Source organism: Pan paniscus, chromosome 11 (genome assembly GCF_029289425.2).
Source record: "Pan paniscus chromosome 11, NHGRI_mPanPan1-v2.0_pri, whole genome shotgun sequence".
Classification (NCBI taxonomy): domain Eukaryota; kingdom Metazoa; phylum Chordata; class Mammalia; order Primates; family Hominidae; genus Pan; species Pan paniscus.
In genome coordinates, this window is record NC_073260.2 from 96,936,066 (window position 1) to 96,997,013 (window position 60,948).

Below are 60,948 nucleotides of genomic sequence, written 5' to 3' on the forward strand. Positions count from 1 at the left end.
CTACTCGGCTTTTTAATGGCTAGAAGCTATTAAGGGCTAAGCCAGAACCCTTCAGTATGGTTCAGTGAGGATCCCAATTTGGGGTCCAAAAGTAAATGACAACTCCCAGGAACCATTAAGAATAAAAATGATGGAGCATTACTGAGAATTTATGTTATCTAAGTCTGAGGAAAATTAATGTTAAGGAAGCTTTGCAAAAGTCTAATATTTACACCGAATTCTAGGGCACCATGCTCTAAGACAAAGCACTCTGGTCCTGCCCCTCTCCTTTCCTCATGTTTTTTGATTATTGGGATCCATAAGGGTCAATGTTATTCTTAAAATACAGAGCATCCTGGAAACTAAAAAAGTGGAAGATATTCAAATTCTAATGAATGTACTGGCAGTATTGTAGATCATGGAGTATAACATAAAGACAAGAATCCCTAGCCTCTTCCACCATACTTTACTGAAGACCTTATTGCAGGACATGGGATGTAATGGTAAGGAGAAAGGATAGAATTTTGAGAAGTCTGGGAAGACAATGTATGATAACATCTGGAGAAGCTCTGCATAAGTTACTTTTGTTCAGGCTTAAGAAAAATTCTAGCTTGCCCCTGCACTGTCATCAGGTATCATGAAAGTAAATAAAACCTTTAAAGATTCTTCAAGCCAGACAGACTTCTGTCTTCTCTATACTATCCTGTGAGCCTAAACTCTTAACAGTTACTACGTATAATTTCCCTACATTTGCTACTAGTATTTTATCATACACAATATTACACTCAATATTTCAAAAGTGGATGATTCATTTCCCAAAGAGACTGCAAAATTCATGAGTTAAGATTTGAGAATACTATTTTAGACAAGATTTAGTCAGATTTTAGAGAGTTAGAAACCTGTAACAATTCTCTAACAATATTGCTTCTCCTTTTGTGTATTAAGGAATTTTTGTCTATCAAAGATAGTACGAGGTAGACCAGAAAATAACTTGCCTTCAAAATATCTGGAATGTAAAATGGCAACAGTAGTATTTGGGGACTTCGTAGGGCATGGCCAATATACACCCATTCTTAGAGGTACTGATGATATAATGTATAAGACAAAATCAAGTGGTCTCCATCACCATATAATGTTTAAAATGGCAAAGAGGGAGCAGAACAAACACCCTTTGCAAATCTCTTCATAAAATTTACCGTAATAAACTTGTACTTGCTTAAAGTGTGTCTCTTCAGTGGTCTTATTACCACTACTTTGGGGAAAATGAGGCTGCTTCAAAGATTAACAGACATTACATTTTACATATCTGTGGCAGAGAAAACACTATGTATTCACCAAACCACTTCTTTTCCTTCCCAGTCACTCGGGAAGAGGTCATTTCTTTGTCCCCTTTCATCTAATTGAGGTGCGGTGACTACTTCTAGACAGGCAATGTGAGCAGAAGGTATGCACACCACGTATAGGCCTGGTCTTTAAAAATCCCTCAGATATGATCTTCTTCTCTCGTCTCTTTCATGGACAAACTAGAGGCCATGTAATAAGGATGGTGGGGTTCCAAACTGAAAGAGCCTGGATTTCTGATTTACTGTTTTGAGAAGAGTTCACCAGGGAAACAGCCTGGAAATATGCACAGGAAGATATGCACAGGACCCTGTGTGAGCAAGATATAAAGATCTATTACATGGTGCCATTAAGGTGAGAGTATTGTGCTTATAGTATCCAGCATTAATTACCCTCACTACTACAACTTCTTTGTATCCATCATGTGGAAAAGTAGAGTATTTAATAAATGATTATTGAGTTTATTGCATTTTTTATATTCCAATCATTGCTAATTCTACGTTACCTCATTTCAAGGTGAAGGTGACCAAGGGCTAAAGTAGTGCTATCCAAACCAAGCCAGACAGCAAAATCACACAAAACCTTTTGAAAATACAACTTTGAAGACGCCATTCACATAGATATTTATTCAGTGGGTTTTCAAGCGGAACTCTGGAATCTACAGTCTTTAACAAGGCTTCCCAAGTTATTCTGATATACAGCAGGCAAATCTGAGAACCACTGGACAGGAAGAAAATAAAGGCTATACCTTTCGACAACAAGGACAATGCCTTAAACATAGAATGTATTCAATAAAAGCTTGTAGAAAGATAGGTTTGTGAACAGGCACAGGGACTAGCCTCGAGCAAATTAATAAGGGCAGCAATGTTTTTCACTGAAACCATTATTCCCCCTATTTTATTTATTCTGGGGCTCTGTGTTTCCTTTCTCCTGTCAAAATCCATTCTAAGGTTGGAGGTTGGGGGTATCCCTTGCCTACTCCATACAGCAAGGAATAAAATTAGTATTTCTCGAACTATCTGTGACAACAGACCCATTGTAGGCCAGTACTTTTGTAAAATGCAATAAAAATTAACTTCTAGAAAATGAAATTTTAAAATCACAGACATTCAAAATACAAATTCCAATTTTTTTATTATTAACTGTAAGAAATTTAAAATTAAATCTCAATAAATAAAATTAAAGCAAACATAAGATAGAAAAAAATAAGCATTATGGATTGGCCTAGTCTGCAAACTGTATACACTTTGCCAAACACGGGCATAAATTACTAAGAAGCAAAATCTTCCATCTGTAAACATTTCCATTTCCATTGACAATATGTGTGAGGGAAAGGAGGGATGCTTCTGTTTTAGAATGCCAGGCGTCAGCTAACAAGTGACAAATACATATTGAGATTGAGATCTCCCCAGCCCCTCAGTAGTCAGCAAGAACATGTTGAGGCCTCTGTTTTTGACTAAAAAATTGGCCAGTGCATGGGCAACATGCATAGGTCCTGAATGAACAAAATAGCAGCAGCAGAAATTTAAAAGAATTTTCACAGCTAGGCCACAGTAAATTCTCAAGCCCCTCATCAGAAGCCACTGTGGGTCCTCATTTATGCCTTTGTTTTTATTAAATTGGATGTGATCTTAAGATTCCTCTGTCAAAATTCCGCTAGCATGTGAAGGCACCAAAAGTTTAAAATGTAAAATTAACCCAAGTTAAGCTATTCCATTATTAAGCAATAGCAGATGTATTTGTTATTATATAAGAAGAAAGTTAACAGGGAGCTAAGATTGATGTTACTGATAAGAAACAGAAACAAGACTTTAAAATTAAATAAATGAATTATTTATTTAATAAGAACCAATTGACAGATTCTCGATAAAGACTGTAAGATGTCTTAAAACATTAGATGTATGGAGATAACATTTGTAACTTTGACAATTTATATGATGAGAAAAATCAAGGAATGTTATTGTTTATTGGCAGAGTTCTAGAATTACAATTCCATCATTCTCTTTTGGGGACCTTTCCCTTGAAGTAAATTGATAATAGGGCTTGAAATAGTACACCTCAGCATTTTGTTTATAAAATTGTGGAATAGGTAAGGTTTGTATTGTAACTGAACCCAGGTTCAGCTGCTTGCTGCTCTAAAGCTAGACATAAGAGAGGAAAGTTGGTGGGAGGAAAAGCGATTTTAATTGGAGAAGCAGCAAACCAAGAAGATGGTGAACAATAGTCACAGGACCATCTTAAATTTTAAAATTTACCATAGAGTGTTCAAAGGAAAACTTGGTATGGGAGGCATGCAGGAGGGGTGCAGGGGGCGGGGTCTGTGTGTCTTGTTCCAATGGCTATCTCAGATAGTCACCCATCTGGAGGTCTAGTTGGTATTATTTTGAATTCAGCCCAGCGGTGGTGGACTAATTGTCAGTGACTCCTCACTAAGCAGGAGGATTCTGCACTCAGGGCTCCATGCATGGTTTCTTTCAAGATTGGCCTCTGGAATTTCTCAAGCAAGAACATAATTAAATAAGCAGGCATTGCCAGAGGGGAGTGTCTGGAAAGGAAAGGAATGAAGAGATGAAAGGAAAGTGGGTGGTTAAACTATATTTTTAAAACTGAGGTTCCCAGTTATAGTATGTTTCTCACGCTCCCCCCATTTTAGCACCCCTGACAGAATTTAGTAATCTCCTCATCTTGTCCTCTACTTCAGGTCCCCTATCTGTCCTTGTATTCTCTAGGGTTTCCTTTTCTTCTTCACGACCTTCCTTCCCTGCAATTTTATAAGCTATTCCTATCCCAGTGATTTAGTTTCAGCTTATAAAACTGTGTCTTTGCCATTGTAATCAAATTGAAGGGCCTCTGCTTCATGGTTGGATTCTGTGACCAGGAGACTCTTAGGAGGAGTTGGCCAGGTCTCTGTTAGGAAAGCAAAAAAGAACAATGGAGGCAATTATCCCATTGATTTCAGCTATAAATCCTATTTTGCCTGAATTGTCTGAACGATGAGTATTCTGTGAAAATGCTGCTCTCTAGTGCAATAGAACTGCAAATAATGCACATCTATTTCTTATAATCTCATCCAACATACCCACAGAGATTCAGGTCTAACAAAACAGAGGTGATTTGGTTATTGAATCGTAATATAAATATGGGGAAGAGGAGGGAAATTTCAAGCCTGAGGACACTGTAGTAGGAGTAAGTATGCTGTGTTTAAGAGGTCACAGATAAAAGTAATATTACCAATCCATCAATAGGCAATTACTAATAGCTTACTACACACACAGGAATAAAATGTGAAGACAGAGGAAGTGTAAAATGGAGCCGCCAACCTACGGAGTTGTTTGCAATTTGGTCTGGTAGAAAGCTATGAAATAAGGAAGTACATGATTGAGAGCTAGAGAATGTGGCACAGGCTCTGAACCCGGACTGTTCAATGTAGTAAGCTCTGGCCACACTGGGCACTTGCAATGTGGCTTGTCCAAACTGACATGTGCTTTAAGTATAAAATATAATCCAGATTTCTAAGACTTCAAAAACAATGGAAATATCTCATTAATAATCTTAAGTTTATTACAGGTAGAAATGATAGATTAAATAAACTATATTGTCGAAATTCATTTGATCTGTTTCTACAGTATAACAAACTTACTTGTGTGGTTTGCATTTTATTTCTACTGGATAACATGGCTTTAAAAATGGTATTTTAGAGGAAGGAAAGCTTGGTAGAGAATGGACTAATCCAGATCCCTGGAAGAAATGGACCTTGAATGGGTCTTGATGACTTGGAGAGGCAGAGAGAGAAAAAGAAAAGTCAAATATAGAGAATTGGTTGATAAAATGAAGGTGAGGGGAGAAGGAACAGAGGGAGGAGAAGATCCAGTTTGAGGGATATTACAGAGAGCAGCCTGAGAAAGAAGGATAAGAAAGGAGAGAAAAAATGCAAGGGAAGTAACCCTTCAAAGCCAGTCAGAAGTTTCTGGGTTCCTCAGCAGCCAGAAAAGAAGTCGTTGAAAAGATCTGAGTAACGGAGATTCTGGACGAAAACTGAAGTTATGGAAGGGAAGTTTAGACATGGGTTATTAAACTCTTTAGCACATTAGAAGTTTCTTATGTAATCACTAAATTCAGATCCTGAAATAATGCCGCAAGAACTATACAGCTCAGCCACCCAATTCAATAAGAAGTTACAGCACAGTCTCACACACATCCAATTAACCTTGGCCTTCAGTCAACATCTGGGTTATTTTTGTCATTTTCAAATACTATCACCCAGAGGTGCTATGATTTATATTGGGGAGGGGATTAAAAGAAAATAAGTAAGTTAATGATAAGAAAAAGCTTTCAGATGATTCCATCTGAATTAACAGCACTCTTTAGTTGTCTAGGAAAGAGGATGCTTTTTCTTGAAAGTGCTTTGAAATGATGATGTGCTTGTTAGTAAACATCAATTATTTTCACATCGTAATGTTTGCAAGTTTGTCTTCCTCTAGCTCACCCTTTATGTAGGTCCAGAATATGATTGTCACAAATATCTGGGTGAGCAAGACTATGAAATGTGGTCATAAAGTAAGTGATTATTTCTAAACTCATCTTTGTCACTCGTAGTGCTTCACAAAGCACCTTTTCCTGGACTACAATTCATTTTAATTGATCCCATCAGCACTATATCTGTATCCTGAGTGACTTCACAATACCCTCTATTTCAAGAGAAACCAATCAGGTTATGGGTTTGTTAGTAATAAAAATTACCAAGGAGCAGTTTGTGGATGGTAAAAGCAATGCAAATTCTAAAGAGAAGTAATAAGAGCAATAATGAGCATCCTCCTCACTTCTTGGAAGTGAACAATTCCAAGCTCCCTGAAGCAACACTTAACCTATCATATTAAACAGTAATGGACAAATATTAGAAATGTTGATGTCAGCTTTCAGAATCTGTGGGCATCAAAACATCACTTAAGTTCTCCAAAGTATTCTCTGTCAAGTTTCCTTCTACAGTATTCCTTTCCTACTAGGACAGAGCCTTAAACCCTAGAAGAATAATTTTGCTAGTGTGTTAATTATTTGTTTACTGGTTCATTCCAGAGTGTGAGCTGGAAAAAGGGGGAAGTGTCATAAATAGTTCTTTATGGCCCATGGTTTTTCTACTACGTCACTATTGGTAGCAGTTTCCACTGCAGGATCTATTTGCAAAGCCTAGGAAATTAGCATTAAGCAAGCTGCTAGGAAGACTTCAACAGTAACTAGGCCACAGGCCTCACACATTTTTCCTCCACCCCAGCCTCCTCTGGAGGGTACTTGCTAAACCTTTGTGACACATAACGAAGCAAAGAAAGTGATAGAACAACAGAATTACACAGGCAGATCCTTGTTTCTTCTTCTCTCTCTAAAGAATTCCTTGGACTGAAAAACAGTTTATTTTGGAGGAGTGAGAAAGTGGTGACAGAATTAGAAGGGCCTGGGAGGGCTTCATTTTAGGAGACAGTTTTAGGCTGAAAAGAGATTTCATGAGTGTGAATTACCTGAGGTGACTTTTGGGGGCTCTTATAAAAAGGAAGTTCATGCTGAATGGGAGGTGGCTTCTGAGATGCAGATTCTGGTGAGCTAAGAGGGCTCGGTAAAGAGGAGGCAGGAGTTAAGTAGTGTGAACTATGCAGTAGCAGCCTTCTTCCCCCCTTGCTTGTGGCAGGTCATCACAACCCTTCTCAATAAAGGGGTCCAGGAACCACTAGGAATAAATGGGCATTTGCACTTCAGGTGAAACCCATTTGTCATAACTGCTTGGACTTAAAGCTTAAAAATAAAAAGAACCACATATTTCCCTTTGCAGCTTGATTTAGTTAATGTCATTTTGAGAAAGAAAGAAGACATTGTTATCCCGTCCCTTTTTTTTTTTTTTTTTTTTTTATGAAGAGACTGGGACTCAGAGAAGTCAAGTGATTTTCCCAAAACCAGAAAACACAGAAGTAGCAGAGCTGAGATGACTACTCTGGTCTTCTGATTCCAAATTCCAAATTCATTCTTCTAAGCGATTTCCCAAAACGGGAAATGGGTTTATCTTCTATTTATGGGACGTGATAGTGGTATTCTATTTAGAGAACTTATATAAAATCTTACTTTAAAATAAATAATATTTCAAAAAGTAAGCTTAATTTAAAGAAAATAATCAAGAAAGTCTGGTATATTTTTACAAATATACCAAATGACCTTGCTCTAAATACATCTACTTTCCAGCAAGCCAAAGCGAAACAATTTGAAATAAGTGGCATTTACTGACCACTCCCTAAAGTTCACACAAAAGAGGGAGTACTCTAACTTAAACATACAAGGTGAAGAAATAGCTTACTCAGCCTGTTGGGCTTCCTCTTCTACACTCTTGGGAAACTCCCTCTGTGTTAATCAAGCATTCTCCGGCCTTGGAGGGAGTTTTCTATTCTCAGTAAACTGAGATTGCAGTTGGGAAATTAAGAGGTATCTGTCCGGCACTTCATTCCCTTAAGGTCAGGATCTGTGCTTTTAATAATGACAATTAGCTAACATATACAATTAAGTCATGCAAATGAAGTAAGAGAATGCTAGAGGAGAAATTCAGGAGCCAGTTTCCTTTTCCAGACATCTTGTACAAATAGTGTTCAAAGGACTAATTCAAAAGATGGGATTCTTCACTTGAACCCAGGAGGTGGAGTTTGCAGTGAGCGGAGATCGATCCACTGCACTCCAGCCTGGGTGACAAAGTGAGACCCCATCAAAAAAAAAAAAAAAAAGGATGGGATTATTTTTTAAAAAATAAATTTTACTGCGTATTTTTAAGGTACACAACATGATAAGATGGATATAGATAGTGAAAAGGTAACTGTAGTGAAGCAAATTAACATATTCATCATCTCACATAGTTATCTTTTATTTGTTTTGTTTTGATGGGATTTTTAAGATAGTAGAAAGGAATGGTAGACAATAAACATTTGAGGGAAAGTGGGGCTTTGTAGAACTCCTAAAATGACAGGACACACAAATGTCCCCATTATGTCTAAAGGGTAACTCGTTCCTACTTCTAGGGACAGCTGAGGGACATCAATGTAAATTTCTAAATGACTTCCTGAACTTTTTATTTTTATTTTTTGTATTTTTAGAGTAAATTATAATAACATCAAGCCACCTCTGGACCATATCACTGCTGATATCATCAGCAAATGGCACCATTCCTAAATCCTAAGATGCACTTTTCCCTTCACATTTCAACATTTGTGAAACTGGATTGTACCTACACCTGATTGTATATACAATGCAGTCTTTCCTTTTCTTTTGTCATTGCATCTTACGCCTGATTTCTCCTTGGAATTGAGTAAATATAATGCTTAATAAGAATTGAGGTCATTCATAATTTTTGAAATATGCCACCAAATATAAGCCTTTCTACATATTGTTGACATTGAAGTCATTTCTTTTTTTAACTACTAAACAATAACACTTTTTGTTGAGAAAAATTGCATATGAACAAGAGACCAAGCAGGTAGAGAGAAAAAAACTTTTAATAATCAAGAGAATGTTACTGTGTCCCAAAGGCTAAAGTCACCTTACTATCAAGAGAGAAGGACAGGAGCAGAGAGAACCAGGTAAATTACGAATTGAAAATTCCACGGTTCATTTATCTTTATTTTTAATAATTCCATTTGTGTGATTGTGTTAGACCACAAGGTCATAATGTTACTCTTCATATTGACTTCTCATGTAAATTATAAATAAGTTTTTATGCTAATGATTTATGGGGTAAGCTATTCATCTTTCCGACAGAGAGTTACCTACAAAGAAATAAATAATTATTCTACCTCTGAGATGAAATATCATGAAAGGAGTGGTTTCCAGATATTTTGACTTTTAAAAGCTTAAAGAATATATGTAATATAAAATTCTAAAGCAGGCAAAATTAATCCTTTTAGCAATCAAGATAGCGGCTACTTTTGGTGAGAAGGACAAGGTAGTGATAGAGAAGGGGCTCAGGGGTCTTTCCTGAAGACAGTGAGGTGGGCAATGGTATTTTTCTTGACCTGGCTGGTGATTAAACAGATGTGTTTACTTTGTGATAATTGACTAGGCTGTGCACCTATGAATTGCATACTTTTCCATATATGTACTGTATTCTTATACTTAAAAAGAAGTTTAAAAATATATGCAACAGATATAGGACTTCCTATATTACTCGTTGACCAAAAAAATGGATTCATTTTTCTTTCAGGTAAAACGTACTAGTGGCTTTAATATTATATTGACCAGGGGGTAAATGTTTACCCTAGGAACCTTAATCTTGATGTTCTCCAAAGTCATTATCTGTTATTTCTGATTATCAGAATAGAGTATATCTCTATAAAATGAAAATTTCTGGTCATTCTCAAAAAATAACACTAAGCATGAAAATCAGAAATATTGATCTTGTGTTGTAATGATGTTTCTATTGATGTGAAATAGTTTCTAGTAGAGTTGCTGTCCTAACACACAAATGAAATTGCACTGTTTGGAAGACACAACTGTGAATGACTTGCTTCAGTAAGGAATTTCCAACATGATGGTTTAGGGATAGAGATGCTGGATTCCTCTGTCTCCAATTACCCAGGTTATTGAGGACAGGGAGGTCAATAAGTAATGCCCTCCTCCCACCCATAGCACAAAACAGAGCGGGGTTCAGAGAATAGGTAGGGCTTTGGCCAGGGTGTTGAGGAGACTTACATCCCTGGGAACCAGTCAGAATGCGGGCGCTGAAAACAATGTTTCAAATTCTAGCACCCAGCAACATATGTGTGAAGATTAAATGTATTCGTGCTAAATTCACTTGCTCCATTACTGAATTTGGGTGGTGTCTGTTAAAGATGGGAACAAAGGCATTCAAGTCCTGGTATCTTTTACCACTCCCAGCATGAACAGACTCATGTCAGTGGGTAAGGGATGGTATTTCCCGAGAAGGCTTTGAACTCTTGTAGTGGGTCAAATAATGGCCCCCCACTTAAAAATGTCCATGTCCAAATCCCTGGAAGCTGTGAAAAGGGGTTTTTGCACATGTAATTAAGTCAAAGATATTGAAATTAGATCATCCTGGATTACATAGGTGGGCCCTAAATTTAATGACAAGTATCCTCATAACAGAAGAGGAGAAGGTGATGGGAGATTTGGAGCAGCAGAGATTGGAGTGATGTGGCCACCAATCAAGGAAACCAAGGACTTCCAGCAGCCACCAGAAGCTGGAAGAGGCAAGGAAGGACTCTTCCCTAAAGCCTTTAAAGGAGCACAGCCCTACTAACACCTTGCTTTTGGGCTCTGGCCCGCAAAACTGTGAAAGGATACATTGCTGTTATTTGAAGCCACCAGTTCGTAGTAAATTTATTACAGCAGCCCTACAAACTGATACAACTCCTAAATACACCCTTAGCAACACTGCTCAACAAGAAGTAGGCAATTTCCTCCTGACTGAAAAATACTGATACTGTTATGGGATCCTTGGGGGTGTTGCTTTTCTGTCCAGAAACCTCTGTGGCGGTGGCACCTTTGCATGAGTTTTGCTCGGGTCCACTGGGCCCACTCATCCTGGCAGGCTGCGCTCAGCTGACACTACTTGCGTGGATCCCATGCCTCCAAAGAGACTGGAGCGAAGCGGTGAGGGATGTGTGAGGAAGTGAGCGTGGGGTCTGGCCACTGCTCACAGTCAGGTTCAATGGCTGCTACAGCGGGATGGGCAGCTTCAGGTGCTGGCACGGGTGCTGGCTCACTGCAAGGCTGTGGCTGCACCAAGCAGCGCAGCAACGGAACGCGTTGGTGCCTGGAAACTTGGAGACTCCAGGAACCGCAGGGCTCCAAAAGGCAAATCACAGCCCTAGCTCCGGGAGCTCCCAGGTCTGGGCTGCCAAAGGGCTGCAGCTCTTCTCTCCTCTCTCTCTCTTCGCTCCTCTCTCTTTCTCTCTTCACTCCTCCTGTCGCCTATAAACAGCAAATTCAACCTTCCAGTTTTCAGACTAGGAATGCTGGAGTTGTCCTTGATTACTCTGAATTGTTCCCTCCGTATGTAGGCACTGAGGATACATTGATGAACTACACAGACAAAAAGGATAGAAATTCCTGTCAAGACTACATTCAATAGGGATGAAGCAGGCAATAATGAATAAACATACTAAGTTGAATATGACTATTTAAATATATATAACACATATTACTTGTATAATGTTAAATATTTTAAGTTTTTTAAATTCTTCCCTTCATAGATTTTACATTATAGTAGAAGAGGCATTTTTGTTGTTGTTCTTTTTGTTTTGGATTCAGGGGGTAAATGTGCGGGGTTGTTACATGGGTATATTGCATAATGCTGATGATGGTCCCATCACCCAGGTGGTAAACATAGTACGTAATAGGTGAATTTTTAGCCCATGCTTCCCTCTCCCATCTAGTCGTCCTGAGTGTTTATCGTTGCTACGTTTATGTCAATGTGTATTCAATATTTAGCTCCCACTTATAATTGAGAATATGCAGTATTTAGTTTTTTGTTCTCGTGTTAATTTGTTTAGGATAATGGCCTCCAACTGCATCCATGTTGCTACAAAGAACATGATTTCATTATTTCTATGGACATGTAGTATTTCATGGTGTATATGTACCACGGTTTCTTTATACAATCCCACTGTTGATGGGCACCTAGGTTGATTCCATTGCTGTTGTGAATAGGGCTGCAATGAACATACAAGTGCATGTATCTTTTTGGTAACAAAAATTTTATATTTGGATTACCCAGTAGAATTGCTGGGTTGAATAATAGTTTTGGTTTAAGTTCTCTGAGAAATCTCCAAACTGCTTTCCACAGTAGCTGAACTAATTTACATTTCCACTAGCAGTGTATAAGCGTTCTCTTTTCTCCACAATCTTTTCACCAGCATCTGTTATGTTTTGGCTTTTTAATAGCCTTTTGATGACTGTGAAATGTTATCTCACTGTGGTTTGGATTTCCATTTCTCTAATGATTAGTGAATGTTGAGCATTTTTTTCATATGTTTATTGGCCATTTGTATGTCTTCTTCTGATAAGCGTCTGTTCATATCCTTTACTCATTTTCAATTAAAATATTTGTTTTTTGCTTGCTGATTTAAGTTCTTTGTAGATTCTGGAAATTAGATCTTTGTCAGATGCATAGTTTGCAAATATTTTCTCCCATTCTGTAGCCTGTTTACTCTGTTGGTAATTTCTTTTGCTGTACAGAAACTCTTTAATTAGGTACCACTTGCCTATTTTTAGTTTTGTTGCAATTACTCTCTGGAACTTAGCCATAAATTGTTTGCCAAAGCCAACGTGGAGAAGGGTATTTTCTAGGTTTTCTTCTAGGATTTTATAGTTTAAGTTTTACATTTAAATCTTTAATCCGTCTTGAGTTAATTTTTGTATATGGTGAGAAGCAGGAGTCTAATTTCATTCTTCTGCGTAGGGCTAGCCATTATCTTGGCACCATTTATTGAATAGAGAGTCCTTTCCTTATTGCTTATTTCTGTCAATTTTGTTGAATATCAGATCGTCGTAGGTGTATGGGTCCATTTCTGGGTTTTCTATTCTGTTCTATTTGTCTCTGTGTCTGTTTTTGTACCAGTACCATGCTGCTTGGTTACTGTAGCCTTTTAGTATAGTTTGAAGTTGGGTAATGTGATGTCTCTGGCTTCGTTCTTTTTGCTTAGGATTGCTTTGGCTATTCAGGCTCCTTTTTGGTTCCATATGAATTTTAGAATATTTTTCTGATTCTGTGAAAAATGACTTGATATTTTGCTAGGGATAGCATTGGAGTGGTAACTTGCTTTGGACAGTGTGGCCATTTTAATGATATTGATTATTCCAATCCATGAGCATGGAGTATTTTTATATTTATTCAGTCATCTTGATTTCTTTCAGCAGTGTTTTGTAGTTCACCCTGTAGAATATTTCACTTCCATGGTTAGATGTATTCCTATTTTGTGGCTATTGTAAATGGCATTGTATTTTTTTTATTTGGCCCTAAACTAGAATGTTATTGGTGTATAGAATTGCTACTGATTTTTGTACATTGATTTTGTATCCTTAAACTTTACTGAAGTTAATTATCAGTTCTAGGAGACTTTTGGAGAAGTCTTTTGGGTTTTCTATGTATGAAATCATATCATCAGCAAAGAGAGACAGTTTGACTTCTTCTTCTTTTTGGATGCCATTTATTTCTTTCTCTTGCCTAATTGCTCTGACTAGGACTTCCAGGGCAATGCTGAATAGGAGTGGTGAGAGTGGGCATCCTTGTCTTGTTCCAGTACTCAAGAGAAATGCTTCCAGCATTTACCTGTTTAGTATGATGTTGGTTGTGGTTTGTCATAGGTGGATCTTATTATTCTAAGGTATATTCCTTTGAGGCCTAGCCTGTCGAGGGTTTTTAATCATGAGCGGATATTGAATTTTATTGAAGGTTTTTTCTGAAACTATTGAGATTATCATATGGTTTTTGTTTTCATTCTGTTTATGTGGTGAATCACACTTATTGATTTGTTATGTTGAACCAGCCTTGCATCCCAGGAATAAAGCCTACTTGATTGTGGTGAATTAACTTTTTGATGTGCTTCTTGATTTAGTTTGCTAGTATTTTGTTGAGGATTTTCGTGTTTATGTTAATCAGAGATATTGTCCTGAAGTTTTCTTTTTTCATTGTGTCTCTGGCAGATTTTGGTATCAGGATGATACTGGCATTGTAGAATGAGTTAGGGAGGAGCCCCTCTCCTTGATATTATGGAATAGTTTCAGTAAGATTACTATCAGTTCTTCTTTGTATGCTTGGTAGAATTCAGTTGTGAATCCACCTGGTCCAGGGCTAAATTTGATTGGTAGGTTTTTTATTACTGATTCAATTTTGGACCTTGTTATAGGTCTGTTCAAGTTTTCACTTCCGTCCTGGTTCAATCTTGGGAGGTTGTATGTTTCCAGGAATTTATCCATTTCCTCTAGATTTCCTACTTTGTGTGCATAGAGGTGTTCATAACAGTCTCTGAAAATCTTTGGCATTTCTGTGGGATTGGTCATAATGTCATTTTTGTCATTTCTTGTGCTTTTTGGAACTTCTGTCTGTTTTTCCTCATTTTTCCAGCTGGCAGTCTATTAGTCTTGTTTATTCTTATGAAAAATCAACTCTTTGTTTCACTAACATTTTATGGACTTTTGCATCTCAATTTTATTTAGTCATTATCTGATTTTAGTTATGTCTTTTCCTCTGCTAGCTGTGAGATTGAATTGTACTCTTTTTTTCTAGTTCCTCTAGTGTTATGTTAGATTGTTTAGTTGAGATCCTTCTAACCTCTTGATGAAGGCATTTTAACACTATAAACTTTCCTCTTAACACTGCTTTTGCTATATCCCAAAGATTTTGGAAAGTTGTGTCTCTATTTTCATTAATTTCAAATAATTTTTTGATTTCTGCCTTAATTTCATTGTTCACCCAACAGTTATTCGGGAGCATGTGGCTTAATTTCCATGCTTTTGTGTAGTTTTGAGAGATCTTCTTGGTATTGATTTCTATTATTATTTCACTATGATTTGAGAGTGGCCTTTGTATGATTTTAATTTTTTTTAATTTATTGAGACTTGCTTTATGACTGAGCATGTGGGGCAATCTTAGAATATGTTCCATGTGCATATGAGAAGAATGTGTGTTCTGTCATTGTTGGCTTGAGTATTCTAGAGAGGTCTATTAGGTCCAACTGGTCAAGTGTCAAGTTTAATTCCAGAATTCCTTTGTCAGTTTTCTGCCTCAGTGATCTGTCTAATGCTATCAGTGGAGTGATAAAGCCCCCACTAATATTGTGTTGCCATCTACGTTTTATTGTAGGCCAATAATTTGTTTTATGAATCTGAGTGCTCCAGTGTTGGGTGCATATATGTTTAGAATAGTTAAGTCTTTTTGTTCAATTGAATCTTTTATCATTTTATAATGACCTTCTTTGTCCTTTCTGATTGTTGTTGGTTTAAAGTATGTTTTAATCTGATTTAAGGGTAGCAACTCCTGCTCTTTTTTGTTTTTCATTTGCATGGTAGATCTTTCTTCATTCTTTCACTTTGAGCCTGTGAGTGTCATTCATGTAGGATGCATCTTCTGAAAATAGCAGACAGTTATGTCTTGTCTTTTTATCCAGCTTACCACTTTATGCATTTTAAAGGGAGAGTGTAGACTGTTTACATTTAGGGTTAGTATTGACATGTGAGATTTTGCTCCTGTCATTGTGTTGTTTAGCTGGTTGTTTTGTAGACTTCATTGTGTAATAAGTGTATTTTTATTGGTAGCAGGTTTCATCTTTCATTTCCATGTTTAGCAATCACTTACGGATTTCCTGTAAGGATCATCTGGTGGTAATGAATCTCCTTGGTGCTTGCCTTTCTGAGAAGGATTGTATTTCTCCTTCACTTATGAAGCTCAGTTTGGTGGGATATGAGTTCTTGGTTGAAATTTATTTTCTTTAATAATGCTGAAAATATAGGCCCCACCCCATCTCTTCTGGCTTGTAAGGTTTCTGCTGACAGAACTGTTGCTGGCCTGATGAGGTTCTTTTTGTAGGTGACCTGACCTTTCTCACTAGCTGCCTTAACAATTTTTTCTTTTGCATTGACCTTGGTGAATCTAATGACTATGTGACTTGGCAATGGTTGTCTTGTATAGTGTCTCACAGGAGTTCTCTGTTTCTTGAATTTGTATGCCCACCTCTCTGGTGAGATAGGGGAAATTTTCATGGACTGCATCCTCAGATGTATGTTCTAAGTTGCTTACTCTCTTTCTCAGGAATGACTGTGAGTCATAGACTTGGTCTCTTTACATAACTTCATAAATCTTGAAGGTTTTGTTCATGTTTTAAATTCTTTTTTCTTTATTTTTGTCCACCCAAGTTGATTCAAATAACTGGTCTTCAAACTCTGAGATTCTTTCCTCAGCTTGGTCTGTTCTGCTGTTAATGCCTCTGACTATATTATGAAATTTTTGAAGTTGATCCCTCAATTTCTGAAGTTCAGTTTTGTTCTTTCTTAAAATAGCTATTTCATCTTTAAGCTCTTTGATCATTTTTCTGGATTCCTTGAGTTCCTTGTATTGGGTTTCAATGATCTCCTGGATCTTGATGTACTTCCTTGCCATCCAGATTCTGAATTCTATGTATGTCATTTGAGTCATTTTAATCTGGTTAAAATCCTTTGCTGGAGGACTTGTGTGTTTGTCTGGAGGTAAGGAGACACCAGCTTTTTTGAATTGCTAGAGTTCTTGAGATGACTCTTTAACATATGAGGGCTGGTGTTCCATTAACAATAGTGTACATTGAGTATAGTCAGTTGGCTTCATTCTGAGTGCTTTCAAAGGGCCAAAGCTCTGTACAGCATCTTTATTTGTGGCTAGATTTTTGCTTTAGGTTTCACAGGTGCTGTATATTGGAAAAATGTTTTTGGTGTTGTCATTTGGGGTGCAATCCAGTAGGTGATGCTTAAGAGTGGTAGCTGGCAGATAGGCTCTTACTCAGTCCACAGCTCTTTTGTATTTTGGTGCAGTCCTCAGTGGTGCTCTGTGGTGGTAGGGAGAGATGACCCCCTCACCAGATACATTCCTGGGCCTTGGGGGAGCCCTCTCTTATTACTGGCACTGCACCTGCATTTCATTTATTAGGTGTCCTGGGCTGCAGGGTGCCCTCAGGCAGAGGCTGCGGCTGGAAAATAGACCATACCCTTCCCTGGCTGGCCCTGCACAAGGAGGCACACCCTGTTCCTGAGCCAGTCCATGAACCCAGCTGTCTCACCCCTCTCAGTGTTCTGAGAGTAGGGGATCCCCCACTGCTTGAGCACCATGAGCCCCTCCTGGCTACAGGCAGTGGGGATAGGTATAGTCTCTCAACCCACTGTCCAACTGATTTCCAGGGTAACAGAGAGCTGTGCCTGCCCACAGAGTTCAGGCAGAGGCCAGGCCATTGTGCTGGAAGCTGATGCTAAGCCTTGTCTGATGATGGGGAGTGAAGCAATGTAACGGCTCCCTAACTGTAGCTTCTCTCAGGGCTATGGCAGCTGGCATGAGACTGCTCCAGGTCCAAGGCCTGTGGGACTTCCTGTGGACTTGAGTTTTGCCTCTGCAAACACTCCAGCAACTCTCTATGTCAGTCTAGAGGCCCAGGGACACGGATCAGGTATTGGGATGAGGGGGTTCTCCAGTTCCCAGGATTTCACAGGTCCCTGTGGAAAGTGAGGATCCCCCAGGGGCTCTCACTCACTCACCCTTTCTCCATGTTGGGGAGCTTCTCCTGGCTCCATGCCCATCTTGGGTGGCCAGCTGCCCAGCTTCACTCTTCCCTGTTCTCTGTGTCCCCTCACTCCCTTAATTGTCCTGATATGGTTCCTTAGGTGATCTACTTGCAGAGGCAGTGTTTACTCGCCACTTTGTTTTCTCTCTGTGAGAGTAGCACACACTAGCTGCTACTCATCTAGCATCTTGAATTCTTCCCATCTGAAAAAGTTTCAACTGCAATCACAGTTAAAGAAATACAAAAACAATAGCACTCTAAGTTACAACTTCTCACCTATAGAATTCAAAAACATCCAAATGATTAACTAAACATTTGTTTGGCAGATCTGTGGGAAAACATGAATTCCTTGTGAATTACTGGAGAAAACGAAAATGATGCAACACTTATGGAAGAAAATTTGGGGATTTTTGTGGGGGAGGGGAACAATATATTTAAAACTATAAATGCATTTATCCTAGCAATTCTATGAATGGGGATTTATCTTAGGGTACACCTGCACACTTAGGAAATAATGTATGAAGTCATTCATTACAGAATTGTTTGTAATAGCAACAACCTGAAAAGCAACTCATATATCCATCCATCACACAGGGACTGGTTTCATGACTACGGTTCATGAATACTCTGCAGCCCTTAGAAAGAATGAGGAAGTGGCCGGGCACGGTGGCTCATGCCTGTAATCCCAGCACTTCAGGAGGCTGAGGCAGGTGGATCACGAGGTCAGGAGATCAAGACCATCCTGGCTAACACAGTGAAACCCCGTCTCTACTAAAAACAATACAAAAAAATTAGCCAGGCAGGCGCCTATAGTCCCAGCTACTCAGGAGGCTGAGGCCGGAGAATGGCATGAACCCGGGAGGCAGAGCTTGCAGTGAGCCGAGATAACGCCACTGCACTCCATCCAGCCTGGGCGACAGAGCGACAGAGCAAGACTCCGTCTCAAAAAAAAAAAAAAAAAGAGGAAGTTCTCTATGCACTGACATGGAAGGAAGACAGATGGTTGAATGAAAAAAGTACAGAATTAGCCATAAAGTGTAAGACTTTTTGTCTAAAAAAGAAGGGTGATATAATTGCATATTTATATTTTCTTCCATTTATATTAAGAGATAATAAAGATACACAAATTGGCTAGAATAAAGTGGTTTCCTATAAAGGGTAAGAGTAATTGAGTGGATGAAGACTAGGGTTAGGGATAGATTTCTCAGTGTATTCATTTTAATATATGTATTTATGTTATATATGTACTAATTTTTATATATGTATTTATTTTATATTTTGATTTTCTTAACATAAATATATTATTCCTTCATAAAATTAAACTTGATACATTTTTGATTACTAGATATGTAGAAAGCATTATGTTCAGTACCATAGTAATACTTTCAAACCAGCTACAATTAGTATTTATGAGCATCTATGTGCCAGACATTGTGTTCTGCTTTGGTTGGTGGGGGTAGAGGAGGAAAGGAAATCATGGCTTACATAGGAGTGGAAGTCTTGTCTTTCACTTTGCACCTCTCTCCTTCAGACCTAGCATAAATATGACCTTAGGGGAGACAGAACACATATGATAAAGAGATAACTAGCAAGAGACATAATAGTAGCTAAATAAATACCGAAGGAAAAATTCAGGAAGAGGTAGGAAGGATATGCCTCATCATTTCCACCTGTTAAGAAAAACTTTAGACATTCTTGCCAATATTCCTTATTGCCTGTCTTTTGAACAAATGCCATTATCACTAGAGTGAAATGATATTTCATTGTAGTTTTGATTTGCATTTCTCTCATGATCGGTGATGTTAAGCACCTTTTTATATACCTGTTTGCCATTTGTATGTCTTCTCTTGAAAAATGTCTATTCAGATCTTGGCCCATTTTTAAATAGCATAATACATTTTTTTCCTATTGAGTTGTTTGAGTTCTTTATATATTCTGGTTATTAATCCCTTGTCAGATGAATAATTTGCAAATATTTTCTCCCATTCTGAGGATTACCAGAGGCTCAGAGGGGTAATGGTGGTGGGGGAGAATAAAAATGGTTAATGAGTACAAAAATATAGATAGGAGTAATAAGATCTAGTATCTGATAGCACAACAGGGTAATTACAGCCAACAAAAATTTATTGTGCATTTCAAAATAACTAAGAGTATAATTGGAATGTCTGTAACACAAAGAAGCAATAAATGCTTGAGGTGATGTGAGGGGATGGATATCTAATTTACCTTGATGTGATTATTACATATTGTATGCCTGCATCAAAATAGCTCATGTATCCTATAAGTATATACACCTATTATGTACCCATTAAATTTTTTAAGAACTTTAAACAAATCAAATTTAACAGAGTTTAATTGGGCAAAGAATGATTTGAGGATCAGGCAACCCCCAGAAACAGAAGAGGTTCAAAGCAACTCAGTGCTGTCACATGGTTGGAGAGGATTTATGGGCAGAAAAGAGAAAGAGAGATACAGAAAATGGAAGTGAGGTACACAAACAGCTGGATTGGTTACAGCTTGCCATTTGCGTTATTTGAACATAATCTGAACAGTTGGCTGTCTGCTTGACCAAAACTTGGTGTTTGGTACAAGAGTAGATTACAGTCTATTTACACATCCAGTTAGTTTACAGTTCACTATACACGAAGAAGAAACCTTTAAGCAGAACTTAAAATATGCAAAGAGGAAGCTTTAAGTTAAACTTAATTTAACACACCCAATTATCAAAAAATGAGTAGCTTTGCAAAAGTGGATTTTCCTGGTCATCTTTGGTACTTCCTTAAAAAAGAGAAAAGTAGTACTCACGATAAAAAAAAAAAAAATCCTCAAGTCTTTATTTTATTCCTTTCCAATTTAAAATGTTACATCATCTGAGGAAGGTTTTTCCCTTTGACCGCTTTCACAGACATTTCTTCTGCATGGGTTGGCCAGAATCAGAAGAGTAATTGTAACTTTCTGTTCTTGTCCTACACTTACAAAGCGGTTTCACTTTGTAAATGCTCTTTGGATGGCAGGAACCAAGCAGCCATGAAAAGAGGAGTTACACCTTTAACGGAGTCATTCCATCATGACTCTCAGGACTGGAACATGGAATACCTGAATGGCCTCTTTGGCACAGATAGGCCACCCTTGAAAGGTGTTCCAAGCTAGGAACTCACTACCACTGTTACATCGATGCAACTCTGTGAGAAGTTCTTATCTGGTGATAGAAAATCTCATCTCTTCAACACACTGACTACTACCAGTCTCAGAACCCTGTAAACAAGATTCATTCATCTCAAATTGGGTTAAAGCAGTCACCCTGCCTTACATTAGTTTGGAATAAGGATGTGGGGATGGTGGTAGAGGAGGGGAGTGAATGATGATTTTTTATTGTTATTTGGTTCTAAAGAAACTTCTATACATTTTGCATTTAAAATAATTATGTTTTTAACAATGTTTGGATTAATTCAAAATAGGATATTATATCCTATTATATTAAATATACTATTTAATCATCTTGTTGACCAAATGCAACTTAAACATGTAAAATGGTAAATAGCATAATAGTTGTCTTCTAAGCCTGCACTATAAAGTATTTCAGTGGCCTCATTATTAAAGGACCAACGTGCCCAAAGAAACAAAATTTAGTAATGATAAACAAGAGACAAACCTACTTCTTTTCCCCCAGAGTTCTGGCCACATTGAAATAAGGTGTTTGAATGCTTAATAAGAATTATTTTGGCCCACACAGTGGCTCATGCCTGTAATCTCAGCACTTTGGGAGGCCAAGGTGAGCAGATCACTTGAGGCCAGGAGTTCAAGACCAGCGTGGCCAACGTGGTGAAACCCCATCTCTACTAAAAATACAAAAATTAGCCAGGTGTGATGGTACACGCCTATAGTCCCAGCTACTCGGGAGACTGAGGTGGGAGAATCATTTGAACCCGGGAGGCCAAGGCTGCAATATCAAGATCACACCACTGCACTCTAGCCTGGGCAACAGAGTGAGAGTGAGACTCTTTCTCGGAAAAAAAAAAAAAAGAATTATTTTGAACAAAGTGCTGTCATCTAAGTTAGCAAAACCCCAAGCAAGGTTTTTGGCTCTGTAAGGAAAGAATTAGCCTACTCATTTGGAAATTTAGTGGTGTTTGTAATGCAGAAAGTGACAGTGAGACTGGAAAGGGTTTGGCTTTGGGGCTTGTTCTGCTTTATAAATAATAATGAATCTTCTCCAACATGAAGTAATGTGAATTAAAAAAAAAAATCTGTCCTTAGAGTACAAAATTACTTCATAACCCAATCTGCATTTCTCCACTCCAAGCATATTTTCTGGGAGTTCTACTTAGAGAGTGAAAGCTGCTGTGTGTGTGATAATTAATTTTAACAAACACTTGGCAAACTGAGCTGGACTATGTATAAGGTACCCTAGGCTAAGCATGAATTTGAACTGCACTTTTTATGGTGTTTTTTCCACAATGACATTATTTAGGCATTTAAAGTTATCTGAACTGCAATTTTTTGTTCTTTTTTTTTTAATTTGACTTTTAAAAAAAAATTATTCCTGAATAAACAGGCAGTTTGTAAAAACTCAAGAACTGTGAGAGATAATTGGATCTTTGTGTAGCAAAACTAGAAGGGTGTTAGGTATGTGCTCTTTATCAAATGGACCACTTACTTTTCTTTTTTGCCCTGTGTTCAGAAAACAAATGTGCATGTCTCCTGATTTATAATGTATAGTTCATTAATGGAGAAAGTGCTTGAGAATTAGATCCTAATGTCATTTCCCATGCAGCATCTTCATTCTTTTCTAAAGCACTATTTGGTAAAAACAACTGATAGTCGTCAGAGGTGATCAGCAATGTTTGAGCACTATTTCCTTTTTATATCCTGCACATGGAATATGGACAGGCAAACAAATCATTTCCAAGTAAGAAAATAAATTTTGAGGGAGTTAATACTATAATTTGAAAGTAATAACCTCCTATTTATCCATCTAGTTTGTTGTTCTGTACTAAATTATTTGTGCATGTCTCTGTGTCTATAATTTATGTGAAACTTTTCACAATCTTAAATAGGACAAAATAGACATTCTGTAATTTCCCAGGCAAGCTATTTAAGGTGACTATCTCTCTACATATTTGAGATGAAAAACAATAACATGACAATCCATCCCTTCTTATGTTTTTGTAAGCAGACTTACTACCTGCGACTCAGTTTTGTTCACACAGGGTACTAATTAATCCTTCACGATAATAACTTCTCAAATTCCTTTACTTCTGTAAAGGCAATACTTTATATTTGTTTGTATTCAAATTTTAAACTGATGTTAAATGCCATGGGTGCAACTGCAGGTTAAAAATATGTGTTTGAATCTCTTATTCTTTTTGCTTGGCAGTGTATGAAATAACTGCTCTTTCTAGAAATCTTGATGATGAAGTGGCCTGTTGTTTTGTCACCTAAAAATGCAATAATTTTCAAATTAAGCTTTTCTTTATTAACATCACTTGATTGTGTGCCATATTTAGAGCTTAGTGAAATTTTGCAACATTAAATCTACACATTGATTAAATACATTTTATTTATTCTTGTTTCTAATGGGAACTTTCTTTGTTTCTAATGGGACTTTCTTAAATTAAATTACATCCAACATTTATTAAAGACCTAAAACATAGGCAATTACTGTGCTTAGAGGAAAAGCGCAGACGAAAGTGAATCAGACAAGTTCCCTGCCCTCCGGAAGCTTTCAGTCTAGTGATGAGAAAGACGTATACACACCTTATGTTGATTAAAGAAAAAAAAAAGCTCTTACCTGGTTGCTGGCATATGAAAGTGTTAGTTACAGATCTGCCCCAAACTAAAGGTGTCACCTTGAGCAAGTCTCTTTCCCTTTCCCTTTCAATCTCTTCATCTATAAACTAGGGGTTGGGAATACATTTATTAACAAACACAAATCGAGCATCTACCATGTGATAATAGTAGCTAAACTTACTGAGCAATTACCATGGGGCAGGTATCAAGATAAACCCTTTATGATGGTAACCTCATTTAATCCTCAAAGCAATTCCATTTTCAAGAGGAGGAAATCGAGGCTCAAAAATGTTAAGTAACTCCCCCAAGGATGCAAAGTGATTGAGCCAGAATTCAAGACTAGGTTGGTTTGACTCCAAAACTCATGCCATTAAACCCTATTGTGTCACTGCAACCAACTCTAATAGTTTCAAATTATTACTTCTATTAATATTATATTACCATTATTTGCCCCCAAAATGTAAAATGTAAATACAAAGAGTTTGGTTTTTGTATTACTAGTGGAGGTTAAAGGTGCACAATGGAATTATTCAAACTGGGAAAATCCAGGAAGACTTCATGGAGGAGGCAGCATATGGCTGCTGTTAATAAGGTTTGCTCACACAAAATGGAGAGGTGAGGACATTTCAGGCAGAGAGAAGTATATGAGAGGTGACAGAGCAGTAAACAGTCATGCATCTGCAAGATCAAAGGGAAAGGGTGGTAAGAGAGAAGCTTGAAAGTCAAGTGGAGCCAGATTGTGGAAAAACTATAGAGTCATGCTAAGGACCTTGACATACAGAAAATGGGAAGCCCCTGAAAGTTGAAGAACATGAGAGTGAAATGATCAGTAACTTTTTGGTTTAGGACTTGTTTCTTTTGTGTTTCGGTTGCTTTTTTGTTTTGTCTTGTTTTGTTTTGTTTGTGGTTTTTAAATTCACAACCAATAAGAATATTTAGTAAGTTTTCCAAATACATCATGAATATATAAAACTAGCCTGACTCAAGGATAATAATTCTGGGTAGTTGGACTGAAGTTTCAATCAGCTACGTGGCATTTGCTAATCATCTGATATGAGCTAACAATAAAGGAGTTAACAAATAAACTGTCAGCCTACAGTCCAGGGTCTCAAATAGCATGTGACATAGTTGAGAAGCAGTTTTCCATATCATACATGAAATAACTAAAGAAACGACTTACAAAGCACTATACCAGTAACTACAATAAAATACAACTATACATGCAAAATAATGCTGAAAGCTGCAAGTAGAGGGGTAAAGCTAGGCCAGTTGTTCAGGGAACCATTCTGAAGTGGATTTGGGAAGTATGTCTAGAAGGGGAGCCATTGCTGTGAGAGTGCTGAGGCTCATCTGCTACTAGTCCCCCATTACTCAGGCATATGGTAGGTCAGCAACAAAACCATCATTGTGCACTGTTCTTTCCATCTAAATTCCATCAAATTATGACCAACCTATCAAGGTACTAGTTCAAATTCTCTCTTCCTCTATAAGCTAGTGGTCTTCTCTAAAATTTAAGAAGATCATGCTCATCTTCCTACTTCTTGTTCTCTTTCTTCTGTGTTTTATGAGGCTGCAATGAACTAGGAACTTCCTCTCCCCAGAACTCTGTATTCCAGGCCTTAGATCACTCAAAACTGTTGCTTATAAAGTGCAGAGAATCAACAAAGAAGGAATAGAGGTTAATGTCTGGTCAAAGATGTGATTCTCTTGTTGAAAAGTTTATTAACTTATTATTTATAGAGTCATAAGTCCCAGGAAAAACCAAAAGGAAATATATATTGGATCCTAATGATATTCTCTTTTTTTCTTTTTTATTTTCCCCCACTCCATTGCCCAGGCTGGAGTGCAGTGGCATAATCTCAGCTCACTGCAACCTCCACCTCCCGGGTTCAAGGGATTCTCCTGCCTCAGCCTTCCAAGTAGATGGGATTACAGGCATGTGCCACCACACCTGGCTAATTTTTTTTGTATTTTTAGTAGAGATGGGGTTTCACCATGTTAGTCAGGCTGGTGTTGAACTCCTGACCTCAAATGATCCACCAGCCTCGGCCTCCCAATGTGCTGGGATTACAGGCATGAGCCACCACACCCGGCCTGATAGTCTCTTGCAAGGGCATTGTTTACATTGTGTATCATTAGAACTGTAGAGTGTTGGCTCCAGACACAGAACCCCTAGAGTTTTCTAAACCATTTATATCACACTGGCAACCAGAAGTAACTTTATATACTCAAGAATCAAGATTTCACCTAGAAGTACCTCAGGTAGGTGTTGGTTCATTCACATTCCAACCAAAAGATAATGTACCATAAAGTGCATACCGCCTAGTCTGTAATGATTAAGGCAACCACATAAAATCTCTTTATTTAAAAGAAATTAAGTCCAGGCACGGTGGCTCACACCTGTAATCTCAGCACTTTGGGAGGCCAAGGAGGGCAGATCACCTGAGGTTGGGAGTTTGAGACCAGCCTGATCAACATGGAGAAATCCCATCTCTACTAAAAATACAAAATTAGCCGGGCATGGTGGTGCATGCCTATAATCCCAGCTACTCAGGAGGCTGAGGCAGGAGAATCACTTGAACCCAGGAGGCGGAGGTTGCAGTGAGCTGAGATCGTGCCATTGCACTCCAGCCTGGACAACAAGAGCAAAACTCTGTCTCAAAAAAGAAAAAAAGAAAAAGAAATTAAATGCACTATGGTTTATGGAGTGGTATTCCTCTCCCATGTCCTACATAAGATCTTTCACATGCCAGTCACAGTTAAATCTAATTTGCTGTAATCTGGATAAATGGGAGCTAATCAACAAGCTCTCAGCTCTAGCTTTGAATCAGCAGCTGATATTGCATTTTTGAAATACACTAATAGTGAGAATGCCTTCCTGACGACAACTGGCATTTTTGACACAGCAGGAAGGTTATCTGGATTCTGATATAATAGTTATTGGAATCATACATAGGTACATAGTTTAAAAGGCTAATAAGTCATTTGTTATTGCTTTTATTATCTCTGCATAGTTACTAAAATTGAGATTAGAACCACTTCTCGAATGTACTGTTCTAAATCCTTAGCTTGCTTGATCACACATGACCCTCACAATGATCCTAGGAGAAATTATTCTGCATGCCATTTTGTAGCTGGGGAAACTGAGGCACAGAGAAATACAGTACTGCCCAAAATGTCATAACTAATCAAAGGCAAAGACAATACTCACACCAGCTCTGATTCCAGAGCCCACTCTCTTAACCATATGCTTTTCTGCTTCCCTAGTTGTAGAGTCTTTTTGTATGACTGCATTAATTATATGTGAACAGTTCAAAAATTTCTATATAAGGTCTTTTAAGGGTGTCATTCTGGTTGAAAATGGAGGACTAGGCTTCTCGCTTGAAGACATATTTCTGTAGAAAAACCTATTTTCATTTAGATGCTACAGTTACTTGAGGTGGTTAATAAACCAGTTAACAGAGTAGGAAAAGGATAAGGGTTAAAGCCCTCCCAAGCCATCTTTCATGCTGCTAATATGAATCACATTACTAGATACTTAAATATCATTTTCTCTTTGGTTCCCAGAAGACTGCATATATGCTAGAATATTTGTCCTCCTCTTTTACCCTTTCAGGCAATAAAGTATTTTGGACCACTGTACTATATTATAATTATTGTTTCTCTCCTGATTTTTTTGCTCCAATCTAATGAAAGACATACAAGCTACTATACTGCTACACAATGACTAAATACCTGTTGGATTAGGTGGGGGAAGATACACAGTCACTGGCTAGAAAGCATCATGCATACAGAGCACTTTCACCATATATTTTATTTCTCATGATCATGTGGAATTTAGGCTTTGGTGTTGATTATTTCTCTCTTAGGAAACATAGTTGTTTCAGGGTTGATATCACAAAAAAACAGAAAAACCTATTTGAGAAAAGGAAAATTATCTGTCTGTAGGCCAAATTTTGAAGTAGGAAAACCTGCTTTTGGAGTTGTATTCCCCTCCCAGGCACTTAATCCAAGTCCCAGTCTTATTCTAAACTGGGGATGCTAGTATTAACCATCATAGGAGTTATCTGAGATGAGTTATCATCAACTTGGTACCAGGTTGTTGTCCTCTGGACTCAGTGAGCTCTAGAATTGCATGAAACTGGCCTAATTTATCAAAGTATGTAGCCTTGGGTAAATAATTCAATCTCTCAGAGGTCCAGTTATCTCTTCTGTAAAACATATCTACATCCTAGGAATGACAATATCTACATCCTAGAGATGTCAGGAGGATTAAGTGTATTTTTTTTAATTGTATGTATTTAAAATGGGCAACATAACGTTTTGATATACACGCATATAGTGATTACTACAGTCAAGCAAATTAACATATCCATCATTTCATAGCTACCTTTTATGTATGTGATAAGATTATCTAAAATCTATTCTCTTACCAAATTTCCAGTATACAATATTGATATGGTTTGATCCGTATCCCCACCCAAATCTCATGTTCAGTTGCAATCCCCAGCGTTGGAGATGGAGCCTGGTTGGAGGTGATTGGATCACAGGGGTGGCTTCTAATGGTTCAGCACCATCCTTTCTTGGTACTGTATAGTGAGTAAGTTCTCATGAGATCTGGTTGCTTAAAAGGGTGTAACACCTCCCCCCTTTCCCTCTCTCTGTTCCTCCTGCTCCCGCTATGTGAAGTGCCAGCTCCCTGTTTGCCTTCCGCCATGATTGTAAGTTCTCTGAGGCATCCCCAGAAACTGATGCTGCCATGCTTCCTATACAGCCTGCAGAACCATGAGTCAATTAAACCTCTTTTCTTTGTAAATTACCCACTCTCAAGTATTTCTTTATAGCAATGCAAGAATGGACTAATACAGAAAATTGTTACTGAGAAGAAGGGCATTGCTATAAAGATACCTAAAAATGTAGAAGTGACTTTGGAACCGGCTAACGGCAGAAGTTGAAACATTTTAGAGGGCTCAGAAGAAGACAGAAAGATGAGAGAAAGTTTGGAACTTGCTGGGAACTTGTTGAGTGGTTGTAACCAAAATACTGATAGTGATATAGACAGTGAAGTCCAGGCGGAGGAGGTCTCAGATGGAAATGAGAAATTTATTGGGAATGAGTAAAGGTCAGGTTTGCTATGCTTTAGCAAAGAGTTTAGCTGCATTGTTCCTCTGTTCTAGGGATCTGTGAAATCTTAGACTTAAGAATGATGATTTAGGGTATCTGGCAGAAGAAATTTCAAAGCAGCAGAGTGTTCAAGAAGTAACCTAGCTGCTTCTAATAGCCTATGCTCATATGCATGAGCACAGAAATGACCTGAAATTGGAACTTACACTTAAAACGGAAGCAGAGCATAAAAGTTTGTAAATTTTGCACCCTGGCCATGTGGTAGTAAAGAAAAGCTCGTTCTCAGGAGAGGAAGTCAAGCAGGCTGCATAAATTTGCATAACTAAAAGGAAGGCAAGGGCTGATAACCAAAACAATGGGGAGAAAGACTCATAGGACTAATAGGCATTTTATTTTATTTTATTTTATTTTTATTTTATTATTATTATTCTTTGAGTTTTAGGGTACATGTGCACAATGTGCAGGTTAGTTGCATATGTATACATGTGCCATGCTGGTGTGTTGCACCCATTAACTCATCATTTAGCATTAGGTATATCTCCTAATGCTATCCCTCCCCTCTCCCCCACCCCACAACAGTCCCCAGAGTATGATGTTCCCCTTCCTGTGTCCATGTGTTCTCATTGTTCAATTCCCACCTATGAGTGAGAACATGTGGTGTTTGGTTTTTTGACCTTGTGATAGTTTACTGAGAATGACGATTTCCAATTTCATCCATGTCCCTACAAAGGACATGAACTCATCATTTTTTATGGCTGCATAGTATTCCATGGTGTATATGTGCCACATTTTCTTAATCCAGTCTATCACTGTTGGACATTTGGGTTGGTTCCAAGTCTTTGCTATTGTGAATAGTGCCGCAATAAACATAGTGTGCATGTGTCTTTATAGCAGCATGATTTATAGTCCTTTGGGTATATACCCAGTAATGGGATGGCTGGGTCAAATGGTATTTCTAGTTCTAGATCCCTGAGGAATCGCCACACTGACTTCCACAATGGTTGAACTAGTTTACAGTCCCACCAACAGGGTAAAGGTGTTCCTAATAGGCATTTTAGACTTTCATGGTGGTCCCTCTCATCACAGGCCCAGAGGCCTAGGAGGACTGAATCATTTCCTGGGCCAGGCCTAGGGCCCCTGCTCCCTCTTACAGCCTTGGGACTCTGCTCCCTGAATCCCAGCTGCTCAAAGGGGCCCAGGTACTGTTACAGTAGGTAGCTAATCAGGCATGAGTGGGGTAAGAGAGAAGTCCCCACCACCCACCAGGAATGTCAGGCAACCATCAGATGATGGTCAGGCAGTTGTCATACTGCCTCTCTAAAATAGTAATTGGTTGCAGCCAGCACCAGGGAGAGGCAACTTCTCAATAGATAGAAACACCTGAAATTGGTAACTGGCCGCTTCCAATAAGATCTCAGGAACTGAGAGAGTGGGCTTAACATGCACATTAAGAGGCAAAATGGTGAAGTATGACCTTTGGGGGCATTCCGCCGGAAAAGGGAAGAAAGCCTCAGGTAAGCATGTATACAACTCCAGTAAACACACTGCACATGCTCACCTTCCAAGTGCAAGCAGGGCACCATGCATGCGGCAAGCTCACCCTTAGGGAAGGACCAAGGGAAAGGGGCACAAGATGTCAGAAGTAGGCCAGCGTATAAGATCCTAGGTTCAAGGTCAAACAGGGCACTTGACCGCCAAGGTGCCCACTTGGGCCTCTTCCAAATGTACTTTCCTTTCATTCCTGTTCTAAAGCTTTTTAATAAACTTTTACTCCTGCTCTGAAACTTGTCCCAGTCTCTTTTTCTGCCTTATGCCTCTTGGTCAAATTCTTTCTTCTGAGGAGGCAAGAATTGAGGTTGCTGCAGACCCACATGGATTTGCAGCTGGTAACTCAGATAACTTCCACCAGTAAGAATACAGTTCAGGCTGCTGCTTCACAGGGTGCCAGGCATAAGCCTTGGTGGCTTCCATAAGCTGTGAAGCCCGGGGGCGCACATAATGCAAGACTTGAGGCTTAAGAAGCTCTGCCTAGATTTTAGAGGATGTATGAAAAAGCCTGGATGTCCAGACAGAAGCCTGTTACTGGGGTGGAACCCTCATGGAGAACATCTACTAGGGAAGCGAGGAGAAGAAATGTGGGGTTGCAGCCCCCACAGAGAGTCCCCTGGGGCACTGCCTAGCAGAGCTACGACAAGAGAGCCACCGTCCTCCAGACCCCAGAATGGTAGATCCACCAACAACTTGCACCCTGCAGCCTGGAAAAGCTGCAAGCACTCAATGCTAGCCCATGAGAGCAGCTGTGGGAGATGAACCCTGGAAAGCCACAGGGGTGGTTCTGCCCAAGGTTTTGGGAGCCCAGTCATTGCATCAGTGTTCCCTGGGTGTGAGTCAAAGGAGATTATTTCAGAGCTTTAACATTTAATGACTGCCCGGCTGGCTTTCAGACTTGCAATGGGGCCCTATAGCCTCTTTCTTTTGGCAGATTTCTCCCTTTCGGAATGGCAGTATCTGCCCAATGCCTATACCCCCATTGTATCTTTGAAGCAATTACCTTGTTTTTGATTTTACAGGTTCATAGGCAGAAGGGACTAGCTTCGTCTCAGGTGAGACTTGGGACTTTGGACTTTTGAATGAATGCTGGATCGAGTTAAGACTTTGGGGAACTGTTGGTAAGGCACGACAGTATTTTGCAATATGAGAAGGACATTAGATTTGGGAGGGGCCAGAGTAGGAATAACATGGTTTGGATCTCTGTCCCCACCCAAATCTCATATTCAACTGTAATCCCCAGTGTTGGACGTTGGGCCTGGTGGGAAGTGAGTGGATTATGGGGTGGCTTCTAATGGTTTTGTACAGTCCCCTCTTGGTACTATATAGTGAGTGAGTTCTGACAAGATCTAGTTGTTTAAACGTATGTAGCACCTCCCATTTCTCTCTTCCCCCCAGTTCCTGCCATGTGAAGTCTGGGGTCTCCCTATGCCTTCCATCATGATTTTAAGTTCCCTGTGGCCTGCCCAGAAGCTGATCCAGCCATGCTTCTTGTACAGCCAGCAGAACTGTGAGCCATTAAACTTTTCTTTATAAATTACCCAGTTTCAGGTATTTCTTTATAGCAGTGTAAGAATGGACTAACACAATTATTAACGCTAGTCCTCATGTTGTACATTAAATCTCTAGATGTATTAGACATAACTGCAACTTTGTACCCTACCCTACAATTTTCTTTCCCCCCAAGCCCCCCAACCAAGGGTCTACTCTGTTTCTATAAATTCAGTTGTTTTTTAATTCCACGTATAAGTGAAGTACAACTCAGTGTAGAAACTTGGTAAATGCTAGCTACTTGTTATAAGCTGTCAGTCAAAATAAAAATACAGAAATGAATCTCTAAATTAAGTGATTTATTTGGGAAGAAAGAATTGCAATTAGGGCATACATGTAGATCAGATGGTCTTCGGTATATCCACACAACAAAGAAAAGGGCGAGGTTTTGTTAAAAAAGAGAAATGTTACATAGTGCTCTTTGAGAAAATTCATTGGCACTATTAAGGATCTGAGGAGCTGGTAAGTTTCAACTGGTGAGTGATGGTGGTAGATAAAATTAGAGCTGCAGCAGGTCATTTTAGCAACTATTAGATAAAACTGGTCTCAGGTCACAACGGGCAGTTGCAGCAGCTGGACTTGGAGAGAATTACACTGCGGGAGCAGTGTCATTTGTCCTGAGTGCTTTTCTACCCCCTACCCCCACTATTTTAGTTGGGTATAACAAGAATGACCCAATTTGTATGATCAACTTTCACAAAGCATGGAACAGTAGGAAAAGGGTCTGTTTCTGCAGAAGGTGTAGACGTTGAGAGCCATTTTGTGTATTTATTCCTCCCTTTCTTCCTCGGTGAATGATTAAAACGTTGTGATTTTTAGTGATGAAAAAGATTAAATGCTACTCATTGTAGTAAGTGCCATCTCACACTTGCAGATCAAAAGGCACACAGTTTAAAAAACCTTTGTTTTTTTACACATCTGAGTGGTGTAAATGCTACTCATCTGTAGTAAGTGGAATCTATACACCTGCAGACCAAAAGACGCAAGGTTTCAAAAATCTTTGTGTTTTTTACACATCAAACAGAATGGTACGTTTTTCAAAAGTTAAAAAAAAAAAACTCACCCACATATTGCAACTAGCAAACATGACATTCCCCAGTGTGAAAATCATGCTTGAGAGAATTCTTACATGTAAAGGCAAAATTGCGATGACTTTGCAGGGGACCGCGGGATTCCCGCCCGCAGTGCCGGAGCTGTCCCCTACCAGGGTTTGCGGTGGAGTTTTGAATGTACTTAACTGTGTCTTACAGTAAAAACAAAATTTCATCCACCAAATATTTGTTGAGCGCCCACTGCCTGCCAAGCACAAACAAAACCATTCAAAACCACGAAATCGTCTTCACTTTCTCCGGATCCAGCAGCCTCCCCTACTAAGGTTCGCACACGCTATTGCGCCAACGCTGCTCCAGAGCGGGTCTTAAGATAAAAGAACAGGACAAGTTGCCCCGCCCCATTTCGCCAGCCTCGTGAGACAACGTCATCGCACATAGAAAACAGACAGACGTAACCTACGGTGTCCCGCTAGGAAAGAGAGGTGCGTCAAACAGCGACAAGTTCCGCCCACGTAAAAGATGACGCTTGGTGCGTCAGCCGTCCCTGCTGCCCGGTTGCTTCTCTTTGGGGGCGGGGTCTAGCAAGAGCAGGTGTGGGTTTAGAAGGTGTGTGTTTTTGTTTTTCCCACCCTCTCTCCCCACTACTTGCTCTCACAGTACTCGCTGAGGGTGAACAAGAAAAGACCTGATAAAGATTAACCAGAAGAAAACAAGGAGGGAAACAACCGCAGCCCGTAGCAAACTCTGGAGCTCAGGAGTCGCGCGCTAAGGGCCGGGGCCAGGGCCGGGGCCGGGGCGTGGTCGGGGCGGGCCCGGGGGCGGGCCCGGGGCGGGGCTGCGGTTGCGGTGCCTGCGCCCGCGGCGGCGGAGGCGCAGGCGGTGGCGAGTGGGTGAGTGAGGAGGCGGCATCCTGGCGGGTGGCTGTTTGGGGTTCGGCTGCCGGGAAGAGGCGCGGGTAGAAGCGGGGGCTCTCCTCAGAGCTCGATACATTTTTACTTTCCCTCTCATTTCTCTGACCGAAGCTGGGTGTCGGGCTTTCGCCTCTAGCGACTGGTGGAATTGCCTGCATCCGGGCCCCGGGCTTCCCGGCGGCGCCGGCGGCCGCGCAGGGACAAGGGATGGGGATCTGGCCTCTTCCTTGCTTTCCCGCCCTCAGTACCCGAGCTGTCTCCTTCCCGGGGACCCGCTGGGAGCGCTGCCGCTGCGGGCTCGAGAGAAGGGAGCCTCGGGTACTGAGAGGCCTCGCCTGGGGGAAGGCCGGAGGGTGGGCGGCGCGCGGCTTCTGCGGACCAAGTCGGGGTTCGCTAGGAACCCGAGACTGTCCCTGCCGGCGAGGAGATCATGCGGGATGAGATGGGGGTGTGGAGACGCCTGCAGAATTTCAGCCCAAGCTTCTAGAGAGTGGTGATGACTTGCATATGAGGGCAGCAGTGCAAGTCGGTGTGCTCCCCATTCTGTGGGACATGACCTGGTTGCTTCACAGCTCCGAGATGACACAGACTTGCTTAAAGGAAGTGACTATTGTGACTTGGGCATCACTTGACTGATGGTAATCAGTTGTCTAAAGAAGTGCACAGATTACATGTCCGTGTCCTCATTGAGTCGATCTGGCCGCGATGAACACCACCAGGCTTTGTATTCAGAAACAGGAGGGAGGTCCTGCGAGAGTAAGTAGTTGCCTGGTTGTGGCATTTGGTAAATTCCTATTCAAACTGTTGCCATGCACCAGTTGTTCACAACAAGGGTACATAATCTGTCTGGCATTACTTCTACTTTGTACAAAGGAGAAAAAAAAAAAAGATACTGTTAAGATATGATTTTTCTCAGACTTTGGGAAACTTTTAACATAATCTGTGAATATCACAGAAACAAGACTATCATATAGGGGATATTAATAACCTGGAGTCAGAATACTTGAAATACGGTGTCATTTGACACGGGCATTGTTGTCACCACCTCTACCAAGGCCTGTCACTTTAGGAAAACCCTGAATCAGTTGGAAACTGCTACATGCTGATAGTACATCTGAAACAAAAAGGAGAGTAATTACCACATTCCAGATTGTTCACTAAGCCAGCATTTACCTGCTCCGGGAAAAAATTACAAGCAACTTATGAAGTTGATAAAACATTTTGTTTGGCTGTGTTGGCACTCCAAAATTTGCTTTCAGAGAAACAAAGTAAACCAAGGAGGACTTCTGTTTTTCAAGTCTGCCCTCGGGTTCTATTCTACGTTAATTAGGTAGTTCCCAGGAGGACTAGGTTAGCCTACCTATTGTCTGAGAAACTTGGAACTGTGAGAAATGGCCAGATAGTGATATGAACTTCACCTCCCAGTCTTTCCTGATGTTGAAGATTGAGAAAGTGTTGTGAACTCTCTGGTACTGTAAACAGTTCACTGTCCTTGAAGTGGTCCTGGGCAGCTCCTGTTGTGGAAAGTGGACGGTTTAGGATCCTGCTTCTCTTTGGGCTGGGAGAAAATAAACAGCATGGTTACAAGTGTTGAGAGCCAGGTTGGAGAAGGTGGCTTACACCTGTAATGCCAGAGCTTTGGGAGGCGGAGGCAAGAGGATCACTTGAAGCCAGGAGTTCAAGCTCAACCTGGGCAACGTAGACCCTGTCTCTACAAAAAATAAAAAACTTAGCCTGGCGTGGTGATGTGCACCTGTAGTCCTAGCTACTTGGGAGGCTGAGGCAGGAGGGTCGTTTGAGCCCAAAAGTTTGAAGTTACACCGGAGCTATGATCTTGCCAGTGCATTCCAGCCTGGATGACAAAACGAGACCCTGTCTCTAAAAAACAAGAAGTGAGGGCTTTATGATTGTAGAATTTTCATTACAATAGCAGTGGACCAACCACCTTTCTAAATACCAATCAGGTTGATTTTTTAACAGACGTTTAAAGAAAAAGCAAAACCTCAAACTTAGCACTCTACTAACAGTTTTAGCAGATGTTAATTAATGTAATCATGTCTGCATATATGGGATTATTTCCAGAAAGTGTATTGGGAAACCTCTCATGAACCCTGTGAGCAAGCCACCGTCTCACTCAATTTGAATCTTGGCTTCCCTCAAAAGACTGGCTAATGTTTGGTAACTCTCTGGAGTAGACAGCACTACATGTACGTAAGATAGGTACATAAACAACTATTGGTTTTGAGCTGATTTTTTTCAGCTGCATTTGCATGTATGGATTTTTCTCACCAAAGACGATGACTTCAAGTATTAGTAAAATAATTTTACAGCTCTCCTAATTATACTTCTCTGTGACATTTCATTTCCCAGGCTATTTCTTTTGGTAGGATTTAAAACTAAGCAATTCAGTATGATCTTTGTCCTTCATTTTCTTTCTTATTCTTTTTGTTTGTTTGTTTTTTCTTGAGGCAGAGTCTCTGTCGCCCAGGCTGGAGTGCAGTGGCGCCATCTCAGCTCATTGCAACCTCTGCCCCCCCGGGTTCAAGAGATTATCCTGCCTCAGCCTCCCGAGTAGCTGGGATTACAGGTGTCCGCCACCACACCTGGCTAATTTTTTGTATTTTTAGTAGAGGTGGGGTTTCACCATGTTGGCCAGGCTGGTCTTGAGCTCCTGACCTCAGGTGATCCACCTGCCTTGGCCTACCAAAGAGCTGGGATAACAGGCGTGACCCACCATGCCCGGCCCATTTTTTTTTCTTATTCTGTTAGGAGTGAGAGTGTAACTAGCAGTATAATAGTTCAATTTTCACAACGTGGTAAAAAAGTTTCCCTATAATTCAATCAGATTTTGCTCCAGGGCTCAGTTCTATTTTAGGAAATACTTTTATTTTCAGTTTAATGATGAAATATTAGAGTTGTAATATTGCCTTTATGATTATCCACCTTTTTAACCTAAAAGAATGAAAGAAAAATATGTTTACAACATAATTTTATGGTTGTATGTTAACTTAATTCATTATGTTGGCCTCCAGTTTGCTGTTGTTAGTTATGAGAGCAGTAGTGTCATTACCATTTCAATTCAGATCACATTCCTATATTTGATCATTGTAAACTGACTGCTTAAATTGTATTTAAAACAGTGGATATTTTAAAGAAGCTGTACGGCTTATATCCAGTGCTGTCTCTTAAGACTATTAAATTGATACAACATATTTAAAAGTAAATATTACTTAAATGAATTTTTGAAATTAAAAATACACGTGTTAAAACTGTCTTTGTGTTCAACCATTTCTGTACATACTTAGAGTTAACTGTTTTGCCAGGCTCTGTATGCCTACTCATAATATGATAAAAGCACTCATCTAATGCTCTGTAAATAGAAGTCAGTGCTTTCCATCAGACTGAACTCTCTTGACAAGATGTGGATGAAATTCTTTAAGTAAAATTGTTTACTTTGTCATACATTTACAGATGAAATGTTAGCTCCCAAAGCAATCATATGGCAAAGAGAGGTATATCATAGTTTGGCTGTTAGCTGCTTTGTATTGCTATTATTATAAATAGACTTCACAGTTTTAGACTTGCTTAGGTGAAATTGCAATTCTTTTTACTTTCAGTCTTAGATAACAAGTCTTCAATTATAGTACAATCATACATTGCTTAGGAATGCATCATTAGGCGATTTTGTCATTATGCAAACATCATAGAGTGTACTTACACAAACCTAGATAGTATAGCCTTTATGTACCTAGGCCATATGGTATAGTCTATTGCTCCTAGGCCACAAACCTGTACAGTTGTTACTGTACTGAATACTATAGATAGTTGTAACACAGTGGTAAATATTTATCTAAATATATGCAAACATAGAAAAGGTACAGTAAAAGTATGGTATAAAAGATAATGGTATACCTGTGTAGGCCGCTTACCACGAATGGAGCTTGCAGGACTAGAAGTTGCTCTGGGTGAGTCAGTGAGTGAGTGGTGAATTAATGTGAAGGCCTAGAACATTACTGTACACCACTGTAGACTTTATAAACACAGTACGCTGAAGCTACACCAAATTTATCTTAAGTTTTTCTTCAATAAAAAATTATAACTTTTTAACTTTGTAAGCTTTTTAATTTTTAACTTTTAAAATACTTAGCTTGAAACACAAATACATTGTATAGCTATACAAAAATATTTTTTCTTTGTATCCTTATTCTAGAAGCTTTTTTCTATTTTTAATTTTTTTTTTTACTTGTTAGTCGTTTTTGTTAAAAACTAAAACACACACTTTCACCTAGGCATAGACAGGATTAGGATCATCAGTATCACTCCCACCTCACCGCCTTCCACGTCCACATCTTGTCCCACTGGAAGGTTTTTAGGGGCAATAACACACATGTAGCTGTCACCTCCTATGATAACAGTGCTTTCTGTTGAATACCTCCTGAAGGACTTGCCTGAGGCTGTTTTACATTTAACTTAAAAAAAAAAAAGTAGAAGGAGTACACTCTAAAATAACAATAAAAGGCATAGTATAGTGAATACATAAACCAGCAACGTAGTAGTTTATTATCAAGTGTTGTACACTGTAATAATTGTATGTGCTATACTTTAAATAACTTGCAAAATAGTACTAAGACCTTATGATGGTTACAGTGTCACTAAGGCAATAGCATATTTTCAGGTCCATTGTAATCTAATGGGACCACCATCATGTATGCAGTCTACCATTGACTGAAACGTTACATGGCACATAACTGTATTTGCAAGAATGATTTGTTTTACATTAATATCACATAGGATGTACCTTTTTAGAGTGATATGTTTATGTGGATTAAGATGTACAAGTTGAGCAAGGGGACCAAGAGCCCTGGGTTCTGTCTTGGATGTGAGCGTTTATGTTCTTCTCATCATGTCTGTTTTCTCATTAAATTCAAAGGCTTGAACAGGCCCTATTTAGCCCTTCTGTTTTCTACGTGTTCTAAATAACTAAAGCTTTTAAATTCTAGCCATTTAGTGTAGAACTCTCTTTGCAGTGATAAAATGCTGTGTTGGTTTCTTGGCTAGCATATTAAATATATTTATCTTTGTCTTGATATTTCAATGTCGTTTTAAACATCAGGATCGGGCTTCAGTATTCTCATAACCAGAGTTCACTGAGGATACAGGACTGTTTGCCCATTTTTTGTTATGGCTCCAGACTTGTGGTATTTCCATGTCTTTTTTTTTTTTTTTTTTGACCTTTTAGCGGCTTTAAAGTATTTCTGTTGTTAGGTGTTGTATTACTTTTCTAAGATTACTGTAACAAAGCACCACAAACTGAGTGGCTTTAAACAACAGCAATTTATTCTCTCACAATTCTAGAAGCTAGAAGTCTGAAATCAAAGTGTTGACAGGGGCATGATCTTCAAGAAAGAAGACTCTTTCCTTGCCTCTTCCTGGCTTCTGGTGGTTACCAGCAATCCTGAGTGTTCCTTTCTTGCCTTGTAGTTTCAACAATCCAGTATCTGCCTTTTGTCTTCACATGGCTGTCTACCGTTTGTCTCTGTGTCTCCAAATCTCTCTCCTTATAAACACAGCAGTTATTGGATTAGGCCCCACTCTAATCCAGTATGACCCCATTTTAGCATGATTACACTTATTTCTAGATAAGGTCACATTCACATACACCAAGGGTTAGGAATTGAACATATCTTTTTGGGGGACACAATTCAACCCACAAGTGTCAGTCTCTAGCTGAGCCTTTCCCTTCCTGTTTTTCTCCTTTTTAGTTGCTATGGGTTAGGGGCCAAATCTCCAGTCATACTAGAATTGCACATGGACTGGATATTTGGGAATACTGCGGGTCTAGTCTGTGAGCTTTAGTATGTAACATTTAATATCAGTGTAAAGAAGCCCTTTTTTTAGTTCATTATTTCTTTGAATTTCTAAATGTATGCCCTGAATATAAGTAACAAGTTACTATGTCTTGTAAAATGATCATATCAACAAGCATTTAATGTGCACCTACTGTGCTAGTTGAATGTCTTTATCCTGATAGGAGATAACAGGATTCCACATCTTTGACTTAAGAGGACAAACCAAATATGTCTAAATCATTTGGGGTTTTGATGGATATCTTTAAATTGCTGAACCTAATCATTGGTTTCATATGTCATTGTTTAGATATCTCCAGAGCATTTGGATAATGTGACAGTTGGAATGCAGTGATGTCGACTCTTTGCCCACCGCCATCTCCAGCTGTTGCCAAGACAGAGATTGCTTTAAGTGGCGAATCACCTTTATTAGCAGCTACTTTTGCTTACTGGGACAATATTCTTGGTCCTAGAGTAAGGCACATTTGGGCTCCAAAGACAGAACAGGTACTTCTCAGTGATGGAGAAATAACTTTTCTTGCCAACCACACTCTAAATGGAGAAATCCTTCGAAATGCAGAGAGCGGTGCTATAGATGTAAAGTTTTTTGTCTTATCTGAAAAGGGAGTGATTATTGTTTCATTAATCTTTGATGGAAACTGGAATGGGGATCGCAGCACATATGGACTATCAATTATACTTCCACAGACAGAACTTAGTTTCTACCTCCCACTTCATAGAGTGTGTGTTGATAGATTAACACATATAATCCGGAAAGGAAGAATATGGATGCATAAGGTAAGTGATTTTTCAGCTTATTAATCATGTTAACCTATCTGTTGAAAGCTTATTTTCTGATACATATAAATCTTATTTTTTTAATTATATGCAGTGAACATCAAACAATAGATGTTATTTATTTTGCATTTACCCTATTAGATACAAATACATCTGATCTGATACCTGTCATCTTCATATTAACTGTGGAAGGTACGAAATGGTAGCTCCACATTATAGATGAAAAGCTAAAGCTTAGACAAATAAAGAAACTTTTAGATCCTGGATTCTTCTTGGGAGCCTTTGACTCTAATACCTTTTGTTTCCCTTTCATTGCACAATTCTGTCTTTCGCTTACTACTATGTGTAAGTATAACAGTTCAAAGTAATAGTTTCATAAGCTGTTGGTCATGTAGCCTTTGGTCTCTTTAACCTCTTTGCCAAGTTCCCAGGTTCATAAAATGAGGAGGTTGAATGGAATGGTTCCCAAGAGAATTCCTTTTAATCTTACAGAAATTATTGTTTTCCCCTAAATCCTGTAGTTGAATATATAATGGTATTTACTTTTCAGTATAGTTTTGATGTATCTGAAGAACACATTGAATTCTCCTTCCTGTGTTCCAGTTTGATACTAACCTGAAAGTCCATTAAGCATTACCAGTTTTAAAAGGCTTTTGCCCAATAGTAAGGAAAAATAATATCTTTTAAAAGAATAATTTTTTACTATGTTTGCAGGCTTACTTCCTTTTTTCTCACATTATGAAACTCTTAAAATCAGGAGAATCTTTTAAACAACATCATAATGTTTAATTTGAAAAGTGCAAGTCATTCTTTTCCTTTTTGAAACTATGCAGATGTTAACATTGACTGTTTTCTGTGAAGTTATCTTTTTTTCACTGCAGAATAAAGGTTGTTTTATTTTGTATTGTTTATGAGAACATGCATTTGTTGGGTTAATTTCCTACCCCTGCCCCCATTTTTTCCCTAAAGTAGAAAGTATTTTTCTTGTGAACTAAATTACTACACAAGAACATGTCTATTGAAAAATAAGCAAGTATCAAAATGTTGTGGGTTGTTTTTTTAAATAAATTTTCTCTTGCTCAGGAAAGACAAGAAAATGTCCAGAAGATTATCTTAGAAGGCACAGAGAGAATGGAAGATCAGGTATATGCAAATTGCATACTGTCAAATGTTTTTCTCACGGCATGTATCTGTATAAGGTTGATGGCTACATTTGTCAAGGCCTTGGAGACATACAGAATAAGCCTTTAATGGAGCTTTTATGGAGGTGTACAGAATAAACTGGAGGAAGATTTCCATATCTTAAACCCGAAGAGTTAAATCAGTAAACAAAGGAAAATAGTAATTGCATCTACAAATTAATATTTGCTCCCTTTTTTTTTTCTGTTTGCCCAGAATAAATTTTGGATAACTTGTTCATAGTAAAAATAAAAAAAATTGTCTCTGATATGTTCTTTAAGGTACTACTTCTCGAACCTTTCCCTAGAAGTAGCTGTAACAGAAGGAGAGCATATGTACCCCTAAGGTATCTGTCTGGGGTGTAGGCCCAGGTCCACACAATATTTCTTTCAAGTCTTACGTTGTGTCGTTAAGACTCATGCAATTTACATTTTATTCCATAACTATTTTAATATTAAAATTTGTCAGTGATATTTCTTACCCTCTCCTCTAGGAAAATGTGCCATGTTTATCCCTTGGCTTTGAATGCCCCTCAGGAACAGACACTAGAGTTTGAGAAGCATGGTTACAAGGGTGTGGCTTCCCCTGCGGAAACTAAGTACAGACTATTTCAGTGTAAAGCAGAGAAGTTCTTTTGAAGGAGAATCTCCAGTGAAGAAAGAGTTCTTCACTTTTACTTCCATTTCCTCTTGTGGGTGACCCTCAATGCTCCTTGTAAAACTCCAATATTTTAAACATGGCTGTTTTGCCTTTCTTTGCTTCTTTTTAGCATGAGTGAGACAGATGATACTTTAAAAAAGTAATTAAAAAAAAAACAACTTGTGAAAATACATGGCCATAATACAGAACCCAATACAATGATCTCCTTTACCAAATTGTTATGTTTGTACTTTTGTAGATAGCTTTCCAATTCAGAGACAGTTATTCTGTGTAAAGGTCTGACTTAACAAGAAAAGATTTCCCTTTACCCAAAGAATCCCAGTCCTTATTTGCTGGTCAATAAGCAGGGTCCCCAGGAATGGGGTAACTTTCAGCACCCTCTAACCCACTAGTTATTAGTAGACTAATTAAGTAGACTTATCGCAAGTTGAGGAAACTTAGAACCAACTAAAATTCTGCTTTTACTGGGATTTTGTTTTTTCAAACCAGAAACCTTTACTTAAGTTGACTACTATTAATGAATTTTGGTCTCTCTTTTAAGTGCTCTTCTTAAAAATGTTATCCTACTGCTGAGAAGTTCAAGTTTGAGAAGTACAAGGAGGAATAGAAACTTGAGAGATTTTCTTTTAGAGCCTCTTCTGTATTTAGCCCTGTAGAATTTTTTTTTTTTTGGTGGTGTTGAGCTTCAGTGAGGCTATTCATTCACTTATACTGATAATGTCTGAGATACTGTGAATGAAATACTATGTATGCTTAAACCTAAGAGGAAATATTTTCCCAAAATTATTCTTCCCGAAAAGGAGGAGTTGCCTTTTGATTGAGTTCTTGCAAATCTCACAACGACTTAATTTTGAACAATACTGTTTGGGGATGATGCATTAGTTTGAAACAACTTCAGTTGTAGCTGTCATCTGATAAAATTGCTTCACAGGGAAGGAAATTTAACACGGATCTAGTCATTATTCTTGTTAGATTGAATGTGTGAATTGTAATTGTAAACAGGCATGATAATTATTACTTTAAAAACTAAAAACAGTGAATAGTTAGTTGTGGAGGTTACTAAAGGATGATTTTTTTTTTAATAAAACTTTCAGCATTATGCAAATGGGCATATGGCTTAGGATAAAACTTCCAGAAGTAGCGTCACATTTAAATTCTCAAGCAGCTTAATAATATGGGTCTCTGAAAAACTGGTTAAGGTTACTCCAAAAATGGCCCTGGGTCTGACAAAGATTCTGACTTAAAGATGCTTATGAAGACTTTGAGTAAAATCATTTCATAAAATAAGTGAGGAAAAACAACTAGTATTAAATTCATCTTAAATAATGTATGGTTTAAAAAATATGTTTAGCTAAAAATTCATAGACATTTGACAATTTCATTTATATCTCAAAAAATTTACTTAACCAAGTTGGTCACAAAACTGATGAGACTGGTGGTGGTAGTGAATAAATGAGGGACCACCCATATTTGAGACACTTTACATTTGTGATGTGTTATACTGAATTTTCAGTTTGATTCTATAAATACAAATTTCAAAATTACAATTTCAAGATGTAATAAGTAGTAATATTATCTTGAAATAGCTCTAAAGGGAATTTTTCTGTTTTATTGATTCTTAAAATATATGTGCTGATTTTGATTTGCATTTGGGTAGATTATACTTTTATGAGTATGGAGGTTAGGTATTGGTTCAAGTTTTCCTTACCTATTTGGTAAGGATTTCAAAGTCTTTTTGTGCTTGGTTTTCCTCATTTTTAAATATGAAATATATTGATGACCTTTAATTGACAAATTTTTTTATCTCAAATTTTAAAGGAGATCTTTTCTAAAAGAGGCATGATGACTTAATCATTGCATGTAACAGTAAACGATAAACCAATGATTCCATACTCTCTAAAGAATAAAAGTGAGCTTTAGGGCCGGGCATGGTCAGAAATTTGACACCAGCCTGGCCAACATGGCGAAACCCCGTCTCTACTAAAAATACAAAAATCAGCCGGGCATGGTGGCGGCACCTATAGTCCCAGCTACTTGGGAGGATGAGGCAGGAGAGTCACTTGAACCCGGGAGGAGAGGTTGCAGTGAGCTGAGATCACGCCATTGCACTCCAGCCTGGGCAACGAAAGCAAAACTACATCTCAAAAAAAAAAAAAAAAAGAAAAGAAAGAATAAAAGTGAGCTTTGGATTGCATATAAATCCTTTAGACACGTAGTAGACTTGTTTGATACTGTGTTTGAACAAATTACGAAGTATTTTCATCAAAGAATGTTATTGTTTGATGTTATTTTATTTTTTATTGCCCAGCTTCTGTCATATTATGTGATTTTCTTCACTTCATGTCACTTTATTGTGCAGGGTCAGAGTATTATTCCAATGCTTACTGGAGAAGTGATTCCTGTAATGGAACTGCTTTCATCTATGAAATCACACAGTGTTCCTGAAGAAATAGATGTAAGTTTAAATGAGAGCAATTATACGCTTTATCAGTTTTTTGGGGTTATAGTATTATTATGTATATTATTAATATTCTAATTTTAATACTAACCACTTTGTCATACATACTATGCACATACAGTATTGGCCACTTTAGCAAATAAGCACACACAGAATCCTGGATTTTATGGCAAAACAGAGGCATTTTTGATCAGTGATGACAAAATTAAATTCATTCTGTCTGTTTCATTACTTTTATAATTCCTAAAAGTGGGAGGATCCCAGCTCTTATAGGAGCAATTAATATTTAATGTAGTGCCTTTTGAAACAAAACTGTGTGCCAAAGCAGTAACCATTAATGGAAGTTTACTTGTAGTCACAAATTTAGTTTCCTTAATCATTTGTTGAGGACGTTTTGAATCACACACTATGAGTGTTAAGAGATACCTTTAGGAAACTATTCTTGTTGTTTTCTGATTTTGTCATTTAGGTTAGTCTCCTGATTCTGACAGCTCAGAAGAGGAAGTTGTGCTTGTAAAAACTGTTTAACCTGCTTGACCAGCTTTCACATTTGTTCTTCTGAAGTTTATGGTAGTGCACAGAGATTGTTTTATGGGGAGTCTTGATTCTCGGAAATGAAGGCAGTGTGTTATATTGAATCCAGACTTCAGAAAACTTGTATATTAAAAGTGTTATTTCAACACTATGTTACAGCCAGACTAATTTTTTTATTTTTTGATGCATTTTAGATAGCTGATACAGTACTCAATGATGATGATATTGGTGACAGTTGTCATGAAGGCTTTCTTCTCAAGTAAGAATTTTTCTTTTCATAAAAGCTGGATGAAGCAGATACACATCTTATGCTCACCTATGACAAGATTTGGAAGAAAGAAAATAACAGACTGTCTACTTAGATTGTTCTAGGGACAACATTACGTATTTGAACTGTTGCTTAAATTTGTGTTATTTTTCACTCATTATATTTCATAATATATTTGGTGTTATTCCATTTGCTATTTAAAAAACCGAGTTTCCATCCCAGACAAGAAATCACGGCCCCTTGCTTGATTCTGGTTTCTTGTTTTACTTCTCATTAAAGCTAACAGAATCCTTTCAAATTAAGTTGTACTGTAGATGAACTCAAGTTATTTAGGCGTAGAACAAAATTATTCATATTTATACTGATCTTTTTCCATCCAGCAGTGGAGTTTAGTACTTAAGAGTTTGTGCCCTTAAACCAGACTCCCTGGATTAATGCTGTGTACCCGTGGGCAAGGTACCTGAATTCTCTATACACCTATTTCCTCATCTGTAAAATGGCAATAATAGTAATAGTACCTAATGTATAGGGTTGTTATAAGCATTGAGTAAGATAAATAATATAAAGCACTTAGAACAGTGCCTGGAACATAAAAACACTTAATAATAGCTAATAGCTAACATTTCCTATTTACATTTCTTCTAGAAATAGCCAATATTTGTTGAGTGCCTACATGTTAGTTCCTTTACTAGTTGCTTTACATGTATTATCTTATATTCTGTTTTAAAGTTTCTTCACAGTTACAGATTTTCATGAAATTTTACTTTTAAAAAAAGAGAAGTAAAAGGATAAAGTATTCACTTTTATGTTCACAGTCTTTTCCTTTAGGCTCATGATGGAGTATCAGAGGCATGAGTGTGTTTAACCTAAGAGCCTTAATGGCTTGAATCAGATGCACTTTAGTCCTGTATCTGTTCAGTGTCAGCCTTTCATACATCATTTTCAATCCCATTTGACTTTAAGTAAGTCACTTAATCTCTCTACATGTCAATTTCTTCAGCTATAAAATGATGGTATTTCAATAAATAAATACATTAATTAAATGATATTATACTGACTAATTGGGCTGTTTTAAGGCTCAATAAGAAAATTTCTGTGAAAGGTCTTTAGAAAATGTAGGTTCCTATACAAATAAAAGATAACATTGTGCGTATAGCTTCGGTGTTTTTCATGTAAAGCTATTCTGAGTTATTTGAAGAGCTCACTTACTTTTTTTTGTTTTTAGTTTGTTAAATTGTTTTATAGGCAATGTTTTTAATCTGTTTTCTTTAACTTACAGTGCCATCAGCTCACACTTGCAAACCTGTGGCTGTTCCGTTGTAGTAGGTAGCAGTGCAGAGAAAGTAAATAAGGTAGTTTATTTTATAATCTAGCAAATGATTTGACTCTTTAAGATTGATGATATATCATGGATTGTCATTTAAATGGTAGGTTGCAATTAAAATGCTCTAGTAGTATAAGGAGGCAATGTAATCTCATCAAATTGCTAAGACACCTTGTGGCAACAGTGAGTTTGAAATAAACTGAATAGGAATCATTTATCAGTTTCTTTTGATAGCTCGTAAATACCAGTGTCAGTTGTGTATAAATGGTTTTGAGAATATATTAAAATCAGATATTTAAAAAAAATTACTCTTCTATTTCCCAGTGTTATCTTTAACAAATCTGAAGGTAGTCATGTACTTTTGGTAGTAGTTCCAAAGAAATGTTATTTGTTTATTCATCTTGATTTCATTGTCTTGGCTTTCCTTCTAAATCTGTCCCTTCTAGGGAGCTATTGGGATTAAGTGGTCATTGATGATTATACTTTATTCAGTAATGTTTCTGACGCTTTCCTTCAGTGCTACTTGAGTTAATTAAGGATTAATGAACAGTTACATTTCCAAGCATTAGCTAATAAACTAAAGGATTTTGCACTTTTCTTCACTGACCATTAGTTAGAAAGAGTTCAGAGATAAGTATGTGTATCTTTCAATTTCAGCAAACCTAATTTTTTAAAAAAAGTTTTACATAGGAAATATGTTGGAAATGATACTTTACAAAGATATTCATAATTTTTTTTTTGTAATCAGCTACTTTGTATATTCACATGAGCCTTAATTTATATTTCTCATATAACCATTTATGAGAGCTTAGTATACCTCTGTCATTATATTGCATCTACGGACTAGCGACCTTATTCCTTCTGTTACCTCAAACAGGTGGCTTTCCATCTGTGATCTCCAAAGCCTTAGGTTGCACAGAGGGACTGCCGAGCTGCTTTATGAAGGGAGAAAGGCTCCATAGTTGGAGTTGTTTTTTTGTTTTTTTTTTTTTTTGAACATTTTTCCCATCCTCCATCCTCTTGAGGGAGAATAGCTTACCTTTTATCTTGTTTTAATTTGAGAAAGAAGTTGCCACCACTCTAGGTTGAAAACTACTCCTTTAACATAATAACTGTGGATATGGTTTGAATTTCAAGATAGTTACATGCCTTTTTATTTTTCCTAATAGAGCTGTAGGTCAAATATTATTAGAATCAGATTTCTAAACCCCACCCAATGACCTGCTTATTTTAAATCAAATTCAATAATTAATTCTCTTCTTATTGGAGGATCTGGACATTCTTTGATATTTCTTACAACGAATTTCATGTGTAGACCCACTAAACAGAAGCTATAAAAGTTCCATGGTCAAATAAGTCTGAGAAAGTCTGCATATGATATAATTCACCTGAAGAGTCACAGTATGTAGCCAAATGTTAAAGGTTTTGAGATGCCATACAGTAAATTTACCAAGCATTTTCTAAATTTATTTGACCACAGAATCCCTATTTTAAGCAACAACTGTTACATCCCATGGATTCCAGGTGACTAAAGAATACTTATTTCTTAGGATATGTTTTATTGATAATAACAGTTAAAATTTCAGATATCTTTCATAAGCAAATCAGTGGTCTTTTTACTTCATATTTTAATTCTAAAATATTTTCTTTTATAGATAGTCAGAACATTATGCCTTTTTCTGACTCCAGCAGAGAGAAAATGCTCCAGGTTATGTGAAGCAGAATCATCATTTAAATATGAGTCAGGGCTCTTTGTACAAGGCCTGCTAAAGGTATAGTTTCTAGTTATCACAAGTGAAACCACTTTTCTAAAATCATTTTTGAGACTCTTTATAGACAAATCTTAAATATTAGCATTTAATGTATCTCATATTGACATGCCCAGAGACTGACTTCCTTTACACAGTTCTGCACATAGACTATATGTCTTATGGATTTGTAGTTAGTATCATCAGTGAAACACCATAGAATACCCTTTGTGTTCCAGGTGGGTCCCTGTTCCTACATGTCTAGCCTCAGGACTTTTTTTTTTTAACACATGCTTAAATCAGGTTGCACATCTAAAATAAGATCATTTCTTTTTAACTAAATAGATTTGAATTTTATTGAAAAAACTTTTTAAACATCTTTAAGAAGCGTATAGGATTTAAGCAATTCCTATGTATGTGTACTAAAATATATATATTTCTATATATAATATATATTAGAAAAAAATTGTATTTTTCTTTTATTTGAGTCTACTGTCAAGGAGCAAAACAGAGAAATGTAAATTAGCAATTATTTATAATACTTAAAGGGAAGAAAGTTGTTCACCTTGTTGAATCTATTATTGTTATTTCAATTATAGTCCCAAGACGTGAAGAAATAGCTTTCCTAATGGTTATGTGATTGTCTCATAGTGACTACTTTCTTGAGGATGTAGCCACAGCAAAATGAAATAAAAAAATTTAAAAATTGTTGCAAATACAAGTTATATTAGGCTTTTGTGCATTTTCAATAATGTGCTGCTATGAACTCGGAATGATAGTATTTAAATATAGAAACTAGTTAAAGGAAACATAGTTTCTATTTGAGTTATACATATCTGTAAATTAGAACTTCTCCTGTTAAAGGCATAATAAAGTGCTTAATACTTTTGTTTCCTCAGCACCCTCTCATTTAATTATATAATTTTAGTTCTGAAAGGGACCTATACCAGATGCCTAGAGGAAATTTCAAAACCATGATCTAATGAAAAAATATTTAATAGTTCTCCATGCAAATACAAATCATATAGTTTTCCAGAAAATACCTTTGACATTATACAAAGATGATTATCACAGCATTATAATAGTAAAAAAATGGAAATAGCCTCTTTCTTCTGTTCTGTTCATAGCACAGTGCCTCATACGCAGTAGGTTATTATTACATGGTAACTGGCTACCCCAACTGATTAGGAAAGAAGTAAATTTGTTTTATAAAAATACATACTCATTGAGATGCATAGAATAATTAAGAAATTAAAAGACACTTGTAATTTTCAATCCAGTGAATACCCACTGTTAATATTTGGTATATCTCTTTCTAGTCTTTTTTTCCCTTTTGCATGTATTTTCTTTAAGACTCCCACCCCCACTGGATCATCTCTGCATGTTCTAATCTGCTTTTTTCACAGCAGATTCTAAGCCTCTTTGAATACCAACACAAACTTCAACAACTTCATCTATAGATGCCAAATAATAAATTCATTTTTATTTACTTAACCACTTCCTTTGGATGCTTAGGTCATTCTGATGTTTTGCTATTGAATCCAATGCTATACTGAACACTTCTGTCACTAAAACTTTGCACACACTCATGAATAGCTTCTTAGGATAAATTTTTAGAGATGGATTTGCTAAATCAGAGACCATTTTTTAAAATTAAAAAACAATTATTCATATCGTTTGGCATGTAAGACAGTAAATTTTCCTTTTATTTTGACAGGATTCAACTGGAAGCTTTGTGCTGCCTTTCCGGCAAGTCATGTATGCTCCATATCCCACCACACACATAGATGTGGATGTCAATACTGTGAAGCAGATGCCACCCTGTCATGAACATATTTATAATCAGCGTAGATACATGAGATCCGAGCTGACAGCCTTCTGGAGAGCCACTTCAGAAGAAGACATGGCTCAGGATACGATCATCTACACTGACGAAAGCTTTACTCCTGATTTGTACGTAATGCTCTGCCTGCTGGTACTGTAGTCAAGCAATATGAAATTGTGTCTTTTACGAATAAAAACAAAACAGAAGTTGCATTTAAAAAGAAAGAAATATTACCAGCAGAATTATGCTTGAAGAAACATTTAATCCAGCATTTTTTTCTTAAATGTTCTTTTTCCATACAATTGTGTTTACCCTAAAATAGGTAAGATTAACCCTTAAAGTAAATATTTAACTATTTGCTTAATAAACATATATTGAGCTCCTAGGCACTGTTCTAGGTACTGGGCTTAATAGTGGCCAACCAGACAGCCCCAGCCCCTACATTGTGTATAGTCTATTATATAACAGTTATTGAATGGACATATTAACAAAACCAAAGAAGTAATTCTAAGTCTTTTTTTTCTTGACATATGAATATAAAATACAGCAAAACTGTTAAAATATATTAATGGAACATTCTTTTACTTTGCATTTTATATTGTTATTCACTTATTTTTTTTAAAAAAAAAGCCTGATCAGTAAATTCAAAAGGAAAAGTAATGATAATTAATTGTTGAGCATGGACCCAACTTGAAAAAAAAAATGATGATGATAAATCTGTAATCCTAAAACCCTAAGTAAACACTTAAAAGATGTTCTGAAATCAGGAAAAGAATTATAGTATACTTTTGTGGTTCTCTTTTATCAGTTGAGAAAAGGCACAGTAGCTCATGCCTATAACAACAGAGCTTTGGGAGTCCAAGGCAGGCGGATCGCTTGAGGCCAGGAGTTCCAGACCAGCCTGGGCAACATAGTGAAACCCCATCTCTACCAAAAATAAAAAAGAATTATTGGAATGTGTTTCTGTGTGCCTGTAATCCTAGCTATTCAGAAAGCTGAGGCAGGAGGATCTTTTGAGCCCAGGAGTTTGAGGTTACAGGGAGTTATGATGTGCCAGTGTACTCCAGCCTGGGGAACACCGAGACTCTGTCTTATTTAAAAAAAAAAAAGTGCTTGCAATAATGCCTGGCACATAGAAGGTAACAGTAAGTGTTAACTGTAATAACCCAGGTCTAAGTGTGTAAGGCAATAGAAAAATTGGGGCAAATAAGCCTGACCTGTGTATCTACAGAATCAGTTTGAGCTTAGGTAACAGACATGTGGAGCACCAGTAACTACACACTAAGTGTTAACCAAAAGCATAGAATAGGAATATCTTGTTCAAGGGACCCCCAGCCTTATACATCTCAAGGTGCAGAAAGATGACTTAATGTAGGACCCATTTTTTCCTAGTTCTCCAGAGTTTTTATTGGTTCTTGAGAAAGTAGTAGGGGAATGTTTTAGAAAATGAATTGGTCAAACTGAAATTACATGTCAGTAAGTTTTTATATATTGGTAAATTTTAGTAGACATGTAGAAGTTTTCTAATTAATCTGTGCCTTGAAACATTTTCTTTTTTCCTAAAGTGCTTAGTATTTTTTCCGTTTTTTGATTGGTTACTTGGGAGCTTTTTTGAGGAAATTTAGTGAACTGCAGAATGGGTTTGCAACCATTTGGTATTTTTGTTTTGTTTTTTAGAGGACGTATGTGTATTTTAACATTTCTTAATCATTTTTAGCCAGCTATGTTTGTTTTGCTGATTTGACAAACTACAGTTAGACAGCTATTCTCATTTTGCTGATCATGACAAAATAATATCCTGAATTTTTAAATTTTGCATCCAGCTCTAAATTTTCTAAACATAAAATTGTCCAAAAAATAGTATTTTCAGCCACTAGATTGTGTGTTGTTAAGTCTATTGTCACAGAGTCATTTTACTTTTAAGTATATGTTTTTACATGTTAATTATGTTTGTTATTTTTAATTTTAACTTTTTAAAATAATTCCAGTCACTGCCAATACATGAAAAATTGGTCACTGGAATTTTTTTTTTGACTTTTATTTTAGGTTCATGTGTACATGTGCAGGTGTGTTATACAGGTAAATTGCGTGTCATGAGGGTTTGGTGTACAGGTGATTTCATTACCCAGGTAATAAGCATAGTACCCAATAGGTCGTTTTTTGATCCTCACCCTTCTCCCACCCTCAAGTAGGCCCTGGTGTTGCTGTTTCCTTCTTTGTGTCCATGTATACTCAGTGTTTAGCTCCCACTTAGAAGTGAGAACATGCGGTAGTTGGTTTTCTGTTCCTGGATTAGTTCACTTAGGATAATGACCTCTAGCTCCATCTGGTTTTTATGGCTGCATAGTATTCCATGGTGTATATGTATCACATTTTCTTTATCCAGTCTACCATTGATAGGCATTTAGGTTGATTCCCTGTCTTTGTTATCATGAATAGTGCTGTGATGAACATACACATGCATGTATCTTTATGGTAGAACAATTTGTATTCCTTTAGGTACATATAGAATAATGGGGTTGCTAGGGTGAATGGTAGTTCTATTTTCAGTTATTTGAGAAATCTTCAAACTGCTTTTCACAATAGCTAAACTAATTTACAGTCCCACCAGCAGTGTATAAGTGTTCCCTTTTCTCCACAACCTTGCCAACATCTGTGATTTTTTGACTTTTTAATAATAGCCATTCCTAGAGAATTGATTTGCAATTCTCTAATTATTAGTGATATTAAGCATTTTTTCATATGCTTTTTAGCTGTGTGTATATATTCTTCTAAAAAATTTTCATGTCCTTTGCCCAGTTTGTAGTGGGGTGGGTTGTTTTTTGCTTGTTAATTAGTTTAAGTTCCTTCCAGATTCTGCATATCCCTTTGTTGGATACATGGTTTGCAGATATTTTTCTCCCATTGTGTAGGTTGTCTTTTACTCTGTTGATAGTTTCTTTTGCCATGCAGGAGCTCGTTAGGTCCCATTTGTGTTTGTTTTTGTTGCAGTTGCTTTTGGCGTCTTCATCATAAAATCTGTGCCAGGGCCTATGTCCAGAATGGTATTTCCTAGGTTGTCTTCCAGGGTTTTTACAATTTTAGATTTTACGTTTATGTCTTTAATCCATCTTGAGTTGATTTTTGTATATGGCACAAGGAAGGGGTCCAGTTTCACTCCAATTCCTATGGCTAGCAATTATCCCAGCACCATTTATTGAATACGGAGTCCTTTCCCCATTGCTTGTTTTTTGTCAACTTTGTTGAAGATCAGATGGTTATAAGTGTGTGGCTTTATTTCTTGGCTCTCTGTTCTCCATTGGTCTATGTGTCTGTTTTTATACCAGTACCCTGCTGTTCAGGTTCCTGTAGCCTTTTAGTATAAAATCGGCTAATGTGATGCCTCCAGCTTTGTTCTTTTTGCTTAGGATTGCTTTGGCTATTTGGGCTCCTTTTTGGGTCCATATTAATTTTAAAATAGTTTTTTCTGGTTTTGTGGAGGATGTCATTGGTAGTTTATAGGAATAGCATTGAATCTGTAGATTGCTTTGGGCAGTATGGCCATTTTAACAATATTAATTCTTCCTATCTATGAATATGGAATGTTTTTCCATGTGTTTGTGTCATCTCTTTATACCTGATGTATAAAGAAAAGCTGGTATTATTCCTACTCAGTCTGTTCCAAAAAATTGAGGAGGAGGAACTCTTCCCTAATGAGGCCAGCATCATTCTGATACCAAACCTGGCAGAGACACAACAGAAAAAAGAAAACTTCAGGCCAATATCCTTGATGAATATAGATGCAAAAATCCTCAACAAAATACTAGCAAACCAAATCCAGCAGCACATCAAAAAGCTGATCTACTTTGATCAAGTAGGCTTTATCCCTGGGATGCAAGGTTGGTTCAACATACACAAATCAATAAGTGTGATTCATCACATAAACAGAGCTAAAAACAAAAACCACAAGATTATCTCAATAGGTAGAGAAAAGGTTGTCAATAAAATTTAACATCCTTCATGTTAAAAACCTTCAGTAGGTCAGGTGTAGTGACTCACACCTGTAATCCCAGCACTTTGGGAGGCCAAGGCGGGCATATCTCTTAAGCCCAGGAGTTCAAGACGAGCCTAGGCAGCATGGTGAAACCCCATCTCTACAAAAAAAAAAAAAAAAATTAGCTTGGTATGGTGACATGCACCTATAGTCCCAGCTATTCAGGAGGTTGAGGTGGGAGGATTGTTTGAGCCCGGGAGGCAGAGGTTGCAGCAAGCTGAGATCATGCCACCGCACTTCAGCCTGGGCAACGGAGTGAGACCCTGTCTCAAAAAGAAAAATCACAAACAATCCTAAACAAACTAGGCATTGAAGGAACATGCCTCAAAAAAATAAGAACCATCTATGACAGACCCATAGCCAATATCTTACCAAATGGGAAAAAGCTGGAAGTATTCTCCTTGAGAACCGTAACAAGACAAGGATGTCCACTCTCACCACTCCTTTTCAGCATAGTTCTGGAAGTCCTAGCCAGAGCAATCAGGAAAGAGAAAGAAAGAAAGACATTCAGATAGGAAGAGAAGAAGTCAAACTATTTCTGTTTGCAGGCAGTATAATTCTGTACCTAGAAAATCTCATAGTCTCTGCCCAGAAACTCCTAAATCTGTTAAAAATTTCAGCAAAGTTTTGGCATTCTCTATACTCCAACACCTTCCAAAGTGAGAGCAAAATCAAGAACACAGTCCCATTCACAATAGCCGCAAAACGAATAAAATACCTAGGAATCCAGCTAACCAGGGAGGTGAAAGATCTCTATGAGAATTACAAAACACTGCTGAAAGAAATGAGATGACACAAACAAATTGGAAATGTTCTTTTTTAACACCTTGCTTTATCTAACTCACTTATGACGAAGATACTCATTCAGTGGAACAGGTATAATAAGGCCACTCGACTTAAATATAAGCCTTATTCTCTTTCCAGAGCCCAAGAAGGGGCACTATCAGTGCCCAGTCAATAATGACGAAATGCTGATATTTTTCCCCTTTACGGTTTCTTTCTTCTGTAGTGTGGTACACTCGTTTCTTAAGATAAGGAAACTTGAACTACCTTCCTGTTTGCTTCTGCACATACCCATTCTCTTTTTTTGCCACTCTGGTCAGGTATAGGATGATCCCTACCACTTTCAGTTAAAAACTCCTCTTCTTACTAAATGTTTTCTTACCCTCTGGCCTGAGTAGAACCTAGGGAAAATGGAAGAGAAAAGATGAAAGGGAGGTGGGGCCTGGGAAGGGAATAAATAGTCCTGTTTGTTTGTGTGTTTGCTTTAGCACCTACTATATCCTAGGTGCTGTGTTAGGCACACATGATTTTAAGTGGCCATTATATTACTACTTCTCACTCTGGTCGTTGCCAAGGTAGGTAGTACTTTCTTGGATAGTTGGTTCATGTTACTTACAGATGGTGGGCTTCTTGAGGCAAACCCAGTGGATAATCATTGGAGTGTGTTCGCTAATCTCACTCAAATTTTTCTTCACATTTTTTGGTTTGTTTTGGTTTTTGGTGGTGGTGGCTTATTTTTGTTGCTGGTTTGTTTTTTGTTTTGTTTTTGAGATGGCAAGAATTGGTAGTTTTATTTATTAATTGCCTAAGGGTCTCTACTTTTTTTAAAAGATGAGAGTAGTAAAATAGATTGATAGATACATACATACCTTTACTGGGGACTGCTTATATTCTTTAGAGAAAAAATTACATATTAGCCTGACAAACACCAGTAAAATGTAAATATATCCTTGAGTAAATAAATGAATGTATATTTTGTGTCTCCAAATATATACATCTATATTCTTACAAATGTGTTTATATGTAATATCAATTTATAAGAACTTAAAATGTTGGCTCAAGTGAGGGATTGTGGAAGGTAGCATTATATAGCCATTTCAACATTTGAACTTTTTTCTTTTCTTCATTTTCTTCTTTTCTTCAGGAATATTTTTCAAGATGTCTTACACAGAGACACTCTAGTGAAAGCCTTCCTGGATCAGGTAAATGTTGAACTTGAGATTGTCAGAGTGAATGATATGACATGTTTTCTTTTTTAATATATCCTACAATGCCTGTTGTATATATTTATATTCCCCTGGATCATGCCCCAGAGTTCTGCTCAGCAATTGCAGTTAAGTTAGTTACACTACAGTTCTCAGAAGAGTCTGTGAGGGGATGTCAAGTGCATCATTACGTTGGTTGCCTCTTGTCCTAGATTTATGCTTCAGGAATTCAGACCTTTGTTTACAATATAATAAATATTATTGCTATCTTTTAAAGATATAATAATAAGATATAAAGTTGACCACAACTACTGTTTTTTGAAACATAGAATTCGTGGTTTACATGTATCAAAGTGAAATCTGACTTAGCTTTTACAGATATAATATATACATATATATATATCCTGCAATGCTTGTACTATATATGTAGTACAAGTATATATATATGTTTGTATGTGTGTATATATATAGTACGAGTGTATATACATATTACCAGCATTGTAGGATATATATATGTTTATATATTAAAAAAAAGTTATAAACTTAAAACCCTATTATGTTATGTAGAGTATATGTTATATATGATATGTAAAATATATAACATATACTCTATGATAGAGTGTAATATATTTTTTATATATATTTTAACATTTATAAAATGATAGAATTAAGAATTGAGTCCTAATCTGTTTTATTAGGTGCTTTTTGTAGTGTCTGGTCTTTCTAAAGTGTCTAAATGATTTTTCCTTTTGACTTATTAATGGGGAAGAGCCTGTATATTAACAATTAAGAGTGCAGCATTCCATACGTCAAACAACAAACATTTTAATTCAAGCATTAACCTATAACAAGTAAGTTTTTTTTTTTTTTTGAGAAAGGGAGGTTGTTTATTTGCCTGAAATGACTCAAAAATATTTTTGAAACAGTGTACTTATTTAAATAACATCTTTATTGTTTCATTCTTTTAAAAAATATCTACTTAATTACACAGTTGAAGGAAATCGTAGATTATATGGAACTTATTTCTTAATATATTACCGTTTTGTTATAATAACATTCTGGGGATCAGGCCAGGAAACTGTGTCATAGATAAAGCTTTGAAATAATGAGATCCTTATGTTTACTAGAAATTTTGGATTGAGATCTGTGAGGTCTGTGACATATTGCGAAGTTCAAGGAAAATTCGTAGGCCTGGAATTTCATGCTTCTCAAGCTGACATAAAATCCCTCCCACTCTCCACCTCATCATATGCACACATTCTACTCCTACCCACCCACTCCACCCCCTGCAAAAGTACAGGTATATGAATGTCTCAAAACCATAGGCTCATCTTCTAGGAGCTTCAATGTTATTTGAAGATTTGGGCAGAAAAAATTAATACGAAATAACTTATGTATGAGTTTTAATAGTGAAGTAAACATGGATGTATTCTGAAGTAGAATGCAAAATTTGAATGCATTTTTAAAGATAAATTAGAAAACTTCTAAAAACTGTCAGATTGTCTGGGCATGGTGGCTTATGCCTGTAATCCCAGCACTTTGGGAGTCCGAGGTGGGTGGATCACAAGGTCAGGAGATCGAGACCATCCTGCCAACATGGTGAAACCCCGTCTCTACTAAGTATACAAAAATTAGCTGGGCACGGCAGTGTGTGCCTGTAATCCCAGCTACTTGGGAGGCTGAGGCAGGAGAATCGCTTGAACCCAGGAGGTGGAGGTTGCAGTGAGTCAAGATCGCGCCACTGCACTTTAGCCTGGTGACAGAGCTAGACTCCGTCTCAAAAAAATATATATATCAGATTGTTCCTACACCTAGTGCTTCTATACCACACTCCTGTTAGGGGGCATCAGTGGAAATGGTTAAGGAGATGTTTAGTGTGTATTGTCTACCAAGCACTGTCAACACTGTCATAGAAACTGCTGTACGAGTAGAATGTGAGCAAATTATGTGTTGAAATGGTTCCTCTCCCTGCAGGTCTTTCAGCTGAAACCTGGCTTATCTCTCAGAAGTACTTTCCTTGCACAGTTTCTACTTGTCCTTCACAGAAAAGCCTTGACGCTAATAAAATATATAGAAGACGATACGTGAGTAAAACTCCTACACGGAAGAAAAACCTTTGTACATTGTTTTTTTGTTTTGTTTCCTTTGTACATTTTCTATATCATAATTTTTGCGCTTCTTTTTTTTTTTTTTTTTTTTCATTATTTTTAGGCAGAAGGGAAAAAAGCCCTTTAAATCTCTTCGGAACCTGAAGATAGACCTTGATTTAACAGCAGAGGGCGATCTTAACATAATAATGGCTCTGGCTGAGAAAATTAAACCAGGCCTACACTCTTTTATCTTTGGAAGACCTTTCTACACTAGTGTGCAAGAACGAGATGTTCTAATGACTTTTTAAATGTGTAACTTAATAAGCCTATTCCATCACAATCATGATCGCTGGTAAAGTAGCTCAGTGGTGTGGGGAAACGTTCCCCTGGATCATACTCCAGAGTTCTGCTCTCAGCAATTGCAGTTAAGTAAGTTACACTACAGTTCTCACAAGAGCCTGTGAGGGGATGTCAGGTGCATCATTACATTGGATGTCTCTTTTCCTAGATTTATGCTTTTGGGATACAGACCTATGTTTACAATATAATAAATATTATTGCTATCTTTTAAAGATATAATAATAGGATGTAAACTTGACCACAACTACTGTTTTTTGAAATACATGATTCATGGTTTACATGTGTCAAGGTGAAATCTGAGTTGGCTTTTACAGATAGTTGACTTTCTATCTTTTGGCATTCTTTGGTGTGTAGAATTACTGTAATACTTCTGCAATCAACTGAAAACTAGAGCCTTTAAATGATTTCAATTCCACAGAAAGAAAGTGAGCTTGAACATAGGATGAGCTTTAGAAAGAAAATTGATCAAGCAGATGTTTAATTGGAATTGATTATTAGATCCTACTTTGTGGATTTAGTCCCTGGGATTCAGTCTGTAGAAATGTCTAATAGTTCTCTATAGTCCTTGTTCCTGGTGAACCACAGTTAGGGTGTTTTGTTTGTTTTATTGTTCTTGCTATTGTTGATATTCTATGTAGTTGAGCTCTGTAAAAGGAAATTGTATTTTATGTTTTAGTAGTTGTTGCCAACTTTTTAAATTAATTTTCATTATTTTTGAGCCAAATTGAAATGCGCACCTCCTGTGCCTTTTTTCTCCTTGGAAAATCTAATTACTTGGAACAAGTTCAGATTTCACTGGTCAGTCATTTTCATCTTGTTTTCTTCTTGCCAAGTCTTACCATGTACCTGCTTTGGCAGTCATTGCAATTCTGAGATTATAAAATGCATTAGAGAATATACTAACTAATAAGATCTTTTTTTCAGAAACAGAAAATAGTTCCTTGAGTACTTCCTTCTTGCATTTCTGCCTATGTTTTTGAAGTTGTTGCTGTTTGCCTGCAATAGGCTGTAAGGAATAGCAGGAGAAATTTTACCGAAGTGCTGTTTTTCTAGGTGCTACTTTGGCAGAGCTAAGTTGTCTTTTGTTTTCTTAATGCGTTTGGACCATTTTGCTGGCTATAAAATAACTGATTAATATAATTCTAACACAATATTGACATTGTAGTTACACAAACACAAATAAATATTTTATTTAAAATTCTGGAAGTAACATAAAAGGGAAAATATATTTATAAGAAAGGGATAAAGGTAATAGAGCCCTTCTGCCCCCCACCACCAAATTTACACAACAAAATGACATGTTCGAATGTGAAAGGTCATAATAGCTTTCCCATCATGAATCAGAAAGATGTGGACAGCTTGATGTTTTAGACAACCACTGAACTAGATGACTGTTGTACTGTAGCTCAGTCATTTAAAAAATATATAAATACTACCTTGTAGTGTCCCATACTATGTTTTTTACATGGTAGATTCTTATTTAAGTGCTAACTGGTTGTTTTCTTTGGCTGGTTTATTGTACTGTTATACAGAATGTAAGTTGTACAGTGAAATAAGTTATTAAAGCATGTGTGAACATTGTTATATATCTTTTCTCCTAAATGGAGAATTTTGAATAAAATATATTTGAAATTTTGCCTCTTTCAGTTGTTCATTCAGAAAAAAATGCTATGATATTTGAAGACTGATCAGCTTCTGTTCAGCTGACAGTCATGCTGGATCTAAACTTTTTTTAAAATTAATTTTGTCTTTTCAAAGAAAAAATATTTAAAGACCCTTTATAATATAATCTTATGTTAAAAAAAAAACTTTCTGCTTAACTCTCTGGATTTCATTTTGATTTTTCAAATTATATATTAATATTTCAAATGTAAAATACTATTTAGATAAATTGTTTTTAAAGATTCCTATTATTATAATATTAATATAACCTAAACTGAAGTTATTCATCCCAGGTATCTAATACATGTATCCAAAGTAAAAATCCAAGGAATCTGAACACTTTCATCTGCAAAGCTAGGAATAGGTTTCACATTTTCACTCCAAGAAAAAATTTTTTTTTGAAAATAGAATAGTTGGGGTGAGAGGTTTCTTTAAAAGAAGACTAATTGATCATATTACTATGATTCTCAAAGAAGAAACCAAAACTTCATATAATACTATAAAGTAAATATAAAATAGTTCCTTCTATAGTATATTTCTGTAATGCTACAGTTTAAACAGATCACTCTTATATAATACTATTTTGATTTTGTTGTAGA

At 37.4% G+C, this 60,948-nt stretch overlaps 1 protein-coding gene across 6 annotated transcripts; it reads left to right on the forward strand.

Moving 5' to 3' along the window:
- The first annotated feature begins 33,103 nt into the window (after positions 1–33,103).
- C9orf72 (C9orf72-SMCR8 complex subunit) lies at positions 33,104–60,324 on the forward strand. Of its 6 annotated transcripts, none has more exons than XM_034967284.2 (11): positions 33,104–33,271; positions 39,733–40,220; positions 41,304–41,363; positions 44,419–44,514; positions 45,246–45,310; positions 46,599–46,671; positions 48,299–48,415; positions 50,109–50,344; positions 56,177–56,234; positions 58,212–58,321; positions 58,449–60,324. In XM_034967284.2, the coding sequence occupies exons 2-11, from the start codon at positions 39,777–39,779 to the stop codon at positions 58,633–58,635; spliced, it is 1,446 nt and encodes a 481-aa protein (XP_034823175.1). In that variant the 5' UTR covers positions 33,104–33,271; positions 39,733–39,776; the 3' UTR covers positions 58,636–60,324. The 6 variants fall into 6 exon arrangements, with proteins under 6 accessions (XP_034823175.1, XP_054948043.1, XP_034823174.1 ...); XM_055092068.2 differs by having other exon boundaries at positions 33,145–33,271; positions 58,453–60,324; XM_034967283.2 differs by lacking the exon at positions 33,104–33,271 and adding an exon at positions 33,480–33,555.
- The last annotated feature ends 624 nt before the right edge of the window (positions 60,325–60,948 follow it).

Excerpts from the sequence above, each read along its gene's own strand:
- C9orf72 (XM_034967284.2), top strand. The coding sequence starts at position 39,777 with ATGTCGACTCTTTGCCCACCGCCATCTCCAGCTGTTGCCAAGACAGAG. Across the intron at positions 44,515-45,245 it reads GTGTTCCTGAAGAAATAGAT|ATAGCTGATACAGTACTCAA; the intron begins GTAAGTTTAAAT and ends GATGCATTTTAG. Across the intron at positions 56,235-58,211 it reads TGAAAGCCTTCCTGGATCAG|GTCTTTCAGCTGAAACCTGG; the intron begins GTAAATGTTGAA and ends CTCTCCCTGCAG.